Source organism: Hyperolius riggenbachi, chromosome 3, assembly GCF_040937935.1.
Source record: "Hyperolius riggenbachi isolate aHypRig1 chromosome 3, aHypRig1.pri, whole genome shotgun sequence".
Taxonomy (NCBI): Eukaryota; Metazoa; Chordata; class Amphibia; order Anura; family Hyperoliidae; genus Hyperolius; species Hyperolius riggenbachi.
Window position 1 is genome coordinate 321746831 of NC_090648.1, and position 72089 is coordinate 321818919.

The 72089-nt window shown below is 42.7% G+C and overlaps 2 protein-coding genes across 2 annotated transcripts; both read right to left on the reverse strand.

The window, feature by feature from the left end:
• Positions 1-11259: 11259 nt before the first annotated feature.
• LOC137562319 (opsin-VA-like) lies at positions 11260-23167 on the reverse strand. The gene is made up of 4 exons (XM_068273656.1): positions 22827-23167; positions 19208-19536; positions 14306-14551; positions 11260-11394 (listed from the first exon to the last, which is right to left on the reverse strand). Exons 1-4 carry the CDS (start codon positions 23149-23151, stop codon positions 11260-11262), a joined length of 1035 nt encoding a protein of 344 aa, XP_068129757.1. The 5' UTR covers positions 23152-23167.
• Positions 23168-36325: 13158 nt separating this feature from the next.
• On the reverse strand, positions 36326-38170 carry LOC137562320 (SCAN domain-containing protein 3-like). Its single transcript, XM_068273657.1, has one exon. It carries the CDS (start codon positions 38168-38170, stop codon positions 36326-36328), a length of 1845 nt encoding a protein of 614 aa, XP_068129758.1.
• Between the last annotated feature and the right edge of the window lie 33919 nt (positions 38171-72089).

Here is a 72089-nt window from a genome sequence, read left to right on the forward strand (position 1 = left end):
CTATAACAGCCGTGCTGTCATCAAAGAGATGACAGGCACGGCTGTGTGCATCAGGTTGCTAGGCAACAGCAGGAAGCCGACTGCTGCAGGAACGGAACTGGTGTGGTGTCAGCTTCCTGCAGAGTTGCCTGTCTCCGGAGACTTCTGCACGAGTCTGCCTGGATGTAGCTGGACTCTGGGGGTAGGAACAGCGACCCCCTTACTAACATCTACGGCAGCTGCTCATTGATGACTGGGACAGAGAGACCACCCAGACCCAGCTGTTATCAGGTGGAGACCTGATAAGAAAGAGGTATGGTGGGGGGGAAGGGGACTTTCAAAGAGGCAGAAAGGGAATCACACACATCAAATAGTTGCCTATGTAACTAGATATGATGTGTTTTCAGTACACTATAGTCAGCAGTGCCCTCATGTGAAGTGTGTGTGTGTGTGTGTGTGTGTGTGTGTGTGTGTGTGTGTACAGTGTGTATGTGTTTGTGTACAATGTGTGTATGTACAGTGTGTGTGTACAATGTGTGTGTGTACAATGTGTGTATGTACAGTGTGTGTGTGTGTGTGTGTGTGTATGTACAGTGTGTGTACAATGTGTGTATGTACAGTGTGTGTGTGTGTACAATGTGTGTATGTACAGTGTGTACAATGTGTGTATGTACAGTGTGTGTGTGTGTGTGTGTGTGTGTGTGTGTGTGTGTGTGTGTGTGTGTGTGTGTACAAAGTGTGTATGTACAGTGTGTGTGTGTGTGTGTGTGTGTGTGTGTACAAAGTGTGTGTGTACAATGTTTGTGTGTACAGTGTGTGTGTACAATGTTTGTGTGTACAGTGTGTGTATGTACAGTGTGTGTATGTACAGTGTGTGTGTGTATGTACAGTGTGTGTATGTACAATGTGTGTGTACAGTGTGTATATGTACAATGTGTGTGTGTGTGTGTGTGTGTATACAGTGTGTGTATGTACAGTGTGTGTACATTGTGTGTATGTACAGTGTATGTGTATGTACAGTGTTTGTACAATGTGTGTATGTACAGTGTGTGTGTGTACAAAGTGTGTATGCACAGTGTGTGTACAATGTGTGTATGCACAATGTGTGTGTGTACAGTGTGTGTGTACAATGTTTGTGTGTACAGTGTGTGTACAATGTTTGTGTGTACAGTGTGTGTATGTACAGTGTGTATGTACAGTGTGTGTGTGTATGTACAGTGTGTATGTACAGTGTGTGTGTGTATGTACAGTGTGTGTGTGTACAATGTGTGTACAGTGTGTGTATGTACAATGTGTGTGTACAATGTTTGTGTGTACAGTGTGTGTATGTACAGTGTGTGTATGTACAGTGTGTGTGTGTGTATGTACAGTGTGTGTGTACAATGTTTGTGTGTACAGTGTGTGTGTGTACAATGTTTGTGTGTACAGTGTGTGTATGTACAGTGTGTGTATGTACAGTGTGTGTGTGTACAATGCTTGTGTGTACAGTGTGTGTATGTACAGTGTGTGTATGTACAGTGTGTGTGTGTATGTACAGTGTGTGTGTACAATGTTTGTGTGTACAGTGTGTGTGTACAATGTTTGTGTGTATGTACAGTGTGTGTATGTACAGTGTGTGTGTGTATGTACAGTGTGTGTGTACAATGTTTGTGTGTACAGTGTGTGTGTACAATGTTTGTGTGTATGTACAGTGTGTGTATGTACAGTGTGTGTGTGTATGTACAGTGTGTGTGTACAATGTTTGTGTGTACAGTGTGTGTATGTACAGTGTGTGTATGTACAGTGTGTGTGTGTGTGTACAGTGTGTGTGTACAATGTTTGTGTGTACAGTGTGTGTGTACAATGTTTGTGTGTACAGTGTGTGTATGTACAGTGTGTGTATGTACAGTGTGTGTGTGTGTATGTACAGTGTGTGTGTACAATGTTTGTGTGTACAGTGTGTGTATGTGCAGTGTGTGTATGTACAGTGTGTGTGTACAATGTTTGTGTGTACAGTGTGTGTGTACAATGTTTGTGTGTACAGTGTGTGTAATGTACAGTGTGTATGTACAGTGTGTGTGTGTGTACAATGTGTGTACAGTGTGTGTATGTACAATGTGTGTGTACAGTGTGTATATGTACAATGTGTGTGTGTGTGTGTGTGTGTACAATGTGTATATGTACAGTGTGTGTATGTACAGTGTATGTATACAGTGTGAATGTATATATGTAGTGTGTGTGTGTGTTACAGCCAGTAATTTAACATAATTTAAAAAAAAAAATTAACATGGGCACCTATAGTTGCCCAAATTACCTGCTTTGGGGAAGGGGGGGGGGCACACTTTGGAATCTCTGCCTCTGTTGCTGGGAAGCCTTGTCCCGGCCCTGTGAACCATTCATGGCGAGACTCATAAACTTTAGTCGCAAGCAAACTTCTAGAACCTTCAGGGCATCTCTGCCGACATGCTTTCTTTTAAAAAGGTGTACAAAGTGTCGACAACCAAGATAGTGGCATGGTGGAGGGGGATCGATGGCCAAATATTCATCTGAAAATGCATATTTTACGCAGAGACTTTATAAAAAAAATATATAAAAATAAAGGTGTTTAGAATGGCTGGCGTATTTACCTGCCTCAACATTTGAAATTGTAGCCACTGTATGTGAAGCCTGAAAAATAAAGCAGTTACCTGCCTCAACATTTGAAATTGTAGCCACTGTCTGAGAGAAAGAGGCCAGAAAAATTGGGCAGTTACCTGCTGAATACATTTTTAATTTCAGCCATCGTATGAGAAGCCTGGATTGATTGACTTGTGCCAGGCTAATAATAATTAGTAAAACTCTAATTCAAGTATGACCATATTTTTTACAAGGTGGTGGTGGTAATAGCTGTGCATGTGTACAGGCTGGGCATGAGGAATGAGGCCTGAAATAACTGATTTATCCCAGGCTAATCATAATAATAAGTAGTAAAAATCCAATTCAATATGGACCATATTTTCTACAGGGTGCTAGTGGTACAGGATAGCTTTTCCTGTGGCCACCTAGGCATGAGGAATGAGGCCTGTAATAACTAGCTTGATCACGAGAGCACTAGCGATAGCACTAGTAGATCGCGAGACCCTGAATTACATCTACTTCCAAGTTGCTACAACTCAGAAGAGGAATAGTATTTAGCACCGTGGGGGTTTCAGCAGCAGCAGGGTGAGTCATCATTCGGCTTACCCTGCACCCAGCTTACCCGTGGCCACATAATACATATGCAAACATTACACACCAATAGTCCTTGTTAAGATTATAACAATAGTCCTTGTCAGTCAGGACTGAACATTACACAGTGGCGGCTCCAGGAATTTTTTTTAGGGGGTGCTATGCAGGTGCTGGACCAATTTCCGGGGGAGCTGACGACCTGGCAAAAAATGGGTGTGTCTACAAGGCGAAAAATTGGGCGTGGTCATGACCGGATGAAGGCGGGGCTAACTGTAATTTAAAGTGAACCCAGGGTGAGAGTGATATGGTGGCTACCATATTTATTTCCTTTTAAACAATTCTAGTTGCCTGGCAGCCCTGCTGATCTATTGGCTACAGTAGTGAACTGAATTACACCAGAAACAAGCATGCAGCTAATCTTGTCAGTTCTGACAATATTGTCAGAAACCCCTGACCTGCTGCATGCTTGTTCAGGGTCTATGGTTGAAAGAATTAGAAGCAGAGGACCAACACGGCAGCCAGGCAGCTGGTATTAATTAAAAGGAGATAAATATGGCAGCCTCAATATTATTCTCACCTCGGGTTCCCTTTAAAAGTGCAACGCAAAGACAGAGGGCCCAAGTTTTGGTGACCCTTTCCCCAGAAAATTCACAGGTTTTCTCAAGAAAATACACGTAATGTGAGAAGATTTGAACAAAAAACACGTTCAATGACCCCAATATGCAGAATCGTTATCAGATATGACCCCAATATGCACAATTGTTATCAGATATGACCCCAATATGCACAATCGTTATCAGATATGACCCCAATATGCAAAATCGTTATCAGATATGACCCCAATATGCACAACCATTATCAGATATGACCCCAATATGCACAATCGTTATCAGATATGACCCCAATATGCACAACCGTTATCAGATATGACCCCAATATGCACAATCGTTATCAGATATGACCCCAATATGCACAACCGTTATCAGATATGACCCCAATATGCACAACCGTTATCAGATATGACCCCAATATGCACAACCGTTATCAGATATGACCCCAATATGCACAACCGTTATCAGATATGACCTCAATATGCACAACCGTTATCAGATCTGACCCCAATATGCACAACCGTTATCAAATATGACCCCAATATGCACAATCCTTATCAGATCTGACCCCAATATGCACAATCCTTATCAGATCTGACCCCAATATGCACAACCGTTATCAGATCTGACCCCAATATGCACAATCCTTATCAGATCTGACCACAATCAGCAGCACCACCTGAAAAAGAAAAGAAAAACCCATTTACTCGCCTAGTCAGAAGACCTCCTATTCCAACCTCCTCCTCTTCCGACCTCCTTGTGGCGCGCAGCTCAGCTCCCACGATCTTCTTCCTTCCTGCAGCAGCCTGCATCCGGCGAGCAGGGCTATGGGAAAATGCCGCCCGAAGCCCTGCACTGCAGACTCCAAGTCTGCAGAGCAGGGCTTCGGGCGGCCATCTTACCGTAGCCCTGCCTGCTGCTCCGTGCTGCTGCTGTGAACTGACTCTGCGTCTCTTAGACGCCTGAAGTCAGTTCACGCCAGGGGGTGCTTTGGGGGTGCTTGGACAAATTTAGGGGGTGCTTGAGCACCCCCAAGCACCTCCCTGGCGCCGCCACTGACATTACACCTCTAGTACTTGTTAGGGCTGATCATTTCACCAGTAGTCTTTGTCAGGACTGATATAGATCCTGCTGCTGCAGTTTTCACAGTTACAGTCTGAAGTGTATTGTTACTTGCACAGTGCATCACACAGGTATCCTTGTGTCAACTCTGTCACTGCCATCTCTTATTATATTAAAAAATAAAAATTGTCTCTGAGTGACCTGGACCTGTGACAAACAGGTCCAGTTTACAGTGTTACTTTCTCACTGTGTCACACACCAACAGCCTTGTGTTAGTGCACAAAGTCCTTTAAACGTAACAGTACTGCCCAAATGCTGTCAGAATGTGCTTCAGCTTGTCTGACTAGAAGTAAATAGAGTAAAGTTATGCAGGCCCAGAGATTTCAAAAGCAATACAGGAACAAGTGTCAGCTGTCTGATCTCATTCCAGGGCTTTACACTAAAGCTCTGATTGGACTTTAAGGAGTTAATTAAAAAAAAAAAAAAAAACCTCTTCAGTGCCAATAATGCCAGTGGTCTCTTGAGACCCCTTGCACATTCTCATAAAGTGTGTAAAACTGATGGTATTTTATTAACTACAACTATAAGCCTTCAGGGTTGTTTGGGGGTAATTATGACTTCATCCACTTTCATTTCACTCTTTCCTGTAACGTGAAGGCATCTCTCCTCTTCTGTTTAAAGACCCAGTCAGAGCATGCAGTTGGCTAATGTGTTTGGTGATTTTAATGAAAGCAGGTAATTCAAAGGGGTTTATTTGAATTCCTCACCATGGCTGACATCATTTGCCCCAAGGAATAGGACAGAAGTTAGATTGCAGTCAACATGGGGAGAAAGCTGCAATAAACAAGACAGGAGCCAAGCTGACATCAAAGTGCTGGATCTAGGATGCTTGAGATACAGAAGAGAGTGTTGTCCTTCTGGGCCCACCTACAGAGCAGCAGCTCCGACTCACCCCACTACAAAGACATGCTGCACAATGAAGACCAAGAAAAGCCGTGTGCACTGAAAGTCGTGGTCAGCTCTATACTACCTCCAACCCCCGACCCACAGGTCATAACAAAAGTCCAGATAAAACACACCACAGCTAAGAGCAAAGAAGACTATGTGGAAAAATGGAGGAGTGAAATAAAACAGTCACAAAAGCTAACCGTATACCAGTCTCTACAAAGAGAATATAAAATGGCCCCATACCTGGAAAAGCTGCAAAACTCTCAAGAGAGGAAAATCCTGAGTGTCTACAGATTGAGTGCTCACAACCTCGAAATAGAGTCTGGGAGACACAGACAGACGTACAAACCCAGGGAGGAGAGACTATGCCAACACTGTGAGCAGAAGACCCTTGAGGATGGAAGCCATTTCCTGCTGCACTGCCTCAAATATACTGCAACCATGGACACTTACTTTAAGAAATTGTTGGAACTATTCCCAGACTTTCTCACACTAGAAGACGAGAGAAAAACATATATCCTACTGGGAGAAGAGGAATCCACAGTGACAATCGCTGCACACTATGTCACAGCATGCCACAGACTGAGAGGAGCATAACGGAACTGTAAACCTAAAAAATGTCCACAGACTGCTTAGCCACTGTCCCCCTACCCCACCCCCTCCCATGTCCCCCTTTTCCCCCTTGCTTTGGCAATACCTGTAATGAATCTTGGTCATGCCAATAAAACTATTTTTGATTTGATTTAATTAAGATGGGCTACTGTTATACAAGTTGGAGGAAATTCCCATTGCTAATGGAGTTTTCCTCCTTGCTTATTAGGGGCTTCTATGATGGGGAGGAAAGAGAGACTGATGTTGTTTTGTTTTTCTCTGGCTTTCCGCAGGTTTGAACTTAGTCATAAAACTCTCCATGGACTGCAGCCTCTGAGCCCATTTGCACATAGATCAGTGATCATGATGCACTGGCTCACAGGTTAGGTAAACGTCCCAAACATATACTGAATTAGGCCTACAGCTTAATAATATGTGACTGTATCAATCCCTTTGTTCCAAATCCATAAGACTTTGTTATGTGAGAGAAAATCTATTGCTTACATCATACTTATATAAAATGTGTAATTACAATAAGCTATAAAAGGATGTTGTTGGAAAGATATATTGGCATCTGTTTGCGTCATGTTACCATCCTTATGGTAGCATGATAGTGATTAATTTTGTGGAGCTGCGTGCACTAATTGGAATGTCTGTCCAACTAAGAGGCTTAACTGTTGATTGAAATTAAATTCAGTGGATTCTGAGCTAGAACTGGGTGTGGATAGCTAATGGCAGGAGAGTGATTAAGCTGGTACTCTATATCTGTTATGTTGAAAGAAATATCCTTTGTATGTCTACTCATTGTGCTGCTTATGATGTGTACTGTATTTATTCCCAGTGAAAATATTTTGCTGCATAGACGAATGAGGGCATATAGGTTTGTAACTGAATTAAAGCAGTATTATTATTTAGATTTTGCTGGGCTAAAGATAGAGAAAAAGAGATGGAGTGAGAAATGTACAAGGACTAATCAGAATCAGGAACTGCTGATCAGTTAAGTGACAGCTGATAAATCCTCGGAGATGCTCATTGATTAAATGGGTATTTTAATTCTCCCTTTATTTCCCCAGGTACTACTAGTTGCATATAAATTTACGTTTGATGCTTCAAGAAAGGGTTGAAAGGTAATTTGAGGTCTGCAGGAGTGTAGCTTTGATATTTATTACATTTGCTATTGAAGGTAGTATGTGTAGATTGCAAGAATGTGACCATTTTGGTGCTCCACAGTGCCGTAGCTAGAGATCATGAGGCCCCATAACAAAACTTTCATGGGGCCCTCAGATGTAGGAACTCAAGTTATGTCCCCCTACCCTATGGATATGATTTACCGTAATTGGGCAACTTCAATTCTCATGCAGTTAACACTGCGCATAGTTCATGGGCACTGAGACAAAGCCAGAGAGTGGAGAAACACAAGAAAGTTAATGGTAAATACATTTAGTACCCACTTGGCCCCCTATGCTCCAGGGCCCCATAGCAGCTGCTATGGCTGCTATGGCTATTGCTACACCCTTGGTGCTCCATGTAACACAGCCAGAGCATTACCTCCCCCCCCCCCATTTAATGGAAAGTTTAATTGGTACTTTTGTTTCAGTGTTTGGTTTTTTTTCAGGCTGCTACTACGGTATTTCTCAGAAATGTCACTATATATTCCTTTGTGCTCTAGTAGGTACCACCAACTAGAAATGTCACTATATATTCCTTTGTGCTGTAGTAGGTACCACCAAAACGCCCTTCAAATTGTAGGCCTACTGGGGGAGGAAAAGACCCAGATTATAAGGTCTGAGCTTTTGAATATTGCCACCAGGCAAAATTTTACCTTCTTCTCAGCTGTAGGAACCATCATAAACATCCAATTCAATACCACTCCCAAGAACAATATGTGCAATCAGTTAAAGGGGTTCTCCGATGTCTTTTAAAAAGCTAAAACTGACACTTACCTGGGGCTTCTATCGGGCCTCTGCAGTTGTAATGTCCCGCGCCGTCCTCCTCCGATACTCCTTGCCTTGCCGTTGGCACCAGTGTAATTATTTGTCTAACTAGACAAATAGAACTGCGGCTGCGCGGCCATGGCCGCACGCTTGCTCGCTCCCGTGCACATCATCGGGAGCTTACTGCACAGGCGCAGTACTGTACTGCACCTGCGCAGTTAGCTCCCCAATGACTCCCGCGGGAGCGAGCACGCGTGCGGCCCGGTCAAGGTCACGCAGCTGCATTTCTATTTGTCTAGTTAGATGAATAATTACACCGGTGCCGGCGGCGGGGAACGGAGCATCGGATGAGGATGGTGCAGGACATTACAGCTACAGGGGGCGGATAGAAGCCCCAGGTAAGTGTCAGTTTTAGGTTTTTTAAAAGAAACCGGAGAACCCCTTTAAACACGCACTCTAAGTGTACACTGTTTTGTAATATACTGGAGTTTTATTTCCTCTCTATGAGCCAACAGTAATGAGTCACAGTTTAAATGAATGGTATAAAATACTTACAAATAAGTCCTTATTACAGGGAAATGGCATAAACTTCTCGACTGAAGTATAACGATGGGCACCATCACCTCATCCACTGTCATCTCTGCTCTAACAGTTTCACAATGGCATCATCAGAGGCTGCAGCAGAGTGGACGGTGGATGAGGTGACAATGCCCAGTGTTATACTCAATCTCATGCTGGGTCTGTGTAAGAAGAGCTCATATGTAAGTGTTTTTATACTATTCATTTAAAGTAAATGTCAAGTGACTAAAAAAAAGTCAGATACTTATCTATGGACAGGGAAGGCTCTGGATCCTATATGGCCTTCCCTGTCCTCTCTTGTTCCCCTCGTTACAGGCTGTCACCCACATTTAAATTGCCACTTTAGGAGGCTTAGGAAGCACTAGTGTCCCTGAGTGCTCCAGAACACAGGCAGCTCTGGACTGCACATGCGTGTGAAATGCATGCGCAGAACAGAGCCACCCACCTTCGGAAGCACTCACTGTTTCTGAAGCCTCCAAAGGGCTCATGGACATGTATTCGACCAATTGGTCAAATATACACAACGAGGGTGACAGCACTGGAACTAAGGGAGCAAGAGAAGACAGGGAAGGCTCTAGACTGAGGATCCAGAGCCTTTCCTGTCCATAGGTAAGTCTGACTTTTTTTATTTTTTAGTCACTTGCCATTTACTTTAAACTGTGAATCATTACTGCTGGCTCATAGAGAGCAAATAAAATGCTGTACATTTAACGTGCATGTTTATTTGTTTGCATATATTGTTCCTAGGACTGGTATTAATTTGGATGTCTATGATGGTTCCTAGAGCTGAGAAAGAAGTGAAAGTTTGCCTTAGCCTGGTGGCAACAATCAAATGCTCAGACCTTATAATCTGGGCTTTTGTTTACCCTGGTAAGCCTACATTTTAAGGGGTGGAGGTACCTACTAGCTCTGAAGTTACATACAAGTATATCAACAAGTCTCATTTGAGGAATTTACTTTGGCAGCTTGTGAACTTCCCCCTCTTGAGCACAGGTAACTACCAGCATATTGATTGCTTTGTGCTCACCTTAATTCCCCCAAAACATGCCTGTGTACTAACCTTACAGGAAGGGTCACGTGGATGAATCTGCATTCTTGGCCGGCAGCCAGTTGCAATGTGCGAAAAAATGCAGCAGTGTCGGCTTTTTTTTCCCCTCTGCAGACATCAGCAGATTACTCCGAGTAGACTGTAATTATGCATTGGGAAGCATTATGTGCCTTTTCCTCAATGCAATTAAGCAAAAGTGACCCCTGCCTCAACCTTTGTCTAACCCGACAGTGTTCCATGTAGGTTAACGCTGGATTAACTGTAATTGTCCTTTTCAGCCCAAAACCAACCTCTCACTCTATCCTAAATCTCAACCTTAGTGTTCTCTTTACCTCAAAGCCTGGCACCCCAAAACTAGCCTAATGTGATAGTGGCCCTCAACCCTGCACTTCAGTTGGCCTACCCTGACAATAACTCTTGTAGTGACAGATTTTTCTGGCTTTACACATTGTAATGATTTATTCTTCCCCAGTCTGTGAAATGAAGAACTCTATACCATTAATTCTTAACATGAAAATGTATACTCCTTTATGAAGCATGGCATTTACCAGGTGTTTCTGCTGAGTGTAATATCCTCTCATGTACCTCCTGATGTACATATATTTGTTAGCAGTACTCCACAAATGTATACAAATGCTTTCCAGGTTCTCCCTCGAAGTGCATTGTTATTATTCTATAGCTAGCACCCACCCACCACCACCACCACCACCACCTTAACAGCCACCCAGCACTTAAAGGAGTTATAACAAAGAAGTTAGCTCGCAGCCGCCGACCCGGGTTTCCCTGCCAGTGCAAAGGCTAACCTCCTCTACTGTGCCTGTGTGAGCGCCGCTGTCAATCAAGTCCACGTTGTCCGTGCACTGCCTGCACAGTACACTGCAGACAACATGGACTTGATTGACAGCGGGGCTTGTGCAGGTGCAGTGAGGACGACCTTGAAGTCGGCCTCTGTACCTGCGGGTACCCTGGGCCGGCAACTGCGAGCGGCGATGTTGCGAGGGACATGTCGACTACAAGGGGCTGGAGGAAGCCCAGGGTAAGTATATCATAGGGCAGCACATTTTGCTTGATAACTCCTTTAAACCCATTTTCTTGCTATTCAGTGCACCACAAACGATGCTGTCCGTAACCAATTTATGTTTGCAGTGTTACTTTTTTATAATAAATCCTCACAAGCAAAATGATTATCAAATATCCGTATCTGTCATGTTTATTCATGCACTTATGTCATCTCTATTATATATATGTAATAAAATGATTGTTTTTGATAAAAATATATATAAAATGAAAATCGAGTTTTATTGTACAATGCTGCTATTTACTAAGCTGGAGACACTTGGCTGGGTTTAAGAACTGCTTGGGCTTCAACTGGAGCAGCCATGGAAGCGCTATCCTCTTCTGGTGCAGATAGGTCAATGTGGCCACATGTTAAGCACTGAACGGCACACTGGCGGAACTGCAATAAAGTAAAGGAAAAAACATTTTAATTTTGGACATTGCCCAAGTATTCTGACTGAACTGCCCGAGTGACTGAAAGAATGTATTTTTAAACATCAGTAGTCACCACTCTGACGATAACAGTTTGAAGCTGACAGCACAGGCAGCAGAAGTTATAAAAGTAGCCAGATGTCTAAAACTGGGTAAAACTGATCACCATTTCACAAAATCCAGATTTTATTGGTTAGCCACACCCTCTTTCTGAAAAATTGCCATTGCAGTTTGGGTAGGAAGACCCTCATACTGTGGCCTGAGGGCCACTGAGCCAGCCTATCACAGAGAGGAGAGGTGAAGAAGTACAGTGTCAGTCCTAGTATGTTGCATTACAAAGCTGCCACAGGGCTACCCAGCTGTTCAGTGAAGTAGTCAGATGTTGCTGCATTGGATAAAAATCATAGGGGGGCAGTCAAAGTAAGTGTCATTCTAGCTTTTTTTCACGTTGGAATTCACAGCAGAGGTCCACTTTAAGTCAGGGGTTTGCAAACACTTAAGGTGACGTCTTTACACTTTATAAGCCCTTCACACATTTTATAACAACAAACTATCATGTTTGCATATCAGTTTAAGACATCTTTTTGTGCAGGGTGAAGGTAATTGTTCCTGACAATGTTCACACTCAGATGTTTTAGTTCTTATTGAGTAAATCAAAATTCCAGTTATTTACAAGTTTATAAACACTCTATTAACAGTGGCTTGAAAATTTCAGAAAATTATATGAAGACTTTAGGCAATTAGACAATTCCAATTAGCCTGAAAGCCAAAAGAAATTAGCCGATACAGAAAATGTATTAAGGAAAATACTGAATTTTTGTTAAAGTGGACCTGAACTCTTGCACAGGACAGAAGGAAAACATAGAGAAATGTACCCTGTATGTATGTAGAGAGTTTAGCCTGTCTAATTCCCCCCTCATCTGTGTCTAATCACAAGATCTAATTTGATCTCTCCCCATGTCAACTGACTGCCACGGCAGATAAGCTCATTTGAAAGCACAACCATATGTCTGCCTCCATGAAAGCAGGAAGTAGAAACACTGGAGATTTGTATCAGCTGTAACAAATGTTTTTCTTTAAAGGTTATTATGCTGTTGTGTATCTTTTAGAGCAGATTGAAAGTTCTGAATTCAGGTCCGCTTTAACAAAAATTTCACTTCCACTTTTGTTGAAAAAAGTAATCCCTTAAATTTATCAATGCAAAGTCAACACAAATTATATTTGTATGTTCCACTTTTAAAGTAAACCAGTGACATCAGAAAAGGGAAAAGTAAGATACTTACCTCGATAAAGGGAAGCTTTTGGATTCTCCAGATGCTTCCTACATTCTCTTGCAGACTACCAAGTTTTGCCGGTACCCTCTAAAAGTCTGTGACCATGCCCCCCTACATGAGCAAACACTGGATGCCTCGCTCCTGCGCACTACCTTGGATCTGCTTTTTTTCGCTGAGCCCTATCAGCTCAGTACTACTGTGCAGGTGCAAGCCATCTGTGTCTGCGTACTGTGGCCAAGCTCTCTGTTGACAAGCTCATGTCAGTGAAGTTTGGGGTTGCTCCAGTGCTGGAATGGTTGGTGATGGGCGTGGAGGAAGCCTATGGGTTATCTAGAGGCTTCCCTCTACTGATGTAGTAACTGGGTATCTTTTTCCATACAGGTACCCTTTAAGAGACTATGGCCCATATGCAATTCACTTTTTCTCCTCAGTTTGCTCCTAGGTGATATTTTCAAACTTGTCAATAAAATGCCTTTTAAGCCACCAGCAAGCAAACAAATACTTAAAATAATTTTGATAGAACTTTTTCACCTACTTTTTGGTACTTTTTCCATTGCAAAGTGCTTGAAGCTGAAAAATTATCTCCTAAGAGAAAACTCAGGAGAAAAAGTGAATTACACATGAGCCCATGTCAGGACACGGAGTGACAGAACTTCCTGCCAGTCCTTCAGTTTGCAAATGTGTGGAAAACAAGTAAAAAATATTCTTGCAGGAAGTGACCCATTACCTGGGCTTTGTATATTGAAAACTAATAAAGCATAGAGTACAGATTCCAGACTAGAAAAGTAATGCAGCTTGGGCTTACAGACGGTCAGTTTTGGATATTCATAGCAAGCTGCAAATTGAAATGAAAAAGTAATTTTCATTGAATTGCAAAACTATTTGTGTAATACTAATAAAAGTTTTAGTGTTCAGCAACAGGGACATTTCAGTTTAAGTGTTCTTAAAATAAGTTATAATGTAGTGATGGTCAAGAAGATGCAAATAACATCGAGTTGATACAAATTTATGCAAATTGTATGCACATTTATGCAGCTTGAAAATGAACCAATCAAATCCTGCTGAGGTAACATTCGATTGGTTCATTTTCAAGCTGAATAAATTTTGCATAAAATGTATCAACTCGAAGTTATTTGCATCTACTTGACCATCACTATTATAATGTAGCTCAGATCAACGATGCAAATGTATTTGTATTACTGATTTTTTCTGCCTTTTGTTTTTGCTTTTTTCTAAAATACAAGCTTACCACCAGGGCAGTTTATAGACTTTTCCCTGCCTGAAGCAAACTCATGAGGACAAAGAGCAGTGAAGAATTAGCCAGCTCTAGCCCTGCTATTAATTTTGTTCTGTGTTTGTTTTTTTATGTGGGTTTAGTAGAGTTTTAAAGCTAAGCTAAGTCCAAAACTGAATATGGTTAGTGAATTAGCATTCATAGTAATAAGTGAAAAGTGTACAGAAACAATTATGTTTCTTGGTGAATTATTAACAAAGTCACTGTAAAACATATTAGTTGACTAGACGATCTTCAGCGTACAACATTAAAAAGACCATCAGTTACCAAATGCTAAGATCTGTATACACTTGGTATAAATTGATCATTACCTGCTTGTTCAGAAATAAGTAGATAATTGGATTGTAGACAGGACTGGTCTTAGCAAAGTATGCAGGCAGTGTGGCAGCAAGAGGGGAAATGTAGAGGGATGGCCTAATGATAACAATAAGTGCAAAAATAGTGTATGGCAGCCAGCATATCAGGAATGCAATAACCATAAGAAACACCATAAGGGCAACACGAAGCTCCTCTTCTCTGTTAGTCTTTCCTCCTTGTTCTTCAATTTTCCTGTTTAACTTATGAAATACAAATAAGGAACAGTGTTAGCAATTGAAAATACATCAAGAACCTTATTAGAACATTGTTATTACTATATTCATTTTTATTTATTTATTTATTTTACGTTTAGGTCACCACAGCTATATCAGATTTCCAACATCGTTAAGATTAATGCAGTTGTGTAGATTGATAATTAGCTTACTTAAAATGAACATCTTTTTGTTGATTTAGGATTTGTGTAAACATCATTTGAGCTTTTTGCATTTCTTTTATGTGCAAAAACAAATACAGTTATTCCTCAGGGTTCCTAACAGCAAAATGCCTGATGGCTGTATCAGCTTTGATGACTACTTTGTGGGGTGTGGTGGAAAATTTTAAGTACACCGGACCCAAAGCATAGCTAGCTAACATAAGCACATCAGGACATCATCCACAGACAACTCAGCCATGTGAATAAGAAGTCCAGGCTAAATGCACATCTACCTTTCCTCTAAAGCACATGGCTGAAAGTTCTGCAAGTAACTAGTTAAGGGAGTCACCATGAGTATATTAAATATTTTGCTATCTTGTTGCTTGTTTTAGCCTACCCTGTCTGATAAGAAGAACATTATTTTTTTGTATTAAAGCACAACTTTAAACACCCATAAGCTCACAATTTTCTTGGGTTCTTTGCTTTTAACGCAGTATTCCTAGATGTTTAGGGTACTGATCTTCAAGATAATTCCACCCATAGTATTGCAGGTTGGCTAGACAACAGTTTGTTAGGAGGTTTCTTAAATCAGCCAATAAACATTAACCCCTTTACAGCAGGGTACCTTTCTCTGGTTTTCAAGGTCTTGTTATGTCAGCCCTTTGAATCTATGTAAAAGTTGTCAATCAGATTGTTCATTAACACAGACTAACTGGTATCTTTCAAATCTGCCGAAGAGTGAGAAGAATCCATTTATATGTATAAAAACAGGGAACACCAAAAGCCCCAATAGTGTAATATGTACTGGATAAGGGGGCAATAAATTCGTATTGCTAGATACTCACAAGTCAGGGTCACCAGCAGGCAACCCTTGTAAATGCAGGTGGAGAGATTATCCTGACCCCACTCAGCATTAAGAAGTCACTCTCTGTAGACAGGAAAAAAGGGCAACCCTCCACCAAGGGTGGACTCGAAATTGTATACAATGAACAGAGGTGCCAGAAGTATAAAATTAGATTAAATGAGCTTAAAAACCAACTCAAATGATAAAAATGAAGGAGGAAGTGGTGGTCTTACCTCCCTCAAGCAGACACGACAAGGACTGCGATTCAGACAGTCAAACACATTTATTAGAAACTCCCAAAAAATTTTGCAACGCGTTTCGCAGGCTCAATCCCACTTCATCAGGCAATACAGGGAGGAGTATCAAGCGATCTGCACAAGGATTCAAGTTAAGCACCTCTTAAAACACCCTAATAAATGTGTTTGACTGTCTGAATCGCAGTCATTGTCGTGTCTGCTTGAGGGAGGTAAGACCACCACTTCGTCCTTCATTTTTAGCATTTGAGTTGGTTTTTAAGCTCATTTAATCTAATTTTATACTTCTGGCGCCTCTGTTCATGGTATACCATTTATATGTATATTTTGGATAAAGTCATTTTTAGACCAGATCTGACCTTCCTAAGGCTAGACCTAGGTTTCTTCTTAGGAAATCCTCTTTCTTTCCTCCATAAACCTGTTTAGTTCATTTTCAAAACCCAGCGAAATAATACAAGCATCTAGAAACTCCATAGCAAGCTGGATCAGAAAAGCAGTTCATCTAAATAAGGAATCTTTGAAGAAGATCCTGGAACATAAGTGGGTAAAAATCCAGGTAGGCATACCAGTAATAGTATTTTTAGGAGTCTGCCAGGTCACTTGTACTTTCAACTGCCCTATTATTTACTGTGATTTTTTTGGTGTTATTGAGTATGAGTAGTTGGTTTTATTTCTCTACTCATTCTTCTCATTTGCTAACAGAAAATTGTTTTTTTTTTTTTTTTTTTTGACAATTGATGGACAAGGAAGTGCACAGGTATTTTCAACTTCTCTGGGGGAGAGCCAGTTATATCCCAGGTCAACACTAGACATACTTTTATAAATAAATCTAACTGGGGTTTCCACCACCTCTTTCTCTGTCTCCCATTTATTTCTACTGCCCTCACCTTACCTCTCTCTTTGTCTCTCTATTTGCCTTCTCTTTCCCTCTGTCATCTACATCTGTTTTTAGATTAGTCAGTCATTTTTGGTAATCTTTTATTAACCCCCTTTTCAATGTTCATGTCCTTTCACTTTGCTTGTTCACTTACTAAACATCCTAAACTTATAGTAGTTCATTATTTTCATATTACACCTGTGTCCAAACAGGCTCACTTTTTCTGGTATTCTTAGGTTTATGGAAAGCTTTTTTGTACTATAATTTTTCCGCTGCTTTAAATATTCCTACCTAAACCATGATTCATGCTGATCTTTGCAGACAGGGATACTTAGGGCTCGTTTCCACTATAGCGAATCTGCATGCGGTTTCCGCATGCGTATTCGCATAGGCAATGCAAGTGGATGGGGTTGTTTGCACTTGTGCGACTGCGGGAGCGGTTTTTTGTGCGGCAGAAATCTGCACCGCAGAGCCGCCAGATTTTGCGTGCGAGAGGAATGAACGCGAATCGCCGCTAATGCTTTTAATGTGGGTTGAGCATGCGGTTTTTGCCGCTAAGTCGCATGCGATTTCGCATAGGTATAATGTTAATTTACACAGGCAGTGACATGGTTACATTCGCACATACCCTTACCTATGCGGAATCGCATGCGAAATCGCGGCAAAACCGCATGCGGAATCGCACCCGCATGCGATTTCGTCCGCGGTGGAATGCAGGCGAATCCGCACAGCAACAGTGGAAACGAGCCCTTACGCTTTGTCTATCTTTGACAGTGAGGCTTTTTTTCCCCTACATTGCTGATATTTTGTCTTTTGAGGACAGAATAATCGATTTGCATACTTATTCTCGGTTATCAGAAAGTATTCAAGACAGAGGATCATTATGATAGCCAAAACAATATAGCATCTTTTTAGGGGCAAAAATCACCTTCATTTTCTGCCTCAGAAAGATACTTTTCCAATAAAGTGGTAGACCAATATCACAGATAGTGAAGGCATTTTTGGGAAAAAAATCTATAGGAATGGAACCAGACTTTGTCTTTAACAGGTTAATAAACTTAAAATAACCCTGAACATACAACTATAAAGTACAACATCTGATTCTACCTCAACAGAAAGCTACATGACAAAACAATGTTTTTGTTCCAGAGTTACAACTAGTAGAATAATTTGCGTTGTGTTGCTAATAGTGTCAGGAGGAAGCTTCTTCTCCAAAACATTGAGGTTCAGATGGCCCTAGTACATTGGTTTTATTAATAGCACCAATAATACATAGGTATGATTGTAAAAAAATACCATCTGGTGCTGCATGCTGAAAACAATGCTATACTTAAGAAAGGATAAGAATCCGAGAAACCCATTTCCATTGTTCATGTTTTTTCAAGAGTCCTCATAATCTGATTAACCACTTTACCCCCGCGCGTACGTATTTCTCCGCCCCTTTTTCCATCCTTTAAAAACCAGGGACGGAGAAACACGTACTTTCCGCGTTCCCGACGCTGCCCGCGCTCCCGCTCGTAAACACGCCGCCCGCCGCTAGTAAACACGCCGCCGCCCGCTCGCCCAGAGATCAATGAACGGGAAAATCCATTCCCGTTCGTTGATCTAAGCCCCGCAATGATCAGCTGCTCTCCTATAGGCAGCGCGATCATTGTGAGAAAAAAACTCACGTGTCCAGCCTCCTTCTACTTCCTCCAAGCTTCCGGAAGGAAGCTTGGAGGTCGCATTAAAACAAAAAGTTACTGTGGCCATCTTGTGGCCAAATAGTAAACTACACCCTACACATTTTTCACATACAAATAAATGACTTTTACACATAAAATTAACTCATTACCTCCCACACTCCCTATATTTTTTTTTTTGTAATAAAAAAAAAATTAAAAAATTTACAATTAAAAAAAATACATAAATAGTTACCTTAGGGACTGAACTTTTTAAATATTTATGTCAAGAGGGTATAACACTGTTACTTTATAAACTATGGGCTTGTAATTAGGGATGGACGCAAAACTGAAAAAAATGCACCTTTATTTCCAAATAAAATATTGGCGCCAAACATTGTGATAGGGACATAATTTAAATGGTTTTATAACCGGGACAAAAGGGCAAATACGTTTCATGGGTTTTAATTACAGTAGCATGCATTATTTAAAAACTATAATGGCCGAAAACTGAAAAATAATTATTTTTTTCCCCACATTTTTCCTATTTTCCCATTAAAACACATTTAGAAAAAAATAATTCTTGGCATAATGTCCCACCTAAAGAAAGCCTAATTGGTGGCGGAAAAAACAAGATATAGTTCATTTCATTGCGATAAGTAATGATAAAGTTATAGATGAATGAATGGAAGGAGCGCTGAAAGGTGAAAATTGCTCTGGTGCTCAGGGGGTAAAACCCCTCAGTGGTGAAGTGGTTAATTACTATATACCCTTGTGTGTCTTGGGTAACTGATGACAAAATGTGATGACAATATGAAATGAACAATGTTTAAGGTTTCAAATATACCTTAGTTAATAACCTCATTATACTTCCATATGAGAATCCAATAATAGCTACAGGGATAATGAAGCATGTCAGAAAGTATGCAATTAGGTAGCTGTAGTTGTTCCAGGTTCTCTCTTCCCAGCCAATGGAACAAGATGTCTGGACACCTTCAAGACCATAGGAACTCCAGCCAAATAGGGGTGCTACTGCCCAGATCAGACAGAACAGCCAAATAAATGCCAGTCCTTGGTAACCTCTTTGTGTGCTGAGCTTCAGTGCCCCAACTGGCTCGCATACCACATTGTACCTTTCATAAGCTAAAATGGTCAATGACCAGAGTGACACAATTCCTGCAACAGAAATGTAAAGGGTAAATTAATTGCTATTAAAATTATATAAAATAATAATAATACAATAATGTATACATTACACTATTGTAAACTACAATAATAAGAACAATAATATATGTAAGATAATGGCTAAATACATTTTACAAGTGAGTCTGCACAATACAATAAAGATTTTTTTGTTAAAAAAAAATTGTACCCAAAAATGTGAAACTCAGGATTTTGATAACATTTTCAAATAAAACATTTGAAACTGAAACACTGGGGTAGATCTAAACCCAGAACTTCCTCTTTCTCCAAAAGATTAACCAAAGCATGATAAACGTTATGGATAACCTTTATGGAAAAAAAACCCTCTTCATTACCCTCTTCATTACAATTTATGAGAATCCTAAAAAAAAAAAACCTGAAGTTTCAACTTGGTTTCAATTCTGCAGGGAGCACTGAAAGGGTTAATCATCAGTGTTTACTGTTTGGAAAGCTGCCTTGGCAGAGCTCTCCTGCAGTCTATTCACAGTTGCTTCTAACAACTAATTGCACAATTTAATCTGGCTAAACAAACACAGAACACAGAGAAGCAACTATTTGTGAAATAAAGACTTCTCATCCTGTGCTGTGCAAGAGTTGAGGTCTGCTTTAACTGCTTGAAGACCGCTCCAAGCCAATTGTCATGGACGTGGCGGCAGCCCCAGGACCGCCTTACGCCAATCGGCGTGCAGTCCTGAGGGCGGAGTTTGCAGGGGATTCCCCGCTTTAATGACGGATCTGCCTTCAGTCTCCCAGCGGCGATCACCGCTAGGAAACGGTTAGATGGCGAAACTGCCGTCTATTTACTAGGTACAGGGTGGCAATCTAAGGCAGTGCTGTACAGGGGACAGCCATGTCACTCGGCTGTCCCCCCCAGAGGCACAAAAGTGATCTGCTGAAGCCTATCACAGCCAATTGCACTAATAGGCTGACGGGGTGAGGTAGGGAGGGAGGGGGATAAAAATAAAATAATTGAATTTATTTAACCTATTGCGGACCGCCGCAGTATAAATCTATGGCGGGCAGGGGGCGCTGCGGTTCTGACCGGACGTAAACTCTACGTCCCATTGACCGCGCGGTCCCTGCCCGTCTCCACCGCTGTCCCCGCTCGGTCTGCGTGGAAATGTGTTGCCCTGCCGCCTCTATGACGGCAGAGCACTGTGTGCCGGGCAGGAGCCGTTTTCATTGGCTCCTGGCCCTGTCATTCATGTAAGCCGTTCCCATTGTCTTACATGGAGTGACAGGGTCAGGAGCCAATGAAAGCGGCTCCTGACCGGCGCACAGCGCTCTGCCGTCATACCGACGGCAGAGAGAGCAGCCTGCGGCGGGGACAGAGCGGCGTGTTCATCGGGAGCGGCGGATTTTAGCGGCGATTCGACGGGAAGTGGCGGTTTATGGGACCAGCACTCTCCAGCCCCCTCTGGTCCTCAAGGGGGCAGAGGGTGCTGGTCCCGAAGTGGTTAAAAATAAAAATAAAAATATTTGTTTAAAAAATAAACATTGGGGGAGCGATTATACCCCACTAACAGAGAACTCTTTTGGTGGGGAGAAAAGGGGGGCGGGGAATCACTTGTGTGCTGAGTTTGATGGCCCTGCAACGAGGCCTTAAAGCTGCAGTGGCCAATTTAGAGAAAAATGGCCTGGTCTTTAGGGTACTTTAACACTGCGGTCCTCAAGTGGTTAAGATTCTCATGGTTTATGAGAACAGTGGAGAACATATGGGATGCAGTAAACATGTATTCAGCTTTGTTTTAAACCTTCTGCTATTAGATGTCAAAAGTTTGCAACGCTTGGTGTAATTGCCTTCTTAAAACAGAAGGAAATTTGCAATGATTCAGTTATAAATGAACATTTGTGGTTACCCACAATGCACTACCACTAAATATGCAAATTATCCCTTTACGCCCTTGTTAAGCCAAGCAAGCATCCAGAACCGCTGGTTTATAGCAAGCCTATAGCTTTAAGTTTTACACAGCAATGATTGCCTGGGTCATAGTAATATGAATTATGGCTTCTCACTGAGTTCTGTGACCCTTTGTTCACAAGCAACAGTTGCAATTTTTTACCATCTCAAAGCAAACAAAGTTTCTAAAGATATTCAGTCCAAGGTTGCTAGATCACTTGTTTTCCAGTGTTCTCCAATGTTTCCTACCTCAAAAGAACATGGTATCAATCACCACCACAAGAGGGAGCAGTCATACAAGTTTTGCTTGACAAAAATATTAAAAAATTATCTTCCTAGTTTGTTTGGCGTTAGAAGCTAAATACTGACATGCAAGAGGTATTATTACACTGCTATATTTGATATATTTGATATGAATATCTGTTTCAAATACAAGTGACACAAGTTTTTGCAGAACAGTTTCTGTAAATGTCTTAATACGCTTTATACAAAGTTTGCTTTTATATTAGAATAAATATTTATTTTCAAACCAAACCTACTGAAATTGTTGCATATGATGTATCAACATTGTTAACAGATAAATACAACTTGCACAGGAAACAAGTACAAAAATTAATAATAAAAACATGTATATATTTTTATAAAAAATAAATACTTAAATAATAATACAAAATATATGTATATATCTTTTTTACGCCCTTTTCTAAAATAGACATGATGGATTTCAAGAAACCTTGTGCAGACAGAGAAGAAATAAAAAAAACTATAGTATCTGAAACTCAAAGGACCACTATTGCAACAATTTGTAAAACCTTAATATATGTGTGTATGTATTTTTACAAGAAGTACATTTCTCCCTGAGTAAAATGCACTAGAAATTACTTGTTTGCCATGTTCCTGTCACTTACAGTATGTAGTGAAAATCTGACAGACCTGACAGGTTTTGAAGTAAGCCATCTCCTCATGGGGGATTCTCAGTATTTCCTTTACTCTTTACAAAAGCACTCCCTGAAACAGATCTAAACAAAGATGTTGGCCAGCCTGACCAACTCACTTGCACACTATTTTGGTAGCTGGACTGAGCAAAAATACTGTTAAGGAACCCTGTTCTGTGCGCAATGCTGACATCACATACAAAGAACAAAAGAAAAAAAAGGGAGCCAAACTCACCAATAAAAAAGGTATGATGGAAATGTGTGGTGTGCATTTAATTCCACATTTGTTTTACGTATGTCTTATGTAAAGGCCTGCTTTATACTAATGTCAAGTGGTACTCTGACCATGAAGTAATCATTTGTTATCAAATTATTTATCAACAACACCAGCAATCAATACAGTTCAGTATAACAGCAAGAAAGCTTACCAAAATAGTTGACAGCAAAGCCCTGGAAAATGCAGAATTTTTCACCTAGGTAAAAGTAACCATGATAAGTGGTGCTAACCACTATGGAAGTCCCACACAGAGTCATTAGCAGGTCTGAAAATGAAAGATTGAGGATGAAAATATTTATAGGATTGCGGAGTTGTGGGTATTTCATGGTTACCCCGATGACCAGTAAATTGTTAAAAATTGAGAAGGTGGCATTTAAGAACATAAGAAATGACAAAATGCTGTATCCAGATCCTGGAAATATGGTTGGTTTGGCAGAGAAACCGTCACCCAGGTGACTTGATGTAATATTTTCCATACTCCGCTTGCTGTCCTTTGTGATGGCCACTGGTTCAGAGTCCCATCAGTTGTGGCTGTGACTTGTCTTGCACCTTGGTTGTCACATTTCTATCTGTAAATCTGCTTTTACATTTATTGTTTTCTAAGGGATAAAGGATAAATACATCTTTTAATGAAAGTAGCAGCTGCTCCTATAGCTTGTTTTAATACACACTGATACAAAAATAGAAATTCTTAATCAGATTATTTTCATCTAGTTAGGGGGCTAATTTAATTTAAGTAATAGAGTCTGTTAATCATTTGAGGCTAGGGAAATATTGTTATTTTATAATACATATTTTCCAGCAAAACACTTCTGTTTTGTGCCATCCTTTTGTCTTCCCTACATAATAGCATTAACAACAGTATTGTGGTATTATTTATTATTATTGTTATCTATTGCATTTATTGAGCACCAACCTATTATGCAGCGCTACACAATAAATACATGGGTTAACATACAAGGTAGCACAAACAAGGAGCTTGCAACAAAACAAGATCATGCAAATGTCTTTGATAGTAGTAGTTCAGTGTCTTAGGTCGAAATAGTTAGTTTTAGTCCGCAAGAAGGGTGTCAGCCAGTAAGATTGCATAATCAAGCTGGAAACAGTAGAGAGGAGGGCCCTGCCAGAGGCTTATAATTGTTAAATTGCTAAGAACTGTCTATAATATTCTAACTGACAACAATAAAAGCAGGTGGCGAAAGAATGGCAAGAAATATCCTTTCTTTAGCTCAACACAAGTATCAGAATCATGCATCTATGTTTAAAATATCCTTCACTAGAAATGGTTAATGACATGGTAATAAAGTTGAGTTTATACTAATGTTATGCAAATTTATGTAGTTTGGCATTGGACCAATCAAATGTAGTAGCTGATAAGGATGAAAGGACAAAAGCAAAATTCAGTTTTGCCTAAGTCGAAAATGAAACTGAGCATTGGTGGCAGCAGCAGGGAGGGTTAACTGAACTCACCTTGATCACCACCTATGGCCGCAGAGCTCCACACCCTACTACATCTCTCTGAGACTTTCTCCACCAGGGACTTTACATTACGAGTGGTTGACATTAGATGTAATGCATAATGCCCTTTTTGAATACACTATGTAGTGGCCTGGTGACCAATGATTTGTCACCAAAGTGTGGAGTGTAATTTTACGTATTTATTTTTCCTTAGGAGTTTTTAATCTGTGATCTGGGAGGCATGAGAGTATGGGTTAAGTTTTGACAAAATTTCAAAATGTATTTTGCTGTAAATGTACATTAAGCACATTTCCGAGTAACAGGCTCAGGGCTAGATTTATTTATCATAATGTCAAATTGATTTTCAAGGTTGTATTCATTTTGATGTGTGCTGCTAATAGCATATTTCACAGATTTGCTCGCTCAGCTAAGTAGACTTATCAGTCATAAATCTTTTAGGTCTGCTGGACAGAGATGACTGTAGTCATTAGTATTATTGGAGGAACAATGCATACTCCTGGGTAATCTTAAAGTGGTACACCGTCATAGCTAAGTTTTAAATAACACATGTAAAAAGACCCAGAAGGAAGGATTTTTTTAAATTATACATAAAACAATTCATTAAAAGGTCTGCAAATGCCAAAATAAATATCTTACTTGGTTTTATTATAGTGAAGGCCAGACACCCAGCTAGCAGTAAAATAACATATATTGATGATAGTGAAATATATGCACAAATAAGAATCTAGCAAACACTTAGAAGAGGAAGCATTGTATACAAATATATACACACGTGAACACACAGTGGACACTTGGTTACAATGCACTATATACAAACATATACACAAGTGAACACACAGCTGGCACTTGGTTATAATGCACTATTTACAGATATATACACAAGTGAGAACACAACAAACACATGGTGGCCAACAGGCTCAGAACACCCATCTAACTGACTAAACAAACTCACAAATATATACCATAGATCATGATATACAAGGATCATAGTACAGTAATGGAAGACAGAGACTGTGTCACAGTGCCGAATGCAAGGTCAGTAACAGAAAGCAAAACAGATCAAATGCAAGAGACAAGATAACCAGGATCAAATATCAGACACAAGATAATCAGGACTAGCAGCTCAGAGCCAAGGGGCTGAATACCTTGGCACTTGCCTAGAGCAGGAAGGATCCTTAAATAGGTGGATAACATCTGTCAGGTGATTAATCCTGAGGCCAGAGTGGAAAAACATAGAACTCCGGACACTAGATATTAATTGTCCAAAGACCCAAGAGGTCACCTGCTGGTGGGCAGCAAATGTCTATGGCAGTTCAAGAAAGTGCTGTCACCAGCAGTTCAAAATGAGACAGGGCCTGCCTGGTTCCTAACAAGAGGCAATGACAGTGGATTTTTCCCCAGAAGTGAGCTAGCATTTTTCTTAATTTGATTTGTGTTGTGCCTTTGTCTGTATACCTTCACTCTACAAGCTTAATTATCATATTAAAGTTGTCATCACATTGTCACTATGATCCTGTGAGTCAGTCCTTGAACTTCAATGCCTAAGCAAGACTACCCGAATGGAACCGTGTCAAGGTGAAGATGGGTACAACTATTAACTATGGGACATGGCAATTATAACAATAACAGAACAATAACAATTTTATGAACAGGCCAGTATGTACATGTCCAACAAATAATAATGACCCTCCACTAATTACTTGGGTGTCATCCAGGGTCCTGGGGGACACGGCTTTGATATGCCATATTGTTTTAAGGAGCCTGTAAGTTTTAAATTGGTGCAGAAGCATGGATGTTATTTTATTTGCCAGGAATGCTATGCAATGAAGTTTGTATGTTTTTTGTATTGAAGATTAAAATGTTTTTATTGGATGGAAATTTGGGAAAGAATCACTAAGTGGTCCTTGGTGAAGCATATATTTAAGCGGGAGATCCACCTTATTATGAGGTGTGTAACGATATGTGTCAGCAAAGAACAGAATTCTGATTATTAGGTGATCTGCAGTATCACCTATAATGCAGATATATACCTGATTATAAGGTGATCTGCAGAATCACCTATAATACTGGTATATAGGAAGCTGATGTGACAACAAATAGCAATGAGTGATTGGTGCAACAGTAGTTCTGATAGCTTAAGCAATACCTCACTAGAGGAGCTGGTGGGTACTAACAGTACAGTGCCCCTCATCAGAGTCAAGGGCTGGTGCAACAGTAGTACTGATAGCTTTGGCAATACCTCACCAGAGGAGCTGGTGGGTACTAAGAGTACAGTGCCCCTCACCAGAGTCAAGGGCCCTCTGGTGAGAGTAGAGTGGTCGGACAGATCAGGTTCGGCAACAGACAGACAGATGCAGTACAAAATCAGGAGGCAGAGACAGGAAGGTATAAGCAAACAGAGTCGGCAGCAAGATCAGATGGGCAGAGGTACAGAATCACTGAGCAGAAGAGTAGTCAGAACGAGCCAGAGTCAATGCACAAATAATAACACAGTAATGTAAATCTTTAAGGCTATCAAACAATTCCTATCTTGTGTGAAATCCTCGGTTTCCTCCCGGATCAAAGCACACCGGAACTATCTAAGGGTCTGAGCGCTAACAGAGTATTCGCAACAGCAGACAAGTTGCGAGTGATTCCCCTAGGTTTAAGTAGCAGAGGAGACCCTTCTGGCACGCCTCCTCCTATCAGCCAATGAGGAGCGGCGAGCATCTCCTCTGACGTCAGCCGACCGGCCGGTCAGCTGACGCGCCTCCTCCCCGCATAAAGGTCCTGTCTGTGCGCGCGCGCGCACGCGACAAAGCAACCCTATGTGCAACTGACAGACCCGTCCTCGGCGTGCTAGACGCCTGAGGCACGGTAACATCGCTTAACAGGGAGCTGGAGGCAGCTGCGGTGGTCGCGCTGTTCACCGCGGCCACCTCTCCAACGTTTGTTACAAGGTGGCTTCAATCCGGTGAGCCTCCCTGTTTGTGAGGTTGTGGTTCCACATGTGTGAGTACTTTTGCACATGCACTGGGAGAAGAAGTGAGCGTTAACTTCAAACAGTATAACACTATGTTGAGCATTGTTTTATAGGCCAAGTGGAATTATTGGAAGAGCGCAGTGGATTTATATACAGATTGTTGATGGTTGGAATCACCACAGCAAACTCACAGGCATTGATGTGCTGGATGTGCCTCAGCCTCAGTACAGTGAATTGGCAGAACTTTTTTATTGTGTTATAATATTTTTTTTTATTTTTTATTTTGAACTCTTTAATAACTTTATTGTGTGCAATTGCATAGTGTGGATGGACGTCGTCACCTGGATGGTGGCGTAGCCCATATTTTATTTGTGGAAACAGTATAGTAAAGGTGCAGATCCTTACACTAATTATGTTCACTCAGTAAGGGTGAATGTTTCTATACAGCATCATATGATACAAAATGCATTTATATAGTGCTGACAACTTCCGGAGCTCTTTACATAGCGATCAGGGCCAGATTTACCATAAGGCTTTGTAGGCACGTGCCTACAGGCGCCAGATGATGGAAAGGCGGCTAACTCCCCTAGCACCTCGCTCCTTCCTTCCATATGCCCCAGCAGTGCGTAAATGAGAGGTTACTTAACTGACTCTCAGAATTCTACCTACGAGATCTCCACTCAGCCGGGGGCACCTCTAGTTACTTAATACTGAGGTTCCTCTAGATACCTAATACTTGGGCACCTCTAACGCCTTAATACTGAGGGTAGTTCTGGATACATAATGCTAAGGGACACCTGTAGCTATGAAGGCAGAGGGAAGCAAGGGAAAAGTCAGAGCTGGGCTAGCCAGCACACTTGTGGTTTCGGTTCGGAGGGGATTTGTAGGTTCGTGGAGGGCAAAGTCTAGGGTGTCAGGACATTTATGCCTATAGGCTCCAGTGATGTAAATCCAGGCCTGCATAGCGTACACCCTATACATGAGCACACACACTCTTTATACACACATGTACAAACTCAATATATATACTGTACATACACACAATCTTTACATACTGTAAATGTACGCACTGGCACACAAATACAGACCAGAAGGCCTCTCTGCTCCTAGGCATCTTGGGAAGATGGTTAAGAGAGGCTTAGAAGTCTCAGCATGTCAGTAGCTCTCCTTGTCTTAGGCCAGTTTCACATTCATGGATGAACTGCACCTTTACCATGCAGTTCAGCCTCAGGTCTGCCAGACCATGAGTGCCTTACAGCTGCAACTTAATGCAGCTGAATGGTGGCATTTCTAAGTACACATATCAGCCTTCAACACTGGGGGGCCATATGCAATTCACTTTTTCTCTTGTGTTTTCTCCTAGGAGATAATTTTTCATCTTTGATTTAGAATAGCTTTTCAGCATTTTGCAATGGAAAAAGTAGCAAAATGTGGGTGAAAAAGTACCATCAAAATTATTTTAAGCATTTTTTTGCTTGCCGGTGGTTTAGAAAGGCATTTTATTGACAAGTTTGAAACTCTCACCTAGGAGAAAACTCAGGTGAAAAAACTAATTGCATATGGCCCTCTGTCTCATAATTGGATTCACCTGTGTATGTAGGTCAGGGGTCACTAAGCTTACCAAGCCAATTTGAGTTCCAATAATTAGTTCTAAAGGTTTTGGAATCAATAAAATGAAACAGTGCCCAAATTTATGCACCTGCCTAATTTTATTTAAACAATTATTGCGCACTTTCTGTAAATCCAATAAACTTAATTTCACTTCTCAAATATCACTGTGTGTGTCTCCTATATGATATAATTAACTGACATTTTTTATCGTAACAACCAACGATTTATACCGGAAAATCATGACAATTAACAAGGTTGCCCAAATTTTTCGCATCCAACTGTACCATGACTCAAACTCTTGTGACAAGGGCCACAAACATTATCAAGGATAACTTTCACACCTTTGAGCTCCTACCATCAGGTAGACATTTTAGCTCAGTTTGCATACACACAAACAGGCTGAAAACAGCTTTTTCCCATCTGCCATAAACTTTCCTAACTCTGAATCATCTCTGAGATTATTTCTAATTGAACATGTACAAGTTATATTGCTAATTTGCATTATACTATTCATTAATGAGTAAAACTAAAATTATGCTTCTATTTTTATCACTTAATCTATCTATCTATCTATCTATCTATCTATCTATCTATCTATCTATCTATCTATCTATCTATCTATCTATCTATCTATCTATCATTTAACACTGTTTAGAACATTTCTCAAAAATCTTTTTATTTTTTTTAATATTTGGCATACTTTGTATAACTCCTCTATTTCTACCTTTGTTACTGTCTCTTATGTTCTTTATATGAATCTTGGGGGTTGTCATGAAAAGTGATTTTGTTGTGTAACACAATGACAAAAAAACGTTCTTGAATTGAATAGCTGTGGACTCCCTAGCTTTCTGACATTTACAGCTCTTCAGTGAAACTGTTATCACTTCTCTGGCTACTCTCCACTTTCATGTATCATGTTTGTCCAGTTATGGGCTGCCTTAAATAATGGTACAGTAGAGAAGAGCAGAGTAACATCCACGGGCAGATGCAGGTGGTGCATTCACTGCCTGTCAGCTGCTCCTGTGCCTCAGCTGCTAGCACCTGGTGGCAATGAAGAGGTATCCACCCCATGGAGGCACATCTGAGCAGCACAGATGCAGCCATGCTCCGATGTAACATGAGGTGGTTTCCTACTGCCAGGTAACTTTACCATGGCCATATGCAATTTTATTTTTCTCCTGAGTTTTCTCCTAGGTGATATTTTCACACCTTGTCAATAAAATGCCATTTAAACCCCCAGCAAGCAAGAAAATACACAAAATAATTTTGATAGTACTTTTACTACTACTTTTAGTACAATTTTTGTAGAGAAGATAACAAATTATCACCAAAGAGAAAACTCAGGTGAAAAAGACAATTGCATATGGGCCCGAGTATTTAAGGGGGTCAATTGTAAGTTTTCCTCCTCTTTTAATTTTTTTCTGAAGAGTAGCAACATGGGGGTCTCAAAACAACTCTCAAATGACCTGAAGACAAATATTGTTCCCCATCATGGTTTAGGGGAAGGATACAGAAAGCTGTCTCAGAGATTTCAGCTGTCTGTTTCCACAGTTAGGAACATATTGAGGAAATGGAAGACCACAGGCTCAATTCAAGTTAAGGCTCGAAGTGGCAGACCAAGAAAAATCTTGGATACACAGAAGCAAGGAATGGTGAGAACAGTCAGAGTCAACCCACAGACCAGCACCAAAGACCTACAACATCATCTTGCTGCAGATGGAGTCACTGTGCATCTTTCAACCATTTGGCGCACTTTATACAAGGAAATGCTGTTTGCAAGAGTGAAGCAGAGGAAGCCTTTTCTCCGCCCAAAGTACAAACAGAGCCACTTGAGGTATGCTAAAGCACATTTGGACAAGGCAGCTTCATTTTGGAATAAGGTTCTGTGGACTGATGAAACTAAAATAGAGTTATTTGGGCATAATAAGGGGCGTAACAAGAAAAACACCTGCTAGCTACAGTAAAATATGGTGGTGGGTCCATAATGCTGTGGGGCTGTGTGGCCAGTGCAGGGACTGGGAATCTTGTCAAAGTTGAGGGACGCATGGATTCCACTCAGTATTAGCAGATTCTGGAGACCAATGTCCAGGAATCAGTAACAAAGCTGAAGCTGCGGTGGGGCTGGATCTTTCAACAAGACAACGACCCTAAATGCTGCTCAAAATCCACTAAGGCAGTCATGCAGAGGAACAAGTACAACGTTCTGGAATGGCCATCTCAGTCCCCAGACCTGAATATAATTGAAAATCTGTGGTGTGAGTTAAAGGGAGCTGTCCATGCTTGGAAGCCATCAAACCTGAATGAACTAGAGATGTTTTGTAAAGAGGAATGGTCCAAAATACCTTCAACCAGAATCCAGACTCTCATTGGAACCTACAGGAAGCGTTTAGAGGCTGTAATTTCTGTAAAAGGAGGATCTACTAAATACTGATTTCATTTCTTTTTTGTGGTGCCCAAATTTATCCACCTGCCTACTTTTGTTTAAACAATTATTGCACGCTTTCTGTAAATCTAATAAACTTAATTTGACTTCTCAAATAACACTGTGTGTGTCTCCCATATGATATATTTAACTGACATTTTTTTTATCCTTACAACTAATGATTTATACAGGAAAATCATGATGATTAACAAGGTTACCCAAACTTTCGCATCCCACAGTAGTTCAGTGCTGATAATGCTGTTTTTAGGACCTGCTGCAGGGCTTCTTTAGGGGCCTTGGTGCAGCCAGGGCCGGATTTGTACTCTTTACTGCCCTAGGCCACTGTCACCAGCCGCCCCATTTCAGCATAGGTAGCGAGATGACCCCTCACCCCTTCCTTCTAGTATAGGTAGCCAGATGACCCCCCCAGTATAGGTAGCCAGCTCGCCTTCGCACTGCAGCAGCCATCAGTGTCACTCATTTCTCTACTCGTCTCCAGTTCAAAAGCTTCCTCTTCCTTTCCATCTCCAATGCTGCCCAAGTCCATACCTGCCGACCACAATGCAAACATGCACAGAGAGCAAGGTGGTTGCTGCACAGTACCTGAGTACCACAGTCAGGCGCTAACCTGATCTCCCTGCATTGCAGAATTTGCAAGCTTGAAAATGCTGCACCAGTTTAGCTTGCTGCTTTGGTGCCCTTCCTCCTGTGGTGCCCTAGGCCATGGCCTAGGAGGCCTTGGCCTAAATTCGGCCCTGGGTGCAGCTGTGCAGCTATTGTACCATGCCATCATGTAATTAGTTGAGAAGCTCTCTATAGTGAGAAGCTCTATTAAAAATTAAGCAGCAGCTTCTGAGGATGGTTAACACCAGTGGTGTAACAACAGCCCCCGCCACCACTGCAGTGGTGGGGAGGCCTGGCAGTTGGGGGGGGGGGGGTGCAGGAGTGGAGCTGGGGGCCGTCTCACTCCTTAATATAACAATGCAGAAAGCACAGCGGAAGCCTTATACATTACCTACTCTGGCAATTGTGTCCTCTCCACTTCCTGGTTAGTTATCCAATCCATGCTGCCAGCCAATCATCATATGGCTTCAGTCCCCCGCATGGTGATTGGCTGGCTGCACTGCACTTTCTAACTAACCAGGAAGTGTTGGTGAAGCGATCGACCAAAACAGGTAATGTATAAAGCTTCCAGCTTCTGCTGCACTTTCTGTATTGTTACAGTGGGCACAGGACTGGGCACCCCTAGGTACTGGAGTGTGGGGGGCAATGACAAATCTCTGCAGAGGGATCTAGCCAGCTATAGTTATACCCCTAGTTAGCACTCCTTAGCTCTCTAAAAAATAGAGGCTTGCAACTGTGCTTTGCAAGATACAGATAAGGTGTAATTCCTCTGCGATGGGAAACAGCCTTCCTAAATTCTGATATGAATACAATTGTGTTTGGATTCTGGATAATTTGAAATGTCTATTTTTGTCCTATTCAGATGAAGTCTTGATGGATCAAAAACAGAAGTATTAGAGCAACACTAGATAGTCAAGCAAAGAATTTACTGGCCTTAATTCATGGAAAAAGTATGTAAATTGTTCTGAACAGCAAGCAGATGGTCTAGCTACTTTATTGCTTGGGTTGCATTCTTGTGCGATAATATATTGTTAGTTGCACTGCTCCCAATAGACTGCAGAGGTCACTGTTAAATAAGGAAAAAAAACAACAACTTTATATAACACATAATAGGATAGAACCAAATATATGTCAGTGCAATCTGTTACGGGTTCTTGCAGACTGTGCTGTCATGGCTGAAGGTGAATTAACCATGTAATTTAATAACTTTTGCAGATCAAAGTATTAGGCTGAAATTTGTTTGTGATCATCTCCAATCTGATATCCAATGGAACTTTAGGCTTGCAACATTTTATATGTTAAAGCTAAACTCAAAGCATTCCTTTTACAAAAGCATTGTGTAGGTGATGTCATAGCATATAATAAAATAAATGTAATACCCTTTTGACCTACTGACCTCCGTAGCTCTTTACTTTCTGTTTCTCCTGCAGGAAGTAGAGTGCATATTGCGGGTACAGAGGTCAGATTAGATGGGAAACCCGGGTGGCTGTATCAGTTGAGCTATTATTCTGGCTTCCGCTACTACGCTACTCTGCAGTGGGTGGACAGCACCGGAGGGGGCTCCAGGAGAGGGAGGGAGGAGAGAAGTGGGGCAGGGTGAACAGGGGTGCCCAGCTGCCGGTGTTTCGGCTCCTGCGGTGGTAGGGCCAGTCCATCCCTGGATTGACATTAATGAAACAATATGAGATTACCTGTACCTGAGACTAAACACATAGAAGCATAATACATACCTGGGGCTTCCTCTAGCCCCCTTCAGTCTGTTGGCTCCCTTGCCATCCTCCCGGGCAGCCTCGATTCTCTGCTGGCTCTCCCGATAAATGATTTAGCGACTGCCAGGCGCTTACAGCACAGAACACTCTCAGCAATGGGATCACAATGGGAGCACACTTGCTCTGTCAAGCTGTGCATGCACAGTATTCAGCAACAAAAGGTTGTACTGGGATGGCCAGCGGAGGATCGAGGAGGTCCGGGAGGTTTGCAAGGGAGCCAATGGCAATAAGGGAGCTAGAGGAAGCCCCAGGTACGTGACTACACTAACACACATACTGTAAAGCTATGCTCACAGTATGTACTCTATCACACAAAGCAGCCAGAGACCTAATTTAATTTCAAAATATAAAAAAAGGCAAACAAAGTTAGCCATACATTCATACATTTATGTCATTCGGGTTCTGATCAACTGATAGAGTGATTTTTTTGATGGGAACACAAAATATTATCAAGCGAGAGGAAATTGATCAAAGCATTAATGTCAAAGTGAGGTCATTAGCTCCAGCCACTACCTTTACATAGATTACAGTCAATCAAAAGCAGCCAAAATAACATCCAATTCCCGTACAATCAACGGACATTTTACCAACCCAATATTGATCACTTTTTATCGATTGAACAGCCAAAAATATATTTGATTCACCCTTGATTCTACTTTAGGATTGAATTCAAGAGTAGATCAAACAGTAAGTGTATGGTTGGCTTTACTCCTTTAACCTTATTTTTACCCAGCTTACAACAGTATCAGGAAAAAAGGGCGCAGGAGCCCTTATGAAAAGAACGGCGCTGCAAAAGGTGCCTATTATGAAACTTGCAGTTTGCGTCAAACAACAGAAATTTGGGCACAGTGAAGCGCCCGCTCTCAGGTGTCTCCAAGCAGTGAAATCACAACATCGGTGTGAAGCAAAGCTAGATCGCTTTTAGCTTCTCTTTGGAACTGCCAAGATCGCTGGCTATTCCAAAAGCATTAGGCTAATGAAAGTCAAGGGAGGCAAATTAGATAAATTGCAGTCGTGGGTCCTGCAGAGTTTTTGGAGCGGTTGCATTCAAATACAAAAGTTAGGGATGCTGCAAAATCACTTTTGGTGTATAAAACACTAGCAAAAACGCTGAGCGATTGCGATCTGTTGTGGGCGCACAGCCTTTGAGCCTGAGCACAATTTGACGTTGCTCAGACAATTTCACCAACGTGTATCAGTGTGTGATATGCAAGAACATCAGACAGTCTATACACAGGACACTGATGGGCAGACCCATGCACTCTTATGCAGTTTAGCTGAATGGGGTTTACGCTGCAAATGTGATCAAAGCAGGCAACACGCAATTTGGTAAAACACATGGCCACCTGCATTGCACACCAAGATAAGAAAGTTCTCAGTTCTCAGGTCCTTATCAATATGAAATAAGTACAGGAGTGTAACTAGAGGGGAGCAGCACCTGCGATGGCAGGGGGGCCCAGAGCAGTGTGGGGCTCCAACTAGCTTTCCCTTACACCCTTACACTTGTTATGGGTGTGAAGACCATGATGGCCACACTTGCTCTAGGACCCTCCTGAGATAGGTCCCAAGGCCGTGAAGGGCACCAAGGGGAGGCAAGAGTAGGGGTGTGAAAATTGGCAGGCCACATTAAAGTTTTGCAGGGGGGCCTCATGAATTGTAGTTACACCATAAATAAATATATAATAAATTACAGTATGTGTATGTTGTATGACATATTACAGGTATCTGCAAAATTACCTCTTGTTGAGTGTAAATGGGACCCAGAGAACGTACACTAATCAGCAAGAATAAATCCACTGTCATGTGCTGTGAATAGCATAATTATATTGTGACAGTAGTACCTGATATGGTGTGGAATATATTAGACAGCAAGTGAAGCATCAATTTATGAAGGTGATGAAGAAAGAAAAATGGACAAGTTGTCCAGCTTTACAAAATCAGAAGTCTGCACCCTCTACTGTCTCTCAGATCTCTATTTACGTCTCCTGTGTGGTATTTTTCCTCCAGGTTTATATGCTTCCTTTTACCGATTAGAGGAGGTAAAGGCAAGTTCAAACCTCCTCACCAGTAGCCAGTGATGCCGGAGCGACTACCTTTTTGTGCATAGTTCTTCTACAGATCTCACCCGCCGGTCACTGGTCATTCCTCCACCCACTCCATAGCAATAGATGCATCACTAGCTTGCAGGCTAGCAACATGTCTGTACATGTTTAGCCCCAAACTGTTGCCTGCTGAATGACAGTACTCATACAGGTCTACAGGGCTTAGGATTTTGATAGTCCTGAGTCCACCTGAAAACTTCTGGTCCCAGAGCCTTCTGTCATAACATGACATGACATGTCTGTCCTACAGTATGGAAATCCTTACCTCAGCAGATCAGGACAGCTCCATCTCTGGACATGTTTAAATCCGACTGAAAACCCACCTGTTCAGTCAGGCAAATGCAGAAATATAATTTTGTTGTGTTAAAGCTTTATCCTAATACCAACAACTGAATCTAAGAGAGGCTAAGCGCTTTGAGTCCTATGGGAGAAAAGCACTATTGCAGGATGATTTTAGCCAGAGCCTACTGCAGTGGTTCCCAACCTTTTCCAGGTCGTGACACATCTTGGCAAACATTCAGATTTCCGTGACACGTCACATCACGCCAAATATTCAGATATATGTGACACGTTACATATTGATAGAAAAATAAGGTCAATAAACAGAAAATCAATAGAGTGCATCTTTTAGAATACACTTTAAAATGAGGGCTAGAGCTTTTCATAAATATGATTAAAGAATCAGTGGGAAAGCTGGGCCTGATGGGAAGAACACAATTTTTGTAACCGTGGCCTAATTTTTGACAGACACACCCGTAACTCCATTTCTACATCAATGAGCCGTGATCTAGTTTTGGACTTGATGGTGTTCAGAGCTGAAAATGCCTGCTCACACAAATATGAAGTGGAAAATGGCAATAATAAATCAATGGCTTTGTCAGAAATTGAGGGATACTCATCTTGAACAGTAAGCCAGAATTGAGTTAGGGTGCATTCTTCCATCTTTTTCTTTAGAGTGGTGTCTGAAGACAAGTCCAGAAGCTCATCCTTTTGTTGAGGAGTAAGTTCTTGTGCATGATCAACAGAACTGCTGGAAAAAGGAGCAATCACCCACTCAATACCTTCAGTAGATAAAGAAGGAAAATAATGCTGAACTGCTGCTTCCAAAGATGACAAATGGTTCATAATAATGTCAACCAAAACTGAGTGGTCAGAAGTGTCTGCAGCCATTTGAACAACTGAAGGAAAATTGCAGAGATCCCCCTTTGCCACTGATTGTTTCCAGGACTGTAGTTTCCGAGAGAAACCTTTAATCTTATCTGCAGATGTTATTAAATTTTCTTTTGGACCTTGCATGCTAGTGTTTAAATTGTTGAATTTTAAAAATATATCAGACAGGTATGCTAATTTCAAGCACCAGGTCTTGTCATTGATCTTTTCCTGAAAGGCCGGTTTCTCAGTAGAAAAGAACTCCAGCAGTTCATGCTTGAGTTCCAAAAAACGATTTAAAATTCGTCCACGTGAAAGCCATCTTACATCATTGTGCAATAAAACAGTCCTATGGGGAGAGTCTTTTGCTTCACAGAGCCTTTCAAAAATCCTAGTTTTTAATGGGTTAGCTTTAATATAGTTGACCATTTTAATGACTTCATCAAGAACAGTTTTTAACTCTGGGCCAACAGTTTTGGACACAAGAGCCTCACGGTGCAGAAAGCAATGAGTAGTAATAACATTTGGGTTTTCCCTCTTTACAAGGGCCACAAAACCTTTAAAGCGCCCAGTCATTGCCGGAGCTCCGTCAGTGCAGACCGCACAACAGTTAGTCCACTTTAGACCGGTTTCCTCTAAAAAGGAATTTGCGGATGTAAAAATATCATTTCCAGTGGTTTTTTTAGCCAGCTTCCTACAAAATAAGAACTGCTCAATGATCTCTGTACCGTCCACAAATCTGCCAAAGCCAAGTAAATTGGCATTGGATGTCACATCAGTGCTTTCGTCAATCTGAAGAGCAAATTTCTTAGCAACCAGCAATTTATTTTTCACATTATCTTCAATATCTCCAGACATGTCACCAATTCGCCTGTGAATAGTATTGTTTGATAATGGCACCTTGCGAATTTCAGCAGCTGCATCTTTGCCCAACATGGTCTCTACAATGGTTTCACAAGCTGGTAAAATTAATTCTTCAGCAATTGTATGCGGTTTCATTTTTTTTGCAACAAGCTCAGCAACTAAGTATGATGCTTCCAGTGCTCTGTCAGATACGGTCATTTGGTTCACCATTTTCTGTGCAGATTTATTTTGTTGTGCAAGAAGACGCTGAAAATATTGTAGTGGTTTTTCATATGCATAAGCATGTTTTGTCTTTAAGTGCCTTTTTAGCTTGTTTGGTACAAGTGATTCGTTACTTAATTTTTCACCACAAACAAGGCAGATTGGAATCTGTAGACTTTCATCTCCTGTCCAAGTAAATCCAAATGCTAAAAAGCTGTCTTTGTATTTCCTGGTGACACCAGCACTGGTATTTGAGCTTGTACTGGGCTCATCCTCAGACCGCTTTCGTTTCTGAATTAAAAATTTATCCATTTGAAATAGAATGTTAGCAAATTTGGACAGAAAAAAAAAATCTAATATGAAAAAGAGGTGTATGCGCTCCTTCACAGTTCTGAACACATAAACTACACACAGTCACTAAAGCCAACTGGATCGCTACAGTTCAGGCAGTAATAAATCCCAAATTAGTGATATGACATGCAATAAAATAAATTGTATTGTATTGCAGAAAAAAAATCTGACAAAGATGTTGGCCTAAAATTCAGTAAAAACACTGCAATTATTCAAACAAGCTCACTTTTTTTTTTATTGTGGACAGACCCTGTGTACGTGCAGGCAGGGGTATAACAATCCAAGCAGGCCAAACTACAAACTGATCAGGAAAAGATAAATCTTACAATGCCGTGGGCCTGGATTAAAGAGAACACCACTTTTCCCCCCTAAAATGTGAACAGACCCTGCGTGTGTGCGACAAGGGTTAGTGACAAACTTCTTATGCTGCTGGAACAATAGAGGGGCTCAGAAGCAATATAATGCTGAACGCACAATGGCGGCTGCAGCGACAAACTTCTTATGCTGCTGGAACAATAGAGGGGCTCAGAAGCAATATAATGCTGAACGCACAATGGCGGCTGCAGCAACAAACTTCTTATGCTGCTGGAACAATAGAGGGGCTCAGAAGCAATATAATGCTGAACGCACAATGGCGGCTGCAGCGACAAACTTCTTATGCTGCTGGAACAATGGGGGGGCTCAGAAGCAATATAATGCTGAACGCACAATGGCGGCTGCAGCGACAAACTTCTTATGCTGCTGGAACAATGGGGGGGCTCAGAAACAATATAATGCTGAACGCACAATGGCGGCTGCAGCGACAAACTTCTTATGCTGCTGGAACAATAGAGGGGCTCAGAAGCAATATAATGCTGAACGCACAATGGCGGCTGCAGCGACAAACTTCTTATGCTGCTGGAACAATGGGGGGGCTCAGAAACAATATAATGCTGAACGCACAATGGCGGCTGCAGCAACAAACTTCTTATGCTGCTGGAACAATAGAGGGGCTCAGAAGCAATATAATGCTGAACGCACAATGGCGGCTGCAGCGACAAACTTCTTATGCTGCTGGAACAATGGGGGGGCTCAGAAGCAATATAATGCTGAACGCACAATGGCGGCTGCAGCGACAAACTTCTTATGCTGCTGGAACAATGGGGGGGCTCAGAAGCAATATAATGCTGAACGCACAATGGCGGCTGCAGCGACAAACTTCTTATGCTGCTGGAACAATGGGGGGGCTCAGAAACAATATAATGCTGAACGCACAATGGCGGCTGCAGCAACAAACTTCTTATGCTGCTGGAACAATAGAGGGGCTCAGAAGCAATATAATGCTGAACGCACAATGGCGGCTGCAGCGACAAACTTCTTATGCTGCTGGAACAATGGGGGGGCTCAGAAGCAATATAATGCTGAACGCACAATGGCGGCTGCAGCGACAAACTTCTTATGCTGCTGGAACAATGGGGGGGCTCAGAAACAATATAATGCTGAACGCACAATGGCGGCTGCAGCAACAAACTTCTTATGCTGCTGGAACAATAGAGGGGCTCAGAAGCAATATAATGCTGAACGCACAATGGCGGCTGCAGCGACAAACTTCTTATGCTGCTGGAACAATGGGGGGGCTCAGAAACAATATAATGCTGAACGCACAATGGCGGCTGCAGCAACAAACTTCTTATGCTGCTGGAACAATAGAGGGGCTCAGAAGCAATATAATGCTGAACGCACAATGGCGGCTGCAGCGACAAACTTCTTATGCTGCTGGAACAATGGGGGGGCTCAGAAACAATATAATGCTGAACGCACAATGGCGGCTGCAGCGACAAACTTCTTATGCTGCTGGAACAAGGGGGGGGGGGCTTAGAAACAATATAATGCTGAACGCACAATGGCGGCTGCAGCGACAAACTTCTTATGCTGCTGGAACAATAGAGGGGCTCAGAAGCAATATAATGCTGAACGCACAATGGCGGCTGCAGCGACAAACTTCTTATGCTGCTGGAACAATATAATGCTGAACGCACAATGAATAAACAATGGAGAGCCTCAGAAACGATATACTTCTGTAGCTAACACAATGAAGGGAGAGGGTGTTAGAGGTACAAAATCCTGCAGCTGCAATGTGTGAAGGGCAGCACTAATATGCTGTTGCAATGTGTGAAGGAAGGCCTTGCACTAATATGCTGTGCTGGTGCTGCTACAATGTACACTGCTGCTGCTGGCACAATGAGCTACGAGGGACAGTATGCTGGTGCAACACAGGTCCAAATATGCTGCTGCCACTGTCTCATTCACAAACAAAATGCCGGCCACAGGAAGAAGTCACACCCTTATGTGTGAACTTCCTTATCACTCCCGCCCCCCGTACAGCCCCCTCTCCCCTCCTCTCCGACCTTTATCCTCCTCCTCCTCCTGAATGTTCCCCTCTGTGGCTCCGTCTGATGCTGCCTCCGCCCTCTGCTATTAGTACTGTAAGACTACAACAAAATGGCCGCCGATGTCTGCAAATGCGGATGGCGGCGGCCATTTTCTTGTAGCCCTGCAGTATTTGCCGAATAGGAAGGAAGCGATCTGCCGGGGAGACAAGCAGGGGAGGAGAGAGCGGCGACACATAGCCGGGGATGCCGCGACACATATATGTGTCGCGGCACACAGGTTGGGAACCTCTTGCCTACTGAAAGCTTTGCTATCCATATTTCTATACCAGTATTTTCAAGGTAAATTCAGGGCGATATGCATTGTGTCCTTACGATTGCATGCTTATTATTAAAACATCCGTGATTCTGTCTTGTGTGCGATTTACATTGTTTAATCAAATGTTTTATTTCCTTTATCATCGAAAGAAAAAGGCAGATTATGGAATTGAAATATCATATTGCAGTGTTCCTCTCATCTCAACCGGGGGCGTAGCAATAGGGGGTGCAGAGGTTGCGACCGCATCGGGGCCCATGGGCCAGAGGGGCCCCAAAGGGCCCTTCCTCATCCACAGTATTAGCTCTCTATTGGTCCTGTGCTCATAATAATCACTTCTATAGATACTTTGAATAGTGGTAATCATTAAACTGTTCCCCATCCCCTTCTTGCACCTATGACACTGTAGTTGCCATTGGCAGGTTTTGGTGTGCTGTATCAATTGTTATACATAAAGTGCTTGGGGGGCCCCATTGTAAAACTTGCATCGGGGCCCACAGCTCCTTAGCTACGCCACTGATCTCAACTAATTTGCTGTGTATCAAAATTCACATACTAATGTGCTGTGTACTTCTTTCCTAGTCTGTTTGGCATGAGAGCAGACTCCCCCACAACATCCTCATTACCACTCTGTGGATTCGGGAAGAATGTCTAGACAGGGTCTCTCTTAACTTTCCATTGTTTTATATTCCAGTTTCCAGGCTGTGACAAATTTTCCTGTGGTCCTATGTTTTTCCTATTCCAAGATCCACCTTTAGACATAGACATGGCTGTTTTCAAATTTCCTACTTTATCAGTGCTATTTAGTTCCGAATTCTAAATATTTATAAGTGTAGGATTTACTGTGCACCATGTTAACAGTGTGTATAAAAAGCGGATCGCATGATTTATGACTGTTCCTCCTGAGTGAGAGGGAAAACAACAGAGCTTAATATTATGTCAATGGAGCATTCTATGAATAAGTACAACAAGGTGCATACTTAAAAAATAAGTCTACTTTTAACATGATTATTATATGTGATATTCACCTTGTTCCCTGTTCAATAACACATTAATGCAAGAATGCATTACTGATTTTGCTCCCTGACCAAAGCAGGTGCATTCAATACCAGCACTGTCAACATCACCGATATTGGTTTTAGTATTGGCACTGCTAAAACTGATAAAAAGATTATGGTGGCTCCACTTAAAAGCGGATCCAAGCTAAAAAACAAAACAAGAAACTTTGACTGAATTCCAACAGCATCATTATAAATACAAAGTACAACAATACTACCTACAATTGTTGATAAGTGAATTTCTATATCAAATTCAGCCTACCACCATCATTAAACCGAAAACACAACCTCCAATGCAAATGCAGCCTAAAAATGTAAAATTCATTCCTAAGAGCCCATTCACACTAGAGCGTTTTGCCGGCGATTTCAGCAGAATTCTCAAGTGCTAGCGCTTTTTAAAGCGCTAGTGCAATAATACCCTATGGGCCAAAAGCAAATGTGTAGCCTGCACCATTTTCAGGCGAATTCCCGGCGATTGCGTTTAGTGCTATAGAAGTGCTAATCGCGATTGTGGAAAAATTGCTGCAGTGCCCAGTCATTTTTCCACGTTAATCACGGAAACATCACTCCCGCAAGTTTTGCGCTTTTAGTTGTGAATGGGGCCAGGGGTGAGCCTGGGGTGCCTGGCACCTGGGTGCAAGATTTTCTCTGGCCTATGGGAGTGGTTAAATTAACCGCGCCCAACCACATAACCACACCCATGTCCTGCCTAATCACACCCACACCTTCTACCTCTTTTCGCATGCATGCGATACCCCATTCCTACCCCTCTTCCATGGGCTTGCTCCTGGCTGACTTTGGCTGTCTGCAAGTCTGCTAGACTCTGGACAGACTCAGGCTGAGAGGCTCTGCGAGTGCAACGCAGTCACACACTGCGTATTTATGACTGCCTGCGGCCACCCTACTCTTGCTCGCTGTCGTCGGCTCCTCCCCCCCGCCAAGCCCAAGCGTGAGGTGGGCTGCCTGTATTTTTCCCGTTGCGCCGCACAGCCTGCCAGTGTTGCCAACCTTTCACGTTACTTTTTACTGACAAATACCTAAAAATTTACTGACAAAAGATTTTTACTGACAACGTTTCCCCACTAAATGCACATAAGAGACAGCGTTTCACCAGTAAATGCACGTAATGACAGACAATCTTTCATCAGTAAATGCACATAATGAGAGACAGCTTTTCCCCAGTAAATGCACATAATAAGAGACAGCTTTTCACCAGTAAATGCACGTAAGAGACCGTTTTTTTCACCAGTAAATGCACATAATAAGAGACAACTTTTCACCAGTAAATGCACATAATAAAAGACAGCTTTTCACCAGTAAATGCACATAATAAGAGACGCTTTTCACCAGTAAATGCACATAATAAGAGGCCACTTTTCACCAGCAAATGCACATAATAAGACACAGCTTTTCACCAGTAAATGCACATAATAAGAGACAGCTTTTCACCAGCAAATGCACATAATAAGAGACAGATTTTCACCAGTAAATGCACATAATGACAAACAGTCAGTGTCCCCAGTATATGTAGCCAAGGGGTATATGTGCCCAGTAGATGTAGCCAGGGGGTATATGTGCCCAGTAGATTTAGCCAGGGGGTATATGTGCCCAGTAGATGTAGCCAGGGGGTATATGTGCCCAGTAGATGTAGCCAGGGGGTATATGTGCCCAGTAGATGTAGCCAGGGGGTATATGTGCCCAGTAGATGTAGCCAGGGGGTATATGTGCCCAGTAGATGTAGCCAGGGGGTATATGTGCCCAGTAGATGTAACCAGGGGGTATATGTGCCCAGTAGATGTAGCCAGGGGGTATATGTGCCCAGTAGATGTAGCCAGGGGGTATATGTGCCCAGTAGATGTAGCCAGGGGGTATATGTGCCCAGTAGATGTAGCCAGGGGGTATATGTGCCCAGTAGATGTAGCCAGGAGGTATATGTGCCCAGTAGATGTAGCCAGGGGGTATATGTGCCCAGTAGATGTAGCCAGGGGGTATAAGTGCCCAGCAGATGTAGCCAGGGGGTATATGTGCCCAGTAGATGTAGCCAGGGGGTATATGTGCCCAGTAGATGTAGTGAGTGACAGGGACCCCTTTAGTTAGTGACACTCTCCCTCCCTCTCCTCCTCTAGCCGCCGCCGCCACTCCCCCCTCACCTTGCAGCAGCGTCAGACCTCGATCAGCGGGCGACCCGACCAGTAAAAGGGCGCCGGACGCACCCGCTCTATATGCGGAAGTGATGTCACTTCCGCATATCAATGCGGCATGCTAGGTCCTAGCGCCCGCACTATTGGTCACTGCCTGATCGAGGTCTGACGCGGCGCCGGGGGCTAGAGGGAGAGAGAGAGCGGCGGCCACAGGGGGAGAGCGGCGGCCGGGCGGCGCCTCTCAGAGGCAGGCGCCTGCGTGCCTTGCACCCGCAGCACCCGCCCAGGCTCGGCCCTGAATGGGGCCTAAAAGATGCAAAACACAAACAGAGCTTACAAAATGTAAAATGATTCTAGGAGAGATGCTCTCAGAAGCACTTGTGATCTTTGCATCAGGAAAGCCGTAGCTGGTAGATAGATGAGGGGTTGAATCTAATTCAATTAGAGGGTAATAGGAGAAAAAAAATAAACATTTTAAGGGGGAAAAATGTACTATTTAGTATATATGAGGAGGAGGCCATTAGAGATCACCCCACATTTTATCTTGGATCCAGCTTAACCTTACATTAAGAGGAGGTTAGGGTTGTAAGAATGTATTGAGCTAAGAGCCACTTTCTTCGGATGTTAGATGTAGTATTTGTTTAAAATGGCTGCTTAGGATCAAGTAGTGCAGTGGTTAGTATGATGTGTTAGAAGGGAGCTGTAAGAGATTATTTTCAGTATAACAGGATGTATTGATGTGTATTTTTTTCTTTGGTAATGCTAAAGGATTTTTTTTCAAAACCTATTGATGTGCTATTGTATGAAACCCAAAACTTTTGTTTCATTATGCATAAGACAACTATTGGCTAGGTTCTGAACCTGATTGTTTGTTGGTCAGAATGGTGTATGAATGGATGCATTTTGTATACTATGACCAACATATGATATGACTTGACATTTGAAAAAGGAACAATACACTATGAAATGTTTCATAAGCTTTCACATTTGCTGAGCTATAAGTGCAAGAACTGAATAAGAATAATTAAAAGAAGTGTGCTATTCTATTAGAAGACTTGTTCTATTCCAGATAAGGATCTTGACACCTAACAAGTGACCAATATTGCTATGTGATCCCAGCTTGGGCATCCCAGACAGAGAAGACCAGGGGCACATGGAGCTCTATCGCATGAAGAGGTGACTGTTAACTGTAACCACTGTCCACTGTGCTGAAGCTCTGCAGTAGAGGTGGAGCACAGACAGGAGCTTGAGGATAGGGAGGGAAATGTTGGACCCCACACCCCAAGGCTGTGTCACTGTGCCCACTGCTCCTCACTCCTGCACTGTAATCCCAGCCTGTACCTGGCTATCTATACTGGGGACACTTATACCGGACTACCTATACTGGGGACACCCCTACCCTGTGGACAGTTTAGCCTAAAAACTACCTAGGAGTATAAAGAAAATGCATATAGTGAGTGGAATTATGCTCCAGGATTTTAAGGTTTTTTTTGCTGCATGGGAAAAACACATTTAAGTGTTAACTATTCAATTCAAGCACTTTATTGTCATTGTGTAACACAACGAAATTACTTTTCATGACAACTAGTGATGGGCGAACGTCCAGATGTTCGGGTTCGGGGGGGTTCGGCCAACATGCCCCCGATATTCTGCATGTTCGGGCCGAACCCAACCCGAACATGTCCCTTTGGGGCCCCTATAGGGTCCCAGCATAAAGGGAGAGCATGCCCCGAGCGCGGGGGGGGGGGGGGTCGGAAATGCCCCACCCCTCCCCGCTAAGCTCTCCCTTCTGCTGGACCCTATAAAATTAAATAGAAGTCCCCCAAAGTACCCGTGGCAGGCTGGCAGGAAGAGGACAGCAAGCGGGCAGCCGGAGAGCATAGGCGCTAGTACCATCTGGTACTTCCGCCCTCTCTCTGATGCACTTCCTGTTTACATTTGTAAGTCGCGTCAAGAGAGAGCAGAAGTACCGCGATGACGTGTACGAGGGTACGCGTCATCTACATGATGACACGTACCCTCGTACGCGTCATCGCGGTACTTCTGTTCTCTCTTGACGTGACTTACAAATGTAAACAGGAAGTGCGTCAGAGAGAGGGCGGAAGTACCAGATGGTACTAGCGCCTGTGATCGCCGGCTGCCCGCTTCCTGTCCTCTTCCTGCCAGCCTGCTACAGGTACTTTGGGGGACTTCTATTTAATTTTATAGGGTCCAGCAGAAGGGAGAGCTTAGCGGGGAGGGGTGGGGGGCATTTCCGACCCCCCCCCCCCCCCCCCGCGCTCGGGGCATGCTCTCCCTTTATGCTGGGACTCTATAGGGGGCTTTGTTCGGCCGGACACGGCTGTGTTCGGCCGAACACAGAAGGCCTGATCGTGTTCGGGCAGCGTGCCCGAGCACCCTCCCGAACACCATGAGGTGTTCGGGGGGTGCCGAACCGAACCCGAACAGGCCAAAATCCGGGCGAACCTGAACATTGGCGAACACTGTTCGCCCATCACTAATGACAACCCCACGGTGCATATAGGGAACATAGTGATAGTATTAGTAACAAGGGTAGGAAGAGAAGAAATTATACAAGTATGCCAGGTATTACAGATATTTTAACAATTTGTACACAGTGATAATTATTTCAGAGAGGATTCAGAGTTCATCAAGTTTATGGCGGATGGGAAAAAGCTGTTTTTCAGTTTGTTTGTGTGTGTGCGGATTGATCTAAACCGTTTACCTGATGGAAGGAGCTCAAACAAGGCATTTCCAGGGTGAGTGTTGTCCTTGATGATGTTTTTGTCCCTTTTCATACAGCGAGTCTTTTTCAAGAGTTCCAGTGATGGTAGTTCAGTGCCAATAATGGCTTCTGCTGTTTTAACAACTCGCTGCAGGGCTTCTCTAGTAGCCTTGGTGCAGCTGTTGTACCAGGCCGTCATGCAATTGGTCATAACGCTTTCTATAGTGCATCTGTAGAAATTTACCAGCAGCTTCTGTGGAAGGTTAGTGTTCATTAGTTTTCTCAGAAAGTAGAGGCGTTGTTGTGCTTTGCCAGAGCTAAAGCATTGTCAGCCCAGGACAGGTTCTGTGCGATGGGGACTCCCAAAAATTTGAAGCTGGAAACTCTCTCCACAGCCTCTGCATTGATCATTAGTGGTAAGTGAGTTGTCTTTTTGGTGGTCCTAAAGTCCAGAATAATTTCTTTGGTCTTCTTTGTATTTAATAACAGGTTGTTAATGTCGCACCATGCCGTCAGGTTTCTAACTTCTTCTCTCTGTGCAGCTTCCTCATTGTCTGATATAAGCCCAATGACAGTTGTATCATCTGCAAACTTAACAATTATGTTTTAGGTATGGATAGGCTGGTAGTCATGGGTGAAAAGTGCATAGAGGAGAGGTCTTAATACAAAGCCCTGTGGCACGCCAGTGCTCAGGGTAAGGGTGGAGGATGTCTGATTTCCTAGTCTGACAGTTTGAGGGCGATTAGTAAGGAAGTCCAATAACCAAGTACATATGGAGGGAGCAAGACCTAGTGCATGGAGTTTGTTGGTCAGCTGGCTAGGTACGATGGTGTTAAATACTGAGCTGTAGTCAACAAAGAGCATCCTAACATAGGAGTTGGGTTTTTCTAGGTTTGAGAGGGCAGCATGGAGAGCTACACAGATGGCGTCCTCAGTCGATCTATTTGTTCGGTAAGCAAACTGGTGTTGATCTAAATTTGCTGGAATGGAGGCCTTGATGTGTGTGGCTACCAGTCGTTCAAAGCACTTGGCGATGACAGGGATTAGTGCAACTGGTTGGTAATCATTAAGACAAGGTTATCCTAGGATTTTTTGGAACTGGCACAATGGTTGTGGATTTAAGGCATTAGGGGACTACACCCAAGAACAGAGAGAGGTTGAATATTTGTGTAAAAACTTTCGCTAGTTGACCAGCACAGGCCTGGAGCACACGTCCTTGCACACCATCAGGACCTGCAGCTTTCCTGGTGTTGATATTTGTGAGTGCTTGCTGCACTTCATGTATGTGAAGGATTAAAGGCTGTGAGTCTGTAGTGGGCCCAAAGTTGACTGGAGGCCGATTGTTGTCTTTTTCAAATCTAGCAAAAAAGTTGTTAAGTTCCTCTACTAGGCTGGGGTTGTTATTGTCCAGTGTATATTGAGTTCCAATGCCATTCTTCTTTTTGTAATCTGTGAGTAGTTGAATTCTTTGCCACATCCTCTTTGGTTTTGAGTCATTTTCAAAGTTTTCCTCAATCCTTTGTTTGTACTTAAGTTTTGCATTTCATATGCATTTTTTTCAGACTTGCTCTGGCTGAAGAATATGCTTTTTTGTCCTGTATTTTTAAAAGCTTTGTTCCTATTCTTTAGGAGTTCCTTGAGTTCATTTGTTATCCATGGTTTATGATGTGGGTAAACTGTAATTCTTTTGATTTACACTTTACCCAAATTGACAATGGTTCTCAGTTTAAATACATTTTTTCTGTACAGAGAACTTGCACAAAAACAGACAAGGGTGACCCTTCAGTGTTTCACTGAAAGTATGAACAGAATAAAAAAAATCATCATAGACATAAGCATTTGGTTGCAATTTGCACAGTACTAGCCAAAAATAAGAGTAAGGACAAGACACAGAATATTTATATCACACTTTTTCTCCTGGAGCCAGAGCTGCAGCCACTTAGGTGCATTCTATAGGCGGAAGCAGCAGTATGGAGTCTTGCCCAAGGTCTCCTCACTGAATTGGTGCTGGCCTACTGAACAGGAATAGCCAAGATTCAAACCCAGGTCTCCTGTGTCAGAGGCAGAGCCCTTAAAGGGAACCAGAGACGGTGCACCCTTGTGTATGTTACCATATATATCAGTAAGAACATTAGAGAAAACACTTACCATGCTCTTTGTTTCGTTCTCACTGCTAAAAGTGTCTGTTATCAGCTGTGATAAGAATCCCAGACTGAACATTCAGTCTGGCTTTGCAGGGAATAATTATAGCTGAGTCATTATAGCAGAGCCACAAGGGGGCAGGCTTGGGCTTGAAAAGACACAAGAGAAGACAGACTCAGCTATAATCTTTCCGTAGCAAAGCTAGACTGAGTGCTCAGTCGGGGATTCTTATCAGAGGTGATAAATGTTAGATTAAACAGGGAACAATTAAACAAAGAGCAGATTAGGTGTTTACTGTCATGTTCCCACTGATTTATAATTTAAAATACAAGAGGGTGCTTCATCTCTGGTTCTCTTTAACCAGTACACTATCCAGCCAGTTATGATGTGGAATAATTCTGCATGTGAACTCAACTCACTGCCCATACAAATCTATGGGCCTGTTAACATTGTAACTGCTTGCATTGTTCTGAATCGCTCCATGTAATCTCCATATCCAGTCTCCATTGCAGTTCATAGACATAAGAACACATACAACAGACCACTGTGAACCTGGCCTAAGATATAAAGGCAGAGACATGCTAGCCGGCCCATCCATTGGTTGTTCACAGTACTTGCACTAAAGCCCCTTCCAGACAGGTGGTTCCATTACTGACTTTTAATGTAATGACCATTATATAGGGCTTTTCAACCCATGGTATGCGTACCACTGGTAATACTTTGACCACCTGCAAGATGGTGCACACTGCTAGTCTACAAAGATTTTTTTTCCTTTATTTTTAAGTTTGGGAGAGGAGCTGACATATGTGCCTTCGGGGTGCGGTGGGAGGTTGGGCGCAGTTGCAGGGTTCAGATCGGATGGCTCCGGGCAGGCCAGATATGCCTGCAGGAACAGGTGATTGGAAATGCCCATGCTGGCGATAGCAGCAGTATTAGCAATCACCAGCATATGGTCTCTGCTGCAAATCAAATTATGTATCGCTGCACCAAGGCAGCAAAATAATAGTTAGATGGTTAGATGGGTCAGGTTTTTGCAGCCATTTTAGCTGCCTTTGTTCCTAGCCAGCAGATAGTGATTTGCTGCATGGTTAGATGGGTCAGTTTTGCAGCCATTTTAGATCCCTCCTGTAACACGAGGCAGGTAAAATGGCAGCAAAACCCTGAACCATCTAACCATGTGGCACACCACTAACTACTGGCTAAAAATTGCCATGTGATATATCGTATATACTCGAGTATAAGCCAAGTTTTTAGGCCCAGAAAAGTGGCCTCAAAGTGCGGGTCTCGGAGTATACTCGGGTCTCTAACCATAAATGTAAAATCTCCCCCCAAGCGCACCCCCACCATAGGCACAGCAGAGCTGCATGGCAACGGCTTTGTCCCCACCCGCTGTTCTTGATACCTGCAATAGCCATCTTCTCCCCGCCGTACAGGTTATGGATGTGCACCCTCGGGTACATGCCATTCAAACTCACTGATCCACGCTGTCAGGTCCTCTAACTTCTGAGCTCCGGGTTGGGGTCGAGCCTTTCCATGCATGTTATTCAAACTGATAGAGTCGCGCTGTCAAGTTTCCTATAACTTCCGAGCTCTGGGTCGGTCTTTGTATGTTCAGAGCTATACATGCCATTAAAACTGACATAGCCGCACTCGGGGTCACTGCAGCACCGTGGTCGAGGGGCATGCCTTCGCATATGCAGAGCGGTGAGTGATTCTACCGGTCCGCGCTGCATTGGTTGCTTAGCCAGTCAGTTCTGCCTCATTGCTATGACGCCCTCTAGTGGCGCCTCAGTACAGTGGTCATAGCTCTGTGACAAGACTGACTGGCTAAGAAACGGAATGCAGCACGGACCGGTAGAATCACTCACAGCTCTGCATATGCAAAGGCACGCCCCTCGACCACGGTGCTGCGGTGACCCAGAGTGCGGCTCTGTTAATTTGAATGCCATGCATGGTTCTGAATATACAAAGGTCAGTCCCCCGACCCGGAGCTCAGAAGTTAGAGGACCTGACAGCAAGGATCAGTGAGTTTGAATGCCATGCACCTGAGGGCACACATTCATAACATGTATGGCAGGGAGAAGATGGCTATTGCGGGCATCAATCACAAGATGACAGTTGCAGGTAACAATCACAAGAATGGTGGTTGGGGCATTTCAGATAGCCATTAACGCAAAGCTCTGCTGTGTCTACAGTGGGGGTGTGCTGGGGGGTGTTACATTAGTGCATAGTGGAAGCACATATCCATTACAAGGGGGGGTGGGGACACACATTCAACCCTATATGTAAAGTGACCCAGGAGTGAACTTACATAGCATATGGTGACAGTGCAACTGTGTAAATGTAGTGCCAATTCTATTTAGTTAGAATCTGCCTATGCTCCACTTTTCATTCAGTTACTCTATTGGGGCATTTATTTACAAGACTTATAGGCAGGATTCACCCTGAAATTTCACCTGCATCATTCCTTTTCCTACCCTCGGCTTATACTCAAGTAAATAACCTTTTTCAGTTTTCTCGGTAAACGTTGGGGGGGTCGGCTTATACTCGGGTCGGTTTATACTCAAGTATGTACAGTAAGTAGTAGGTTATTATATGGTTGGTTGTAGTTGTTTTATGTGTTCTTTCTGGCTAATTGTGGTCGATACTTGACAGTTGGCTTCTCACACAGCCTGTCATCATCATACCCATTGTTTTTCTGGTTTTGCAGAGTCACTGGTGGTACATTAAACATGCCATGTGATAAAAGTGGTGGTACATTAAAAATGCCATGTGATAAAAGTGGCACAATCTGTAAAACGGTCGAAAAGCCGTGATATAGGCAACACTTACTGTATAAACAATAATGTAAGCATTTAAAGCGGAATATAACCCTGCATTTCAACTTTGCTCTAAAACATTATTTACAGTATATTATATGCAACCAGCATTTTTTTTTTTACTAGACCAGCATTGGAAGGGTTACACAGGGCTTTAAAGTCCCTAGAGATTTCTGCAGACGAATCCGAACTTCAGTTAGATACTTTTTGTTTACAAATATGTGTTTATTATGACTCATCTCTCTCACTGAGAAGGAGCTTGGAGGACAGCCAAAGAGATGTATCTATTGATAAACAGTTACACACTAACTAAATAGAATGTAACCATCTGAATGTCTGCACAGAACTTAAAACCTCTGTGTTTAACCCTTCCAATGCTGGTCTAGTAAAAAAAAAATGCTTTTTGCATAAAATATGCTGTAAATAATGTTTTAGAGCAAAGTTGAAATGCAGGGTTATATTCCGCTTTAAGGAATGAGCAAGTCATTTTGCCCTTTAAAACGGAACCGCTGTGCATAATGGCATTCCAGTCTTAGTGCCGTTTTCTTTGTAAACCATAGCTCCGCTTTGAGATTTTTCTCATATTTATGCAGTTTTCATCCATGAAGCTTTGATTTATAATACATAAAATAATATAAATCAAAATGACTCGAAAACTGATACAATGGTAGGCAGAACTGAACACATGGAAGTTGCACATAAAGTCTTTGTTTTTGATCTAGAGGATGCAAGTCATCCAGTTGTTTACTTGTGTTATGATGTCAGTGATTCTTGAGTTTACGTGCTTAAAAGCCTTTCCATTGATTTTGGCATATTGTTAGGAAATGACACATCACAAACTGCAGGAACATTTCTTAATATTCTGTCATTTGTTTGCAGCCACAGATTTCTTTCTAAGTTTGCTTTTTCACAGACAAAAGCACACAGACCTCTACTGTGTGGGGTGTAAAAATGTTAGCCACTAAAGTGTCTTTTCCAGCAAAGGTTAATTGGGGCACCTAGTAATTTGGCTTTAATCACTAAATAGGAGGTAATGTTAAAGCAATTTTCTACCACTTGAATCTAGACTATAGTGCTTTAGACAACTTTTCTGTCAGTGGTAAATGCACAGGCTGCTGGGTACACAACAGCAGTCCAAAAGGCAATCATTATAGAGCCATGGAGGCTACCATACTGATACTAGTGACCTGGTTGTACTGACAGTCCTCTGTCTGTACAATATTTAAAGGTTCCCATTAAGGATATCTTGGTACAATCTTACCACTTCTCATATGAAGGATTACCTAAAGTATCAATTTAAAGAATATTCACTCAATTTACTGTTCTACTACATATATTTGGTTAGGACTAGGTTGTACAATCAAAAACAGACAAGTTGTTGTGACTTTCCTTATCTGCGTCCTTGTTTCACATGAGTGGCTTAAAAGGCATTATAGGCAAAGAATCATCATGATGGATAGCATGTTGCCTACATTGCTAGCACTTTGGTCTTTCACCTCTGAGAACCTTTGTTAGAGATAGGGAGAAGCTCCTTAAATGGATGGAGTTAGTAGGTTCCCCCTATATTCATATGGGTATCTTTTGGGAGCTTTAGTTTTCACCCTCATTTAAAAAACTTAGAACAGTTGAAAAGGGCACAAAATTTGTCCTGTTGAAATGGCTTTCCACTAAGATAGCGGGTGGCCCCAAACTGTGGCTGCCAGCGGGGAGTGATAGGGTAAGTATGGGTGTGTGTGTTAAGGTTAGGTACCCACCAGAATCGTTAAGGTAATGTGTCCACCAGGAAGAGGGGGTTAAAGGTTAGACAACCTTAGGGAGGTTAAAGGTTAGGGAGGTTAAAGTTATGTACCCCTGCGGGGGGAGGGGATTCGCGTGAGAGTAGGGAGAGAATAGGTCTGTCAGGATCTGTGCCTCTGTTGTCCTGCTGGTGGCATCATTAGTGAACTTTGCTGTGAACTCCCACTGTCAATCAGCAGATGTCTCCCTTGTTGCTGAGAACTGTGCAGTTCCCCGGATCACCAGCAGATGGAACTATGAGAACTTTCTGAGAAATCACCTGATCAATGTGCTGCTATTTAAGACCAGACTTCCTAGCAGCACATTGCTAGTTCATTCTGTTTGCTTGTGTAGTATTGTGACTCTGGCCATTGATCCTGTGTTCCCTGTTTCCTGCCTTGCCTCATTCTCTGAATTCCTGGTATCGATCCTTGCTAGCCTGACCTTTCTCTGCCTGATGTTATTGCCTGTTTCTGATTTCCTGGTTTGACTCTTGCTTGTATGACCTCCCTTTGTGTATGTTGATTCGGATTATTCATTGTTGTATACATTCAGAGCCACGGTAATAGATTGGGGCATAGGGACTGAGTGAGGACATAACCTGTCAAGCCTTACACTACCTGCTGTAAGTGACAGCAACATAGGAGAAAATTACTTCTTATTTGTATGTGTTTTAAATGTTAAGACATTTGCAACATTTCCTCTTTAAGTAAAATGAAACTCATACATTTAATGAGTTTTATATATTGTATGCACATTTTTTTATTAGTATTATATTGATTATGTGTGTATTTTTATACATTATATGAATGTTTCAAATCATGAGATTATTTTGCTGCTTACTTGAGCTTTGAGGAGCCTTTTTCCTTATCCTGTTTTGTTACAGCCAGTGGTCTGAGGCATCAGTTATAGAGCAGTTGCTCCAGATGTATTTGTCACTGCTTTTTAGCTACACCAAGACATCTGCTCATCTATGGCCTTGGAGACCTGGTTACTTCATCTAGTAATGAACTTCTGATACGCCATCATTATCTGAATCTTTGCAATCCAGGACAACCTTGGATCTGAGCCAGTTAGTCCATTTATTCTGCATGTTCAGTTGCGTAATGGAAAGTTACACCTGCATACATTTATATATAGGCAGGCACACTGCCAGATTGTGTCAGGTTTGGGACTGACCATTACTGCCATAACTGGAACTTATATTTATATTTCAACTTAATTGTACAGCTCACCCTTATTTGAATGTCTATTGAATAGTATATTTTTCCAACACATATTCCATCATGTAGACCTAAAGCAGCTGTTCAGACAAGCATTATAAAACTTTACACAGCATTCTTAATTGATGTAAAACCGGTAAAAAGGCAACATGACTATTGTTTTCTATTCTGAATATCTGATGAAAGAGTAACACATCACATGTGTTCTTCACCCGAGGATGCCTTGTAATGCTTGCCATCTGTGATTGCTGGGATTAAATAATCACAGAGCATGCTTTCTCTGTACTGTTCCAGCTTGTTAGTGCTTGCTAAAATTAGATCTGTTTAAATGTAATTTTTAAAGATTTATTCTAGTGTAACTTATTAATTATCTACTTGAACACATTGATAGAAGCTACCTAAAAATTCCATACTTCCTACATTTAGAACTATGTAACTTACTCATGGAGAAGGATAATTCTATCGTTTATATGGAGCTCATACTATGTACCATAGGACTATTAGGTATTTTATGAAAAACTTTTGCCTAACTAGATTGGCCAGTTTTTTCATATACAATATTAACCATTACCGACTCGCCCGTCATTTTAGAATGACCTGTTGATCCCTTTAACAGACCACAGGACATTTTAAAATGTCTTCAGAACATTTTAAAATGTCTTCCTCCGCCACTGTTGGTTTACATTGCAGGTGCAGCCTTGAGTGCTGTCATTTGTCTGTCTGCTTCAATGAGAAGCCATTGAACTTTGCTGTAACAGTACTGTCTCTGTGCTCGTTCTAAGCACAGAGATAGAGTGAGTATGAGTACATCTAGTGGTAAAAAATACAGACATAAGTAAAAATACAGGTTTTACACTACAGTTTACACATTTTAAATGAAATAAAAATAAATTAATACCTCCTTCCCCCTTCCCCTGCCCCCATAGTTAACAAAATAAAAAATGACAGCATTTAAAAAAAATATAAAACATAAATAGTTACGTTAGGGACTCCTTTTTTTTTTTTTTTTTTTTTTTTTTTTTTTTTTTTTTTACTATGTATGGCATGAGGGTATATTACTCTTATATCTGCATTGATTACATGGGCTTCTAATTAGTAACAGTGCAAAACTGAAAAAATGCACCTTTATTTCCAAATAAACTATTGTCACTTTACATAGGGACACAATTAAACATTGTACTAGGGACACAATTTAAACGTTGTAATAACCAGGACAAATGGGCAAATAAAATACAAAGGTTGTATTCAAAGTAGCATGTTTTATTTTAAAACTATAATGGCTGAAAACTGAGAAATGATTTTTTTCTATTTTTTTTCTTAATATTACTGTTAAAATGCATTTAGAATAAAATAATTCTTAGCATAATGTACCACCCAAACAAAGCCTAAATGATGGTGAAAAAAAACAAGATATACATTGTGACAAGTAGTGATAAAGCTATTGGTGAATGAAAGGTAGGAGCGCTGACAGGTGAAAATTGCTCTGGCCGTTAGGGTAAAAAAAAAAAAACCTTGGTGGTGAAGTAGTTAATTATCTAAATATTAATTTTTTGTTTACTGTACATGCATTTTCTGTTTAACCTCTTCCTTTTTCCATGCAGTAAATCAAGGTAAGTGTTACCCATACTTACAGGTTATGTCCTCATACTGCCCGAGAGACGCTGCACTACACAGGCAGCGTGTTGGGGAGATCGGACATCATACCGTGAAGCTGGTATGAATTGAACTACCACAAACTGCCGTTTAATTCTAAAAAGATTGATGCGACCCGTGCAGCTTGCACTTTACAGTACACGCTCGCACACGTGAACAGGGCCGCGCTGCACACTACTGTCCTCTCGCAGAGGCAAATCTCGCGCAGCTAAAACCGCTGTGTGGCACACAGGAAAAGGCTGCTGACCCGGAGGATAAAGAAAAGGTCAGCAGCCATCTTGGAAACTGGGGGAAACTATTATGCGGCAGAATTACTGGAACCAGGGGCCGAGCAGCGGCGAAAACACATGTAAGGCATTATGTTTTTTATTTGCTTCAAATACATGTTTTTATTTAAAAAAGAAAAAATAGGCTTCCCATTAGCTTTAAAGGGAACCTTAACTGAAAGGGATATGGATGTTTCCTTTTATACAATGCCAGTTGCCTGGCGGTCCTGCTGATCTCTTTGGCTGCAGTAGTGGCTGAATCACACCCCTAAAACACATTTTTAGATGTGCTAATAAAATATCAATACCAACCTGATATTGATAATTTACCACAGTGCCCAATTAGATATTAGATCAGTTTCTTATCAAGACATCTATCTGATATCACTTCTTTTACTGCAGCTGCAAGATTAACTACAGTTAAATGTTTAATCTTTACTGTTCCTTAAGCTACAAATCCTGCTACTCATTGTAATATCAATCTCTTCTGAAGTCAATCTTTGGCAAATTTCTCATGTGTCATCACTAATGTTTAATAAGGCCTTGTACACACCATGCAGTTTTCACTTCAGATCCTACTTGAGCGAGATGTCCAATCGACATTCAGATCTGACATCGACTGGATATGGAAAAGAGCAGTGTCGTAGCTACAAACCTCTGGGCCCCGATGCGGAATCTGGATGTGGCCCCCCCCCCAGCAACAACCGCCCCCCTCCCTCCAACACCCAACGCACACACATATCCGAATCCCTATAGCTGTGCATGGCATGGCTATATCAATTCAGCTTTGCAGCAGCATGGGTGCCACGTTCAATTTGCAGACATACGCAGCACCCAGAGGAAATAGGGCAATTAGTAGCAAGATGCCTTTAATTAGATAGATTACTATTAGTATAGGCATAGAATAAAGATGCATACACACATTCAATTTTGATTGGTCAATCACTGACCAATTTTACCACTGCATGTAGTATGAGGGCCAAGAGACTTTGAATACTGTGAACAGAGCTGGGCTCTCATAATACCTAGAAGTAGTAAAATTGGCTAGTCAACATTGTATGCGTTTACCAGGCTTTACAGCTAATACTGTACATACAATACAGCTGGTTTACAATCAGTAAAGGGACAGAGCAACACCTTATACTGTACATAATGGGGGTAGCAGGGATCAGCACACACTGCAGCTAGTTTACTATCAGTACAGGCACAGAGTGACAGCTTATACTGTACATGCTGGAGGCAGCAGAGATCAGCACATTGCAGCTAGTTTACTATCAGTACAGGCACAGAGTAATAGCTTATACTGTATATACTGGAGGTAGCAGGGATCAGCACATGCTGCAGCTAGTTTTCAATCAGTACAGGCACAGAGCAACACCTTATACTGTACATACTGGAGTTAGCAGGGATCAGCACACACTGCAGCTAGTTTACTGTCAGTACAGGCACAGAGCAACACCTTACACTGTACATACAGGAGGTAACAGATCAGCAAACACTGCAGCTAGATTACTATCAGTACAGGCACAGAGTAACAGCGTATACTGTACATGCTGGAAGCAGCAGAGATCACCACACGCTGCAGTTAGTTTACCATCAGTACAGGCACAGAGTAACAGCTTATACTGTACATACTGGAGGTAGAAGAGATCAGTACACACTGCAGCTAGTTTACTATCAGTACAGGCACAGGGTAACAGCTTATACTGTACATGCTGGAGGTAGCAGAGATCAGCACACACTGCTGCTAGTTTACTAGCAGTACAGGAACAGAATACCAGCTTATACTGTATACATTGAAAGTAGCAGAGATCAGCCCGAACCTAGTGCTGGGAATACACGGCTCGATTCTGAGCTGATAAGATGGCTCGATAGATAATTTCCGACACGTCTGATCGTTTTGCCGCTCGATTCTGCATTGGGGACAATGGAAAAAGATAAGAAAAACAAGCGGAAAATAAGAGAATCGCCCACAGATTTGAGTGGCAAAAATGATTGGGCGCAGAATCGAGCCCCAGAATCAACCAGTGTATTCCCAGCATAAGGCCCGGCTCACACTTACGTTTAAAAACTTTGCTGCCAACACGCACATATATATACACACACACACTGCTGCTGACTGACACACACGCACGCACGCATGCACACACCTTAGCACTGGGTCACAAAGCTGACTGGTAATACCAATTTGTATTATACAAACATGCCTAATTAAACTTCACACTTAAATAGGAAAATAATACAAGTGCTTAACCACTCCAGAATACTAAAAACACTGCAATAAAATGCTACATTATAAAGCATAAATTGCCTGGACAGATTATAGGACCAACACAACAAACATACCCAGGCAATCAGGGGTGAGCCTGGGGTGCCTGGCACCTGGGTGCAAGATTTTCTCTGGCGCCTATGGGAGTGGTTAAATTAACCGCGCCCAACCACATAACCACACCCATGTCCTGCCTAATCACACCCACACTTTCCACCTCTATACGTAACGCATGCATGTGATACCCCATTAGTACCCCTCTTCCATTGGCTTGCTCCTGGCTGGCTTTGGCTGCCTGCGAGTCTGCTAATCTCTGGACTGACGCAGGCTGAGAGGTTCTGCGAGTGCGATGCAGTCACACACTGCGTATTTATGGCTGCCTGCGGCCACCCTACTTTCGCTCGCTGTCGTTGGCTCCCCCCCCCCCCGCCAAGCCAAAGCGTGAGGTGGGCTGCCTGTATCTTTCCCGTTGTGCTGCGCAGCCTGCCAGCGTTGCCAACCTTTCATGTTATTTTTTACTGACAAATACCTAAAAATTTACTGACAAAGATTATTTTTACTGACAAAATTTCCCCACTAAATGCACATAAGAGACACCGTTTCACCAGTAAATGCACGTAATGACAGACAGCCTTTCATCAGTAAATGCACATAATGAGAGACAGCTTTCCCCAGTAAATGCACATAATAAGAGACCGCTTTTCACCAGTAAATGCACATAATAAGAGACCGCTTTTCACCAGTAAATGCACATAATAAGAAACCGCTTTTCACCAGCAAATGCACATAATAAGAGACAGGTTTTCCCCAGTAAATGCACATAATGAGAGACAGCTTTTCCCCAGTAAATGCACATAATGAGAGACAGCTTTTCCCCAGTAAATGCACATAATGAGAGACAGCTTTTCCCCAGTAAATGCACATAATAAGAGACAGATTTTCACCAGTAAATGCACATAATAAGAGACAGCTTTTCACCAGTAAATGCACATAATAAGAGACAGCTTTTCACCAGTAAATGCACATAATAAGAGACAGCTTTTCACCAGTAAATGCACATAATAAGCCCTTTAGGCAGTGAGTGACAGGGAGCCCCTTTAGGCAGTGAATGACAGGGAGCCCCTTTAGGCAGTGAGTGACAGGGAGCCCCTTTAGGCAGTGAGTGACAGGGAGCCCATTTAGCCAGTGAGTGACAGAGAGCCCCTTTAGGCAGTGAGTGACAGGGAGCCCCTTTAGGCAGTGAATGACAGGGAGCCCCTTTAGGCAGTGAGTGACAGGGAGCCCCTTTAGCCATTGAGTGACAGGGAGCCCCTTTAGGCAGAGAGTGACAGGGAGCCCCTTCAGGCAGAGAGTGACAGCGAGCCCCTTTAGGCAGCGAGTGACAGCGAGCCCCTTTAGGCAGAGAGTGACAGTGAGCCCCTTTAGGCAGAGAGTGACAGCGAGCCCCTTTAGGCAGCGAGTGACAGCAAGCCCCTTTAGGCAGCTAGTGACAGCAAGCCCCTTTAGGCAGCGAGTGACAGCAAGCCCCTTTAGGCAGCGAGTGATAGCGAGCCCCTTTAGGCAGCGAGTGATAGCGAGCCCCTTTAGGCAGCGAGTGACAGCGAGCCCCTTTAGGCAGCGAGTGACAGGGAGCCCCTTTAGGCAGCGAGTGACAGGGAGCCCCTTTAGGCAGCGAGTGACAGGGAGCCCCTTTAGGCAGCGAGTGACAGCGAGCCCCTTTAGGCAGCGAGTGACAGGGAGCCCCTTTAGGCAGCGAGTGACAGGGAGCCCCTTTAGGCAGCGAGTGACAGGGAGCCCATTTAGGCAACGAGTGACAGGGAGCCCCTTAGGGCAGCGAGTGACAGGGAGCCCCTTTAGGCAGTGAGTGACAGGGAGCCCCTTTAGCTAGTGAGTGACAGGGAGCCCCTTTAGCTAGTGAGTGACAGGGACCCCCTTTAGCTAGTGAGTGACAGGGAGCCCCTTTAGCTAGTGAGTGACAGGGAGCCCCTTTAGCTAGTGAGTGACAGGGAGCCCTTCAGGCAGTGAGTGACAGGGACCCCCTTTAGCTAGTGAGTGAAAGGGAGCCCCTTTAGCTAGTGAGTGACAGGGAGCCCCGTTAGCTAGTGAGTGACAGGGACCCCCTTTAGCTAGTGAGTGACAGGGAGCCCCTTTAGCTAGTGAGTGACAGGGAGCCCCGTTAGCTAGTGAGTGACAGGGAGCCCCTTTAGCCAGTGAGTGACAGGGAGCCCCTTTAGCTAGTGAGTGACAGGGAGCCCCTTTAGCTAGTGAGTGACAGGGAGCCCCGTTAGCCAGTGAGTGACAGGGAACCCCGTTAGCTAGTGAGTGACAGGGAGCCCCTTTAGCTAGTGAGTGACAGGGAGCCCCTTTAGCCAGTGAGTGACAGGGAGCCCCTTTAGCTAGTGAGTGACAGGGAGCCCCTTTAGCTAGTGAGTGACAGGGAGCCCCGTTAGCCAGTGAGTGACAGGGAACCCCGTTAGCCAGTGAGTGACAGGGAGCCCTGTTAGCTAGTGAGTGACAGGGAACCCCGTTAGCTAGTAAGCGACAGGGAGCCCCTTTAGCTAGTGAGTGACAGGGAGCCCCGTTAGCCAGTGAGTGACAGGGAGCCCCATTAGCTAGTGAGTGACAGGGAGCCCCTTTAGCTAGTGAGTGACAGGGAGCCCCGTTAGCTAGTGAGTGACAGGGAGCACCGTTAGCTAGTGAGTGACAGGGAGTCCCATTAGCCAGTGAGTGACAGGGAGCCCCGTTAGCTAGTGAGTGACAGGGAGCCCCATTAGCTAGTGAGTGACAGGGAGCCCCGTTAGCTAGTGAGTGACAGGGAGCCCCTTTAGCTAGTGAGTGACAGGGAGCCCCTTTAGCTAGTGAGTGACAGGGAGCCCCGTTAGCTAGTGAGTGACAGGGAGCCCCGTTAGCTAGTGAGTGACAGGGAGCCCCGTTAGCTAGTGAGTGACAGGGAGCCCCGTTAGCTAGAGAGTGACAGGGAGCCCCGTTAGCTAGTGAGTGACAGGGAGCCCCCCCCAGCCGCCGCCGCTCCCCCCCCCTCACCTCGCAGGCTGCAGCGTGTCAGACCTCGATCAGCGGGCGACCCGACCAGTAAGAGCAGGCGCCGGACGCACCAGCTCTATATGTGGAAGTGATGTCACTTCCGCATATCAGTGCGGGCGCTGGGTCCTAGCGGCCGCACTATTGGTCGCCGCGGTGCCGCCTGATCGAGGTCTGACGGCTAGACTAGAGGGAGGGAGGGAGCGGCGACTTGAGCGGGGGGGGGGGGGGGGGCCCGGGTCCTCCAACACACAGCCCCCGGGCCCCTCCCCTGCCTCTTCAGGAGGCGGGCCCGGTCGCCACGGCGACCCCTGTGACCGCGGGCCTTACACCAGTGGAAAAGAGCTAGCATACACGTGTATATGTTTTTTTTAAAAATTATACCACTTTTGAGCCAATTTTTTTTTGATCGGATATCGATCGAAAATAAATAATAACTAGAATTAAACATGCACACGGAAAGATGGCTGGTATTTTGATCAACATTTTTCAGTCTGTCTGATGTGCTGTCAGATCAGGAAGGAGACTGATTTTGAACATGGGAGTGGTTGAAGGCAATCAATAGGGTATGTATTTTTTTTTGTTTCCTGGTTCTGATCATTTGTTTGGATGTGAAATGAAAAATTGCGTGGTGTGTACCAAGCCTAACTTTAGCTATTGAAGCTACTGACCATTAAAGGGACTCTCATGGGCATGCCTTTAAGACTCCGACCAGTACTGCAAAGTACTTAAAGATGCATACCATTCTGTAGCTTGTGCTCTTCTCTTTCATTTGAATCGTAGAATCGCTGTTCTACACCAAATAGTTTTCGTTCGATTTCAATTTAAAAATTGCTGCTGTCATCTTGGCTATGTTATAACTTCTGGGTCACCCATCTTCTCTGTTAGAGAAGTGCATCACTGAATGAAGCAGGAAGAGGAAGTGACACGCATGGCCAGTGCAAGAGGCTCCTCCAGAGGGGTCATAGCACAACTTTGTTGGAAGTCGTCTGTCTTAAAGCGGATCCGAGATGAAAAAGTAATTGTAACAAATAACTTGTCTATATAGCTTATCTAAAGTTTAGTTTAGTTTACACAGCAAATCTAGCTGCAAACAGCTTTAAAAGTTTATGATTATTTATTCCTGTGATACAGTGAGGGCAGCCATGTTCTGTTTGTCACATTGTCACAGGCCTGAGGGCTGGAGATGCTATTAGCTTGCCTGTGTGTAAATTCAGTCCCCTCTCCTCCTCCCTCCTCCTCTCTGCCTCTGAAATCAATGGCTAGTAACCTCCTCCTCCTCCTGCCCAGACTGAGCTCCCATACGCCCCTGCTACCTGGGATTGAGTGCCAAGGCTCTCTGAAAAGCTGTGGACAAGGCTTGTTTAGTAGGGAATTAGAGTATTAAAACAAAACAGAAAAAGTATTTGGCTTGAGGAATGCCCTAAAAACTATGAAAGGAACACAATTATGCAATGAGTAAAAGTTTATCTCGGATCCACTTTAAGAGGCCCATTAAGAGGTGCTCGGAGCCCCTTTAAAGAGATGCAGAATGGGAAGGTTTTAAACTTTGAAGTAACTAACTTATATGTATAACTTATCTCCTTTGGCCTGGGGCGCTTGTAGAGCTGAGGAAAAGCAGTTAAATGTGTGTGCTGGCTCCTCTATATTTAGCAGATTAAGTTTAAAATAAGTTTTCGTTGAATGCAGCAGTATAGGCATGTTTTTATAAATCATAAAGCTGAAACATCTGTTCTGTATTTTTTACATAAAAGTATATTTGACATGTTAATTGTGTTTGTGGAACTGTATAGAAAAGGCTTTGAAAGTGTGGAATGAAGTCTAGGAATAGGCCACTTAAATTTCTTGTTCTATTCAAAGAATTTATTTTTCTACATGACACACAGGAATATTCTGGTAACATAAAGTAGTCTTATTGTAGGTGATTGCAAATGGCAACATAGATTATAAACCGGATTGGGAAGGATCCTCTCGTCCTCCTATGCTATAGTATATAATTGTTATGTATGTATATAAGGGTTGTATATGCTAGTTTGCCATCTGCACCTACCAGTTAATATATAATACTCCTAATCTTAAAATGTAACTGTAGTGAAAAAAATGCCCTGAATGGGTACTTACCTAGGTAGAGGGAAGCCTCTGGGCAATTGAGCTGCTTACCCCTTTTCATCGCTGTTCCAGGGACGGGACTCTGCAAGATGGCTTGCACCTGTGCAGTAGCACAGAGCCAAACAGGCTCAGCTTTTTTCACCAAGCGGTGGCTCCATGCTACTGTGCAGATGCAAGCCGCCCTGCAACTGTGCAGTATAGCCACGCTCGGTCTTGCCCAAGCACTAGAACGGCCTGGTAGAAGATGACAGGGGAAGTGTTTTTGTAAGGATCCCCTGATGATGAATGTTTGCAAAACCAGTCGGGTAGGAGATGGTTGACACCTTTTATCCTTTTATACCTATTGTTGGCCAGCACACGTGAGGTACCCATGGTCTGGGCCCTGTATGTAAGTGCTCTCTTTTTTGTTTTATTTGATTTGATACAGTCTGAAAATAAAGCAGTCTACACTTAGTATTGCTGCTTGTTGTTTTTTTTTATGGTATACTTCCTATACAGCATCGACATTGATTTGAGGACGACATCCTACCCTTAAGCCTGGAGGATCTACAAGACCACCTGGTGCATATCAAGCTTCTTATACAACCTGATAATGTGGGTTGTATGCAGTTGGTAAGCCTTATTCCCTTGACAGGTGTGGAGAAGCACATTTCATTTTGGACACTCCTGATAGCCATACAAGGTGGAAACCACTTATTTGTATTTGCTTTGACCTGCGCTGACTCGCTTATATACTATTTGAAACTTTGGACATTGTGCTTCCTTAGCTGCGGTTGCTTAGCATTATCCACTGGCACTGATCATTTTGTACTGTATTATCATGTGATTGCTGCCCAAGATCATAGGAAGTGTAGTACTGTGCCCAACAAACAGATTGTAGATTAGGCAGCATAAACCCCTTCCTTTTCTGCTAAGATAGTGCAAGGGGCTAGAATGATGATTCCATTAGTAATAATAATGTATGTTTTATTTTCTTATGAAAAAAGTGTTATTAGGTAAAATAACACTTAAAGGAACACTACAGGAATTGTTTGGGAAGTGCTGCTATGTACTGGTGTATATGTTACAGCCAGAACCCGGAGTCTGGCCACTTCGGGTCCTGGCCGGTCAAAGCTAGAAATGGCCGGCCAAAGCGGCCAGTTTGCGAAACGGAGGCTGTTTGCGGACTTTGGCTGGCCAGAACGCATTCTGGCTAGATGTGGCCTGCCAAGTCCCGAAGTTCCGAGTCCCTGCTGCCTCCTGCCAGCTCACCCTGCCTCCTTTGCTGCTGTCTCCCCTGCTTTTCATATTCCGTCTCCCCGGCAATTCATCTCCCCACCTTCAGTCTCCTCAGCAACTCATCTCCCCGCCTTCCGTCTCCACTCTGTTACCCGCCACCTCCTGTCGGCTCACCCCCACCTCTGATGTCTCCTCAGCTATTCAGTTCCCGTCTCCCCTGCACGTCAGCTGTTTTCCAGCAATGGCCCTATGAGCTCTCTGCTCTCCAACACATCTGCCCTCTGTCTGCAACTCTGCCACCTTTCGTCTGCTTCCTTTCTGCTGCTCCCTGCCACCTCATTAAAGCGGACATGAACTCTTTGCACAGGATGGAAGGAACCATACAGAAATGCACTCTGTATGTATTTAGGAAGTGGACCTGAACTCTTTGCACAGGACAGAAGGAAAATATACAGAAATGCACACCCTGTATGTATTTAGAGAGTTTACTGTCTAATTCCTCCTCATCTGTGACTAATCACTAGTGAAATTTGATCTCTCAGCTGGGCCGACTCAGGAATCTAATTGGTAAACACAAGGTGTTAACAATATGTCTGCTTTCATGAAAGCAGTAGGTAGACACACTGCAGATTTATTGTTGGATTTGTGTCAGCTGTAAAAAAAAATGCTTTCTTTAGAGGTTATTCTGAGTGCCTTTCGTGCTGTCTGAAAGGACCCGGGACGTGTACATTTTGGACTTTGGCTAATTGACTTTGGCCACTTTGCAAACTGGCTGGCCAATGTCAGAAATTCCCAGCATTTTGGACTTTGGCCGACGTCAAATTGGCCAGTTCTAGAAATGGCTGGCCAATTCTAGAATTGGCCGATTTTTGGTTTTGGCCATAACATATACATTTCACTGGAAACCTCTTTGTTTACTGTTAAAATACTTCCAAACTTTACTGACACCAAAACTGACGGCAGAATGAGCCATGAGGGGAGGGGAAATTCCCCTCAAACTTGATCAGTTAACCCTGTGTGCAGCTTCTGTGTCCCGTGTGTCTGACTGAAGTGTCTGAAGAGAGCAGAGGAAACTTGTTATGAACATTTGTAATTGTTACAGCTTTTCATACTGTTTTTGCTTTCTGAGAAAAATACTCTGTAGTCTGATATGCAACATTAGCTGTGCATTGAAGCAGACACCCCTTCTGCAATTGATTTGTCCCAATATAGCTAAATCCTACACTCAATAAATTAAAGCTCTTGCCTCTGATATTTAACATGAAAAGTATGAAAATGTTTACACAGCTACTTAAACATTATTTGTACATTGTCATTTTAGAACACTTTGGCATTGATAGTATTCCTTTAAGGCTTCATAACACATAACAGCATTGTCATGTCCGGAGTTAGGTAATTACAGCTTACACAATAAAGGTTGCAAAGCAGCCAATGATTCATGGGCCTTAATTACAGAAGTTTTATACAACAGTAGAAGTGGCTAGTGTATTGGCATTGTATGATAATAAATGTTTTCAATCTTGAACAACTATCAAAGGAATGGTCCTCCTGTAAACCCACATACCAATAATACTTTTATCCAGCAACAATAGAAAGCTTTTCAGAGGTCTCTCATCACAGTCTGTGTGAAAAAAATGCTTTGTTTATAAGCTGTTTGTAACAGTTTGTGTTTGTGTCAGGCTAGAGGCTAGAGCTATACCATGTAGATAGGTTCCACTTCTCTGTCACTCTTCACAGAAGAATTACTTACTGTTTGTTTCTGCCTTGCTTACACACACACTGCTTTTTTGCAGATCATGAGAACAGCTGAGGAATTTGTCAGTTACAGAGAAAGGATCTGAAGAGAAGGATCTGTACTTTATTTCTGTTCTTGCATGCTTCCCCCTTCCCATTCAGAATGAGCTGCTCCTGGCTGTAAACTGTTTACTTTAAACTGCAAAGAGAGAGAGAGAGAGAGAGAGAGAGAGAGAGAGAGAGAGAGAGAGAGAGAGAGAGAGAGAGAGAGAGAGGGGATCTGTCACACATAGCTGCAGCTGATAAGTTATTTACACACCTATTTGAAGCTATATTTCTGCTTTCTATCATTCTGAACACATTTTACTCACAGGGTACTCAACCCCCTCAACACCTTAATCTCTAGTTATCTCTCTTGCAGTCACTGCTATATGTCCCTTTTCATTATTTCTCTTTGCTTCAAACACAACAAGGTAATGATAGCTGGGTGAGTTGTGTGCCCCCTCCTATACTGTGCCTTGAGGCTGGAGCCTCTCTCACCTTTGCGTCGGCCCGGCAAAAGTGTTCGGGACACAGTTCTCCATAGTAATGCCCACAGTGAAAACAGTTCTCTGTAAATATCATATTTTCCTCACATAGGAAATTAAAAGATGAAAAAAAAAATCCTTTGTATTGCAGCTTGCAATTACTGGAAATACATGTGGCATTTAGAATTTTAGTTAACTTTGATAGATGTCCTTTAACCACTTGACCACGGAGGGGTTTTCCGCCTTTAGGACTAGAGCAATTTTCACCTGTCAGCGCTCCTCCCTTTCTTTTGCCAATAACTTAATCACAAATAATCACGACATGCTATTTTATTTGGAAATAAAGGTACATTTTTTCAGTTTTGCATACATCACTATTTATAAACCCATAAATTAAAAATTACAGTAATATACCCCGTTAGAAAGAGCCAATCGCACTCTTCTGGCACACCACCCTTAGTCAGAAGAAAGGGGGTGAAGTGTGCAGGAATATACCCCGTTGGCATACCTATTAAAAAAAGTTAAGTCCCTAAGGCAGCTATATATATATATATATATACATATATATATATATATATATATATATATATATATATATATATATACACAGTGGCTTGCAAAAGTATTCGGCTCCCTTGAAGTTTTCCACATTTTGCCACAAACATGAATCAATTTTATTGGAATTCCACACGAAAGACCAATTTAAAGTGGTGTACACGTGAGAAGTGGAACGAAAATCATACAAGATTTCAAGCATTTTTTAAAAATAAATAACTGCAAAGTGGGGTGTGCATAATTATTCAGCCCCCTTTGGACTGAGTGCAGTAAGTTGCCCATAGACATTGCTTGATGAGTGGTAATGACTAAATAGAGTGCACCTGTGTGTAATCTACTGTCAGTACAAATACAGCTGCTCTGTGACGGCCTCAGAGGTTGTCCAAGAGAATATTGGGAGCAACAACACCATGAAGTCCAAAGAAGACACCAGACAGGTCAGGGATAAAGTTATTGAGAAATTTAAAGCAGGCTTAGGCTACAAAAATATTTCCAAAGTGTTGAAACTCCCACGGAGCACTGTTCAAGCGATCATTCAGAAATGGAAGGAGTATGGCACAACTGTAAACCTACCAAGACAAGGCCGTCCACCTAAACGCACAGGCCGAACAAGGAGAGCGCTGATCAGAAATTCAGCCAAGAGGCCCATGGTGACTCTGGATGAGCTGTAGAGATCTACAGCTCAGGTGGGGGAATCTGTCCATAGGACAACTATTAGTTGTGCACTGCACAAAGTTGGCCTTTATGGAAGAGTGGCAAGAAGAAAGCCATTGTTAACAGAAAAGCATAAGAAGTCCCATTTGCAGTTTGCCACAAGCCATGTGGGGGACACAGTAAACATGTGAAAGAAGGTGCTCTGGTCAAATGAGACCAAAATGGAACGTTTTGGCCAAAATGCAAAACGCTATGTATGGCGGAAAACTAACACTGCACATCACTCTGAACACACCATCTCCACTGTCAAATATGGTGGTGGCAGCATCATGCTCTCGGGGTGCTTCTCATCAGCAGGGACAGGGAAGCTGTTCAGAGTTGTTGGGAAGACATCAGCAGGGACAGGGAAGCTGTTCAGAGTTGTTGGGAAGATGGATAGAGTAATTATTTCCGATTCGCGTATGTAAGGACGTGACTGCATTCCCATTCATTCATGTCCCTTCTAACCGGCGGTAACAGTAGAGAGCACGGCCGCACGGCCGCCCGCTCCCATTGACTAATTTTCGCAGCCCTGGGACTTCAAATGAAGTTTCCCATGACATAATTATACTTCACCTGGGCAGGGAAATCTTGGAAGAAAACCTCTTGGAGTCTGCAAAAGACTTGAGACTGGGGTGGAGGTTCACCTTCCAGCAGGACAACGACCCTAAAAATAAAGCCAGGGCAACAATGGAATGGTTTACAACAAAACATATCCATGTGTTAGAATGTCCCAGTCAAAGTCCAGATCTAAATCTAATTGAGAATCTGTGGCAAGATCTGAAAACTGCTGTTCACAAACTCTGTCCATCTAATCTGACGGAGCTGGAGCTGTTTTGCAAAGAAGAATGGGCAAGGATTTCAGTCTCTAGATGTGCAAAGCTGGTAGAGACATACCCCAAAAGACTGGCAGCTGTAATTGCAGCAAAATGTGGTTCTACAAAGTATTGACTTAGGGGGCTGAATAATTACGCACACCCCACTTTGCAGTTATTTATTTGTAAAAAATGTTTGGAATGGTGTATGATTTTCGTTCAACTTCTCACGTGTACACCACTTTGTATTGGTCTTTCATGTGGAATTCCAATAAAATTGATTCATGTTTGTGGCAGTAATGTTACAAAATGTGGAAAACTTCAAGGGGGCCGAATACTTTTGCAACCCACTGTGTATATATATATATATATATATATATATATATATATATATATATATATATATATATGTGTGTGTGTGTGTGTGTTTGGGTACTATGGGGGAGTGTGGGAGGGAAATTAGTTAATTTTTGATGTTCAAGTTTGAAGTGTAGGCATTTTTATTAAATAAAATGTGTTGTAATGTAGTTTTACTATTTGGCCACAAGATGTCCGATTCGCGCATGTAAGGACATGACTGCATTCCCATTCATTCATGTCCCTGCTAACCGGCGGTAACGGTAGAGAGCGCTGTCGCACGGCCGCCCGCTCCCATCAGGGATGCCTCTAGTCATTTTGTCACTCCAGGCGAGAAAACCTGTGGCGCCCCCCCAAGCCCCTCCCCCCCAGGAAAATAGTCATAATGCAGCATCGTTTCACCAGAAAATAATCATAATGCGGCAGTGTTTCATCAGAAAATAATAGTAATTATCGTAATTCAGAATCGTAATTCACCAGAAAATAATCGTAATGTGGCAGTGTTTCACCAGAAAATACCCTTATTGCAGCAGCAGTTCACCGGAAAATATTCGTAAGGTGGCAGCGTTTCACCAGAAAATACACTTATTGCAGCAGCATTTCGCCAGAAATTAATCATAGGGCAGCAGCGTTTCACCAGAAAATAATCGTAATGGGGCAGCGTTGTCAGAAAATAATCGTAATGTGGAAGCGTTTCACCAGAAACTACACGTAATCCGAGCAGAGGGAAAGAGTAGAGAGGGAGAGGCAGCATAAGATGTAAGAGGGGGGTAGAGGAACAGAGAGGGGGAGGGATAGACAGCATAAGATGGAAGAGGGTGCAGAGAAACAGAGGGGAGAGGGAGAGACAGCATAAGATGGAAGAGAGTGCAGAGGAACAGAGAGGGGTAGAGACAGCATAAGATGGAAGAGGGGGCAGAGGAACAGAGAGGGGAGAGGGAGAGACAGCACAGCACTAAAGCACAGGTTTACAGCTTTACCAGCCTACAGCCTAACCAGCTTTCAAAGAAAACTCTAGTATCAAAAGAGCAGGGCACATTCTAGCAGTTATAACAGTACTGGGAGTCTACACACAGGACAGGAAGTGTTCTTAGCAGCCTGCCTGCATACCTTCTCTTCTGCCTGTGCATGCAGCTTATCATCTCTGGAGTAGTGATGGGTCGTTCGCGAACAACAACAACAACAACAACAACAAATAACATTTGTAATGCGCTTTTCTCCCGTGGGACTCAAAGCGCATAAGCATGGCTCCGACCATCGTGGTACAGGGGAAGAATTTTATAAATCTGGAAATGCCAGGCTAAACAGGTGGCTTTTCAGTCTGGATTTGAATAGCTCCAGGGATGGTGCTGTCTTTACTGGGTGTGGTAGGGAGTTCCAAAGAGTAGGGGCAGCATGACAGAAGGCTCTGTCTCCAGATTTTTTGAGGTGCACTCTGGGAGTGACCAAGTTTATAGAACTTGCTGATCTGAGGTTGTGAGAGGTGTGGTGCAGCTTCAGCAAGCCCTTCATGTATCCAGGGCCCAGATTGTGCAGGGATTTGAATGTCAGCAGTCCAATCTTGAAGAGTATTCTCCATTCTACTGGTAGCCAGTGCAGTGAGCGAAGGATCGGTGTAATGTGACAGTGGCGAGGCTGGTTTGTTAGCAGTCTGGCAGCAGCATTCTGTACTAATTGCAGGCGACGCAGGTCTTTTTTGGGGAGGCCAGCATAAAGGGCATTGCAGTAGTCCAGCCGTGATGTGATGAAGGCGTGGACTAGGGTTTGAAGATCCTCTGGGGGAATCAGATGTTTAATCTTTGCAATGTTCTTCAGATGAAAGAAGGAAGATTTAACTACAGATGAAATTTGGTTTCTGAAACTCAATTCCCCATCGATTAGTACGCCAAGGCTGCGCACAAGGTTGGAGCTGTTTATGTCTGAATTCCCAATCCTGATTGGTGTTGCTTTAGGATAGAGCTGTTTTGATGGCGAGCACTGGCTTTGGACAAACAGGACCTCAGTTTTGTCAGCATTCAGTTTCAACCAGTTATCATTCATCCATGCCTGAAGCTCAGCTAAGCAAGAGTTTATTTT

Excerpts from the sequence above, each read along its gene's own strand:
- LOC137562320 (XM_068273657.1), bottom strand. The coding sequence starts at position 38,170 with ATGGATAAATTTTTAATTCAGAAACGAAAGCGGTCTGAGGATGAGCCC.
- LOC137562319 (XM_068273656.1), bottom strand. The coding sequence starts at position 23,151 with ATGGAAAATATTACATCAAGTCACCTGGGTGACGGTTTCTCTGCCAAA. Across the intron at positions 19,537-22,826 it reads CTTTGCTGTCAACTATTTTG|GAATTGTGTCACTCTGGTCA; the intron begins GTAAGCTTTCTT and ends TTTCTGTTGCAG. Across the intron at positions 11,395-14,305 it reads ACTTATTTCTGAACAAGCAG|TTCCGCCAGTGTGCCGTTCA; the intron begins GTAATGATCAAT and ends ACTTTATTGCAG.